The following is a 72,089-nucleotide window of genomic DNA, read 5'->3' on the forward strand; positions in this document are numbered from 1 at the left end:
TAGGGGAGGGGAGGGAAATATATCCCTGGTGGTGTGGTCCGTTTGGAGGTGGCGGAAATGACGCCAGATGATACGCTGTATATGGAGGTTGGTTGGGTGATAGGTGAGAACTAGTGGGGTTCTGTCCTGGTGGCGGTTGGGGGGGGCGGGGCTCAAGGGCGGAGGAGCGGGAAGTGGAGGAGATGCGGTGGAGGGCATCATCGATCACGTCTGGGGGGAATAAATGCTGTATAAATGCTGTGGAACATTTTTCATTTCTGTGGCTGCACCCAGCCCCAGCAACCATTCCAAACTCTGATTCTAACAACTTGACCTTCAGCCATCCCTGTTCAAGGCTCTAGAATAGTCTTCACAAATCTCTCCACCACAATTTATTAAATGAAGATGCTCCTTTTCCATCAAGGTTTGGTTCAACGAAGAGTGTAAGAAAGCATGCCTGGAGCAGCACCCGACATACCTAAAACTGAAGTGTCAACTCAGTGAAGCTACAAGTCGGGATTACTTGTGTGGCAAACAGCGTAAGCAGCAAGTTATAGACAAGAGGCTAAAAATGGACCTTAGAGAAGATGTTTGCAGGAGACCTAAATAATAGTAAAATCCAGTCCAACATTTTGGTTGAAGGTGTTAAACTGGTATGGATTGAGCCTTGAGAAGACAGCATGACTGTAAATCACAGAGGAGGTAACTGGCCATAGCAACTGACCATACCAGCCAAGTCCACAGACTCAGAGCCAGGAATTTAGATACTCCCATTGCTTCAGTGGACAGCAATTATTTCAAAGCTCTCTTCTATTCCTTGTTATTCCCGTGGCAAAGTTATTCATGTCCGTTAGCATGCGAGAGTTGAGGAAAGAGTAATGCTGCAGGTGATGGTATTCCTGATCTCAGTCATGCACTAGATCAAGGTTGTAGAAGAGTGAAAGCTAGCTCAGAAGTTTGGAAATCTTCAAATGCTCCAATGATGGATCTCGGAAGAAAAATTCATGTTGTCGATCAGAAAGATCAAACATTATACTCAGAAAGAGAGGAAGAAAAAGCAGTTTGAACATTGAGAGTAAATGGATTGAAGATATAATTCTAGCGCTCTCTGTAGAACTGAAATGATGGCCAGAGCTTCGCAACTTACTTTATTATGAACACAGCAGCAGCATTTGTTACGTCAGAATTGAACAAATCCTGTACACTTGTACACGAAATCCCCAACTCACATTCCCTTGTTTGAGACTGTCTTCTCTCAGAGGGATCTGTCAAAGCTGGGTCATTAAGTACATTCAAGGCTGAGGTAGATTTTTATTCAGTAAGGAATCGGGATATGGGGAAAACAGGAAAGTAGAGTTGAAGATTGCCAGATCAGCCATAACTTGATTGAATGACGGGATCAGATTTCTTTGGTTGAAAGACCTGTTTTTGTTCCTACATTTTATGGTGTTTTCACATCGGCTGAGATGATTGCTTTCTGATAACCACACCACCTTCCTTTGTGCCATGTGTGATCCTAACCATTTGAGAGTTATTCCCCTCAATTCCCATCGACTTTAGTTCCAACTGCTTGACATCCCAGTCAGTCAAATGCTGCCTAGATGTCAAGTGCAGTTACTCTCACTTCATCATTAATACTCGTTTCTTTCGTTCATTGGAACAACCTGTAATGAGGTCAAAAGCCAAAAGGTCCTACAGAAACTAAGCAAGCGATTGAGACTCTAGTGGTACAGCAGTGGTGTCTCGATTCCTGAAGTAGGAATCCTAAGTTCAAGCCCCACTTATACCAATTGATGTATAATTAAGGGTGACACAATGGCTCAGTGATTAGCACTGCTGCCTCACAGCATCAGGGACGCAGGTTTGATTCTAGCCTCGGGTGACTGTCTGTGTGGAGTTTGCATGTTCTCCCTGTGTCTGGGTGGGTTTCCTCCAGGTTCTCCAGTTTCTTCCCCTAGATGTACAGGATAGGTGGATTGGCTGTGCTAAATTTCCCATATTGGGAAATGCAGGTTTATGGCATGGGGAGGGCTGGGTGTGGGTCTGAGTCTGAGTGTGATGCTCTTCAAAGGGCTGTTATGGACTTGATGGGTTAAATGGCCTGCTTCCACACTGTAAGGATTCTAATTTTCTTTAAATTGAGTTTGTTTCTCAGGCCAAATGCTTCTCTTCAATTTACCTTTATTTTAATTAACCTATTTTTCTAATCAACCTGTTATTACACACATCTGGAGGAGGTGGTACTTGAACCCGGCCCTCTTTAATTCAGGGGTAGGGACACTACCACTGAACCACAAGAGGGCCTCCACTATTAGGAGCCTTTGATGTGTCAATACAACCACTTCCATCACTTTGCTAATGATACAGAGAAGAAGGCAGTGAGTGGCTAAATTGAATTGCCCTGCAGTATACTTAAGCGGGAAATCAGGAGGGCAAAAAGGGGACATGAGAGAGCTTTGGCAAATAGAGTTAAGGAGAATCCAAAGGGATTCTACAAAGCATTGATGACAAAAGGGTAACTTGAGAGAGAATAGGGCCCCTTAAAGATCAGATATGTGTGGAACTGCAAGTGATGGGGGAGATACTAAATGAGTACTTTTCATCAGTAATTACTTTGGAGAAGGAAACGGAAGATAAAGAATGTGGGGAAATAAATAGCAACATCTTGAAAAATGTCCATATTACAGAGGAGGAGATGCCGGACATCTTAAAATGCATAAGAGTGGATAAATCCCTGCGACCTGATCAGGTGTACCCTAGAACTCTGTGGGAAGCTAGAGAAGTGATTGCTGGGCCCCTTGCTGAGATATTTGTATAATCAATAGTCACAGGTGAGGTGCCAGAAGACTGGAGGTTGGCTAACGTGGTGCCCGTATTTAAGAAAGGTGATAAGGAAAAGCCAGGGAACTATAGACCAGTGAGCCTGATATCGATGGTGGGCAAGTTATTGGAGGGAATCCTGAGGGACAGGATTTACATGTATTTGGAAAGGCAAGGACTGATTAGGGATAGTCAACATGGCTTTGTGGGTGGGAAATCATGTCTCACTAACTTGAGTTTTTTCAATTATCAGCCTGTATCCATGATTTAGAAGTGGAAGAATTGCATGTTTTAATCTGATCTATTAGTTATTAATTTCAGTACAAACAAAAAACAAAAATAATCCTACACCCTTTGGTGACTGATCCTTAGACCAATGGAAATGACTTGTCCAACACACTTGTCCAGCAAGCAACCTGTGGACTACACTGTGTTTTGCCAATGGATCCTGTGTTGCCCACCAAGCCATTGTTCACAAATTCAATCTAATTGGAAGATTTTTCAAGTGTCTGTTCCTCAAACTGGGTCCATGGTGAATAATGTTGAATTTGTACAAGGCACTTATTAGATCTCAGCTGGAATATTGTGTACAGTTATAGATACCCACATCATCAGAAATTTGTGAATGCATTGGACAGAGTGCAGACATAGTTTACAAGGGTGGTTCCATGGATGAGAACCCTCAGCTGTGAGGATAGCTTGATGATGTTGGGTCTGTTGGAAGGGAGAAGAAGGCTGAGAAAAGATCTGATTGATGTTTAGGAAATTGCGAGCAGGCTAGGCAGAGTAAATAGGATGAAGCTTGGAAAAGAAACAAGAACAAGAGGGCATAGATTTAAAGTGATGTGCAACCAAAGCAACGGTGAGGTGAGAAAAACCTTTATCATGAGTGAGTTATTGGCATCTGACATGCTGTGCCTGGAAATGTGATGGAAGCTTTCAAGTCAGTATTGAATAGTAAGTTGAGTAGTAATAGTGTGCAGGGATATAGGAAAAGGCAGGAGATTGGCACTTGGTCATTGAGTTTGACTAGACAATCGAATCAGTAAGGGGCTGGGGCTAAATAGAGTAATAGAGTCATAGGCATGGAAACCGACCCTTCGGTCCAACCTGTCCATGCCAACCAAATATCCCAACCCAACCTAGTCCCACTTGCCAGCATCCGGCCCATATCCCTCCAAACCTTTCCTATTCATATACCCATCCAAATGCCTCTTAAATGTTGCAATTGTACCAGCCTCCACCACATCCTCCAGTAACTCATTCCATACACGTACCACCCTCTGCATGAAAAAGTTGCCCCTTAGGTCTCTTTTATATCTCACCCTAAACCCCCATCCCAGGGAAAAGACTTTGTCTATTTATCCTATCCAAGCCCCTCAAATTTTGTAAACCTCTATAAGGCCACCCCTCAGCCTCCGATGCTCCAGGGAAAACAGCCCCAGCCTGTTCAGCCTCTCCCTATAGATCAAATCCTCCAACCCTGGAAACATCCTTGTAAATCTTTTCTGAACCCTTTCAAGTTTCACAACATCTTTCCGATAGGAAGGAGACCAGAATTGCACGCAATATTCCAACAGTGGCCTAACCAATGTCCTGTACAGCCGCAACATGATCTCCCAACTCCTGTAATCAATACTCTGACCAATAAAGGAAAGCATACCAAATGCCTTCTTCACTATCCTATCTACCCTGACTCCACATTCAAAGAGCTATGAACCTGCACTCCAAGGTCTCTTTGTTCAGCAACACTCCCTAGGACCTTACTATTAAGTGTATAGAGCCTGTTAAGATTTGCTTTCCCAAAATACAGCACCTCGCATTTATCTGAACTCCATCTGCCACTTCTCAGCCCATTGGCCCATCTGGTCCAGATCCTGTTGTAATCTGAGGTAACCCTCTTTGCTGTCCACTACACCTCCAATTTTGGTGTCATCTGCAAACTTACTAACTGTACCGCTTATGCACACATCCAAATCATTTATGTAAATGACAAAAAGTAGAGGATCTAGCACAGATCCTCATGGCACTCCACTGATCACAGGCCTCCAGTCTGAAAAACAACCCTCTACCACCACCTTCTGTCTTCTATCTTTGAGCCAGTTCTGTATCCAAATGGCTAGTTCTCCCTGTATTCCATGAGATCTAACCTTGCTAATCAGTCTCCCATGGGCAACCTTGTTGAACGCCTTACTGAAGTCCATATAGATCACATCTACTGCTCTGCCCTCATCAATCTTCTTTGTTACTTCTTCAAAACATTCAATCAAGTTTGTGAGACATGATTTCCCATGCACAAAGCCATGTTGACTATCCCGAACCAGTCCTTGCCTTTTAAAATACATGTACATCCTATCCCTCAGGATTCCCTCCAACAACTTGCCCACCAAGGGTCAGGCTCACTGGTCTATAGTTCCCTGGCTTGTCCTTACCACCCTTCTTAAACAGTGGCACCATGTTAGCCAACCTCCAGTCTTCTGGAACCTCACCTGTGACTATCGATGATACAAATATCTCAGCAAGAGGCCCAGCAATCACTTCACTAGCTTCCCACAGAGTTCTCTGGTATACCTGATCAGGTCCTGGGAATCATCCATCTTTTAGGAGAAAGTGAGGTCTGCAGATGCTGGAGATCAAAGCTGAAAATGTGTTGCTGGAAAAGCGCAGCAGGTCAGGCAGCATCCAAAGAACTGGAGATTCGACGTTTCGGGCATAAGAAGGGCTTATTTCTTTCAGATTATCGGATTCCTGAAGAAGGGCTTATGCCCGAAACGTCGAATCTCGAGTTCCTTGGATGCTGCCTGACCTGCTGCCCTTTTCCAGCTACACATTTTCAGATTCATCCACCTTTAACCGTTTCAAGACATCCAGCACTTCCTCCTCTGTAATTTGGACATTTTGCAAGATGTCACCAACTACTTCTCTACAGTCTATATCTTCCATATCCTTTTCCACAGTAAACACTGATGCAAAATATTCATTTAGTATCTCCCCCAATTTCTGTGGCTCTGCACAAAGGCCGCCTTGCTGATCTTTAAGGGGCCCTATTCTCTCCCTAGTTACCCTTTTGTCCTTAATATATTTGTAAAAACCCTTTGGATTTTCCTTAATTCTATTTTCCAAAGCTATCTCATGTCCCATGGCCTCCTTCTGCGCTGTAACAATTCTGTGATTTCCCTCCTGCATTTGTTGCATGAACCTATCAGTATCAAATGTGGAAGAAGAACTGTTGTCATTGGAGGAGCAGCAGAACAAGATGGGTTTGAGTCAGCCCAAAGCCTGGAACTGTGATGGTGAGTCTGCAAATGGGGGTCAGAGAGTGTTCCGGAAACACACTGGGTTTGGAGAATCAGACTTTTGATTGAGAGGGAGCATGAGAGTTGTGCTACTGTTGAAGGGGAGGATGAGAGTCAGATATCAGACTGGAGAGCAAAAGTCAGGAAGTATTAATGCAGCAATGTGAATTAGGCTGCTGGAGGTGTGGGGTGGTGCGCTTGGAGTGCTGGGTGAATGTGAATTGCACCACCTGTTGCTGGAGGAGAACAAGACTCGGTTGCTGGGCAGTGAGAAGGAAGCAGTGGGAGACTATGAGATACCATGCTGCGCCTAAGTAATAAAAATCAGCAAAGTACCCAGGCCTTGGGTGTGAGCGAGTGGGTGAGAGAGTAAATGAATGAGGTGGCGGGGTGGCTCAGTGGCTAGCACTGCTGCCTCACAGCGTCAGGGACGTGGGTTCAATTCCTGCCTCGGGTAACTGTCTGTGTGGAGTTGGCACCTTCTCCCCGTGTCTGTGTGGGTTTCCTCTGGGTGCTTCTGTTTCCTCCCACAGTCCAAAGATGGGCAGACCAGGAGAAATAGCTGTGAGAAATGCAGGTTTATAGGGATAGGATAGAGTGCTGGGGCTGGGTGGGATGCTCTTTGGAGAGTCAGTGTGGCCTCAGCTGGCTGAATGGCCTGCTTCCACATTGTCAGGATTCTATTAAAGTTGGTTAGCTGGGTGAGTAAGTGAGGGGCTGACTGATGAAATGCTGGTTTGGTGGTGGTGGTGGGGGGGGGGGTGGTTTGAGTGGATGGGTGGTGATTACATTTGGGTGTGGGGACCGGTTTGTCTGAGCTGTTAACACATTCACCCTTCCTCTCCTCTTCCCTCCCCTTGATGAAGGGGAAATCCCTGGCTGAATGTCAACCCCCACTTTCAAGTGGTTTTGAATGAGCCAATCCCCAGTGTGCCCACCAGCGTTAGTCAAACCCAACCCTTTAGCTCACAGGCCTGTACCCTAACCCTCCGCCTCATGATCAGAACAGGCCAGGCCTGTGTGGGGGCAAGTGGAAGCTATGAGTTCCCCTCGTGATCAGGATGGTGAAGGGGCTAGATTTCTTTGTCTCTGGAAAGAATAAAACTAAGGTTTATTCATTAGCTTCTCGGCCGCTTGGCAGTTTATAAGTGGTCCTTTTGTTGTTAATAGCTTTTTAAAAAATGTGCTCTTTTGTGGAAAACCTTACCTTGCTAAAGTTTGTTCACTTGCCCCTCCTCACCTCCTGAAGTAAAGACCTCTACACCTCTGTGAAAGGGATGGACAGACTTGCTCTATGTTTTGCATTTCTATAGTCAGAAACATGGTAACCAATATACACACAAGAGTGTCTTGTAAACAGTGCTCAGTTAGCTGGATGGCTGCTTTGCAATGCAGAGTATGGGTCCAATTCCCACACTGGCTGAGGTTATAGTGAAGGACTTTCCTGCTCAACCTCTCCCCTCGCCTGAAACACAGTGACCCTCAGCTTAAACCACCACCCATTATCTCTCACTAGTGAGAGAGCAGCCATATAATGCAGTAGGATGACCTGATCATTTCTGTTGATGTTAATTGAAGGATAATATTGTTCACCGCTCCCATGCTCTCTCTGGAAGTAATAAGCAGACTAAGGCAAGGCAATTTTCCAGAAGTAGTTAAAAAGCACACTTCTTTGGCAGGTGGCAATGTGCTTTAATAACATGACACCCAAAAGAAACAAGCAAATAAGCAAACACCTTTTCTCAAAGTTACTCTTCTTAAAAATACATGCTTCATTTGGCTTTCTTTATGTGTTTGGATACCACAAACACCAGCCACCTCAGCTTTTGAAAATTGCACTGTTGCTCTTCGTACTCATCAAAGTGATGGATGACATTGTCGGAGAACAGAGCTTTGTTTTTCTCTCTGTGAGCAGCAAAAGCATCAAGTGTTCCAAGGTTAGATATTGCATAAGTCACAAGCAATTTAGAATGCATTCGACACTGCTTGCAAATTCATACACCTTCCATCTGCCGATGTGAAGTCCTGTGTTACCACTATCCTATTCATTCCTATTCTTTCCGTTCTCTGATATGTTGAAACAGATCTTGCATCCAATCAAGGTAACGTCACAGGCATTAACTACCTCCAACTTCACGAGAACCAACTTCATGTCCCACAATCTGATACTTCTTTTCCTGCCTTGCTTCCCATCTCTTAATTAAAACAGTTGCACTCTTTTGGTATTAATCATTCAGTCACGTTGCTTGCCATGTTGTTATTCTTGACACCCTTTTCTCTTCAACTTGATCAAGGAATTTCTGGTGGCCATACAGTGTCCCACAACAAAGAATTTATTTTGCATTGACAAACTTCATTCAGTATCCAAACTCGAAGTATCTTAGTATATGAACATATAATGTTGGCAGCTCCCCTTTTTTTTTCCTCTTCTTGAGTCAACATGAAGAGATGATCAACATTCCTTTAATGCCTTCTATGAAAGCTTCATGGAATCTGAAGGGGGAGGGTGAGCAGCCAGAAATCATGGTAATATTGGCACCAATGAGATAGCCAGGAAAGGGATTGAGAATCTGAAAAGTGACTACAGAGAGCTAGCTTGGAAGCTGAAGAGCAGGACGAGTAGAACAGTGATCTCAGGTTTGTTACTGATCCCACAAGACAGTGAGGTGAGGAACAGTCAGCGAATACAGCTTAACACAGGCTGTGCAGCTGGTGCAGGAGGGAGAGTTTCAGATACTTAGACCATTGGGATGCCTTCTGGGGAAGGTGAGACTTGTCCATGAAGGATGGGTTGCACCTGAACTGGAGGGGCACAAATGCCCTGGTTGGGAGATTTGCTCGTGTCGTTCGGGAAGGTTTAAACTTGTTTGGCAGGGGGTGGGAACCAAAGCTACATATCCGAGAAGAGAGTAGTTGTAGATGGGGCAATGACAGAATGTAATGAATCTATCGGGAAGGTTCTCATGTGATGGAAAAACGGGATCGATTAAAGTGTGTCTGCTTTAACATAAGGAGTGTCAGGAATAAGAGTGATGAACTTAGGGGATGGATCAATACTTGGGACTGTGATGTTATGGCCATAACTGAGATGTGGGTTTCACAGGGGCAGGAATGGTTGCTGGATGTTTAAGGGTTGAGAAGGTTTAAAAAGAACAAGGAGGGTGGAAAAAGTGGAGGGGGTGTAGCATTGCTAATCAGACAGTGCATCACAGCAACAGAAATAAAGGTTGGCAAAGAATGTTTGCCTACTGAATCAGTATGGGTGGAAGTTAGGAACAACAAGGGAGCAGTCAGCTCATTGGGGGTTTTCTACAGACCCTCTAATAGCAGTAGGGAGATCGAAGAACTCATAGGCTGGCAAATTTTGGAAAAGTGCAAGTGTAGCAGGGTTGTTGTTATGGGTGACTTCAACTTTCCCAATATCGACTGGAACCTTCTTAGTGCAGATGGTTTGGATGGAACCGTTTTAATCAGTTGTGCTCAGGAGGGTTTCCTTACTCAGTATGTAAATAGGCCAATGAGGGGAGAGGTCATTTTGGATTTGGTACTTGTCAATGATCCAGGACAGGTGTTAGATCTCGCAGTGGAAGAACACTTTGGTAACAGTGACCATAACTGCCTCACATTTACCATAGCCATGGAGAGGGAAAGGAGCAGTTACCATGGGAAGATATTTAATTGGGGAAAAGGAAATAATGACACTATCAGACAGGAGTTGGGAAGTACAGACTGGGAGCAATTGTTCCACGGAAAGGGCACAACAGACATGTGGAGACTATTTAAGGAGCAGTTGTTGCAAGTGATGCACACATTTGTTCCTCTGAGGCAGACAAGAAGGGTAAGATTAAGGGGCCTTGGATGATGAGAACAGAGGAGCTTCTCGTCAAAAGGAAGAAGGAAGCTTACGTAAGGTGGGAGGAAGCAAGGCTCTAGCACAGCTTTAGAGGATTACAGGCTTGCTAGAAAGGAGCTCAGAAATGGACTGAGGAGAGCTGGTGGGGGGGGGGGGGGGGGGGGGGGGCGCGGTGTGGGCACGTAAAAGACTTGGCAAGAAGGATTAGGGAGCACTAAAAGGCATTTTACTCATCCGTGAGGAATGAGAGAATGATCAGGGAGAAGGTAGGGCCGGTCAGCGATAGTCTAGGGAAATTGTGCATGTCGTCTGAGCAGATATGGGAAGCCTAAATTAGATTTTTTTGCTTTGGTTTTCACTTAGGAAAGGGACCTTGTTGTGAATGCGGACTTTGAGGAGCTGGGAAATAGGCTCGAACAGATCAAGATTAATGAAGTTGATGTGCTGGAGATTTTGGCAAACATTAAGATTGACAAGTCCCCAGGGCCAGACCAGATTTATCCTGGTCTAGTCCAGGAAGCGAAAAAGGAAGTTGCTAAGCCGCTGGCAAAGATCTTCGTTTCCTCACTCTCCATGGGAATCGTACCGGAGGATTGGAGGGAGGAGAATGTTGTCCCTCTTTTCAAGAAGGGTAATAGAGAAATCCCTGGCAATTACAGACCAGTCAGTCTTATGTCTATGGTCAGCAAAGTTTTGAAAAGAATTCTGAAAGAAATAGGATTTATGACTATTTGGCAAAGCATAACATGATTAAAGCAGTCAGCATGGCTTTGTGAGGGGTAGCTCATGCCTCACAAATCCTACTGAATTCTTTGAGGAGGTGATGAGACAGATCGATGAAGGTCAAGTAGTGGATGCGGTGTATATGGACTTCAGCAAGGCAGTTGGCAAGGTTCCTCAAGGTAGGCTCATTCATAAAGTCAGAAGGTATGGGATACAGGGAGATTTGGCTGTCTGGATTCAGAATTGGTTGGCTAACAGAAGGCAGAGAGGGGTTGTAGATGTAAAGTATTCTGCCTGGAGGTCAGTGTTGAGTGGTGTCCTGCAGGGCTTTATTCTTGGACCTCTGCTCCTTGCTCTTTATAATTGATTTGGATGAGGAGGTTGAGGGGTGGGTTAGTAAGTTTGCCGATGACACAAAGGTTGGAGGTACCATTGATAGTATTGAGGGCTATTGCAGGCTGCAGCACGATATAGACAGGATGCAGAAATGGGCTGAGAAATGGCAGATGGCGTTCAACCTGGATAAATGCGCAGTGATTCACTTTGGAAGGTCTAACTTGAATGCTGAATATAGGATTGAAGATAGGATTCTTGTCAATGTGGAGGAACAGCGGCACCTTGGTGTTCAAGTGCATAGATTCCTCAAAGTTGCCACCCAAGTGGATAGGGTTGTTAAGAAAGCATATGGTGTTTTGCCTTTCATTAACAGGGGGATCGGGTTTAACATCCGTGAGGTTTTGCTGCAGCTCTACAAGTCCCTTGTGAGACCACACTTGGAATATTGTGTCCGGTTCTGGTAGCCCCATTGCAGGAAAGATATGGAGGCTTTGGAGAGGGTGCAAAGAAGGTTTACCAGGATGCAGCCTGGACTGGAGGGCTTGTCTTATGAAGAGAAGTTGACTAAGCTCAAACTTTTCTCTCTGGAGAGAAGGAGGAAGAGAGGTGACCTGATCAAGGTATACAAGGTATTGAGACGCATGGATAGAGTCAATAGCCAGAGACTTTTCCCCGGGGCAGGATTGACTGGCATGAGGGGTCATAGTCTTAAGGTGTTAGAAGGAAGGTACAGTGGAGACATCAGAGATAGGCTCTTTACACAGAGAGTTGTGAATGCATGGAATGCCAGCATTGGTGATGGAAGCAGAGTCATTAGGGACATTTAAGTGACTGCTGGACACGCACATGGACAGCAGTGAATTCAGGGGTGCGCAGGTTAGGTTATTTTATTTTAGATCAGGAATAATCCTTGGCACAACATCGTGGGCCAAAGGGCCTGTTCCGTGCTGTACTTTTCTATGTTCTATGAATGTTATTTTCAAGAAGATCACATTCTGATGAATGATCTCTCTACCACATGCTCAGCTTTCTGAACTGGCATCATACTCCAAATCTCAATAAAAGGCATAAACAATCCAGAGCGCAGAAAAACAAGCCTTGTTTATTGCAGACCATCATGATTGGCCATGCAATACGCTGAATGTCACTAAGAGGTGGCTGTCTGCCCATCTCGGGGATTTTTTTGGATGTTTCTCTGCATAAGCTCTAGTTGGTTACCTCATGGAGTTCTCCGTTGCTCACCTCATGGGAATATTGACGAGTATTTGAAACTTCCAGGATTGCCGCTGCCAGCACCTTCTTTAAAGGCCAGCTGGATACCATCAGTTGCTGCCAGTGATAGATAACCCTTTGTTGTATGCATAGCCAGAGGGAAATAAAGAAGTACAACTTCTGAGAGGACATAAGACGGGTGACACAAGTGGAAAGAAAAGCACATATTCCAAAATTTATTGCTACTTTTGATCATCACATGTCAGATCAGCTTTCATTGTAACTGTAGCTCCAAGAATCAGGCTACCTAGGCAACCAATCCCGAATGATGTCCCATGATCGAGTATTACTCTTTCCCTAATGCTTGCATTTTGTCATAGAGTCATGAACAGTCTTAGATGAACAGTTTGCAAATGTTTTGAGGTTTCCCACCTTGACTACCTTTCCAGACACCCACAACCCTTGGGGCAAATTTTCTTTTCCTCAAATCCCCTCTAATCCTCCTGCTCCTGACCTTAAATCCTGGTTATTGACCCCTATACTAAAGGGGAGACATTTCTCCCTCTCCAGCCCATCCATGCCCCTCAAAACTTTGTGCACCTCAATCTAGGTCTTTTAAGGAAGATAACCCCAGACTATCTAGTCCTCTTCTTCATTGAATCACTCAAGCCCAGGCAACAACCTGGTGGATCTCCTCTACAGGATGAGACTCCCCCCCACCGACAGCAAACCTTCATTTATTGATACCCCCTGTCAACCTCTTCAGTTCTGAGCTTCCCCACGTTCTCCAAAACTCTTCAATTTCACTCTTTATCTCTCTGAACTCCAGACCAGCATCTTAGCCATGACGAGCACTATGGTGCACTGTTTCCCCCTCCCACTTCAAAAGCAGATGGAGATGAGTTGCCTCTTTTCACCATTACTGGCCCCATTGCCTCCAATTCACACAGCTGACTTTCCCAGCTTCCCTATCACAATGGTAGCTCATGAAAACACCCACCACTCCTTGACTTTCAGTGAACCGACCTCTGAACTGACCCCCCACACCCACCCCACCGAACCCATGACCTACTTGGAAGATCTCTGTAAAGCTCCCTGACTGACTTGGTGCTAATCTCGGACTTTGAAGCACTGATCTGTAGGACTGACCATGGCCCACTGTAATGCAGAACCCCTGACCCTGAGTGCCCCAAGCAGTTGACTGATTGTGTCCTAACCCCTGGACTGACTAACATCAGGCACTTTGACTTAAACAATGGCCACTCCCCTTAGACTTTGAAACATAGCCATCTGGCTGAAGTACACCACTGTGTTTGCTGCATAAACTGCTGGCACATACTGTAGGTACGACATTGATGTAGTGAGGTGCCACAGAGCAACACATCCCTCTTCTAGACTGATCACTGCTGACAACTGTGACAAACTGTCTGCCTTTGTGTCAGAGCTAAAAGGCAAGGCAAGGCTGAAGTACTGTGAGCCTGTCCAGTTCTGAATGAGGCAGCAAAGTGCAAAACAGCAAGCCAGAGATGGCATCAGCATCCACAGAGTGCAAAAGTGCTAAGAAAGCAAATGAAAGCCTCGATGTGCACCCTGTTGTGATGCACGAGATGGATGTCTATGTATAAAATGGCCCCGTAGCAGTGTTACAATAAACACTGATACATTCCAAAGTGCAGCATTGAGGTAGCTAACTGTACTCTAATTGGGTCAGAGATTAGCCATGATGATAAGATGAGGTTAGAGCATGTCTGATGCTAACCTGCATGGATGGGCAGTGGGGATGCAGGTGGTCACTGTCTACGGAGCATACCCTGAGATGTTGGGGACCATTGTTCAAGTTGGAGGATGGAGGGGAGCAGGACCCGCACTGGAGCCGCTGACCTATATGTCAGGAATTGTCGGCATCTAGCTTCTCTCTGGTGCATGGAAGAATTTTTAAAAATGCAAATAAATGAGGTGAGAAGAGATAATACTGAAGTCTTAATGCATGCAAATTGGAACTCTTACAACTCATTGATGCTCATTCTTGCCGTACAAATCCTGGGTGAAAAATCACAATGTTTCTTTCTCAACATTGAGTAATTCAATGTTCCATTCTTGCTTTATTATTCTAGCTGACTTGCCATTACCCACATTGTTCACTGGCTGGGAAAGTTCAGCCCAGTGGTACAACATCAGTAATTATAGTAAGTAGTTGATATCCAATAATTTTTCCCTTTTTCTTTGTTTTAAGAGACACAGAAGTCGCTCTGAAATTGTGTGGAGGACTAACATCAAAGGCCTCAAGTGGAAGGGTTCAGATGTAATTCAGGATGTTACACTTTTAACTTTGCAGGCTTGGTTCAGTAACACTAACCATTGGCTTCAGTGAACCTCCATCTCATATGAACTACACTGTGCATTTCTTTGCAGAATATAAAGCAGACCTACCACAACAAAGGTTAAAACAGAGTCATTTCATCACCATGTCGGAAGCATATTGTCGTCTGGGTGAAGAAAGATACTAAATCAGATCGTGGCCAAGGTCATAAAGCAATGAACAAGAAAATTAATAATATTTTCTACAAACAGTTTATTCACTGTAATTACAAGCATTACTAATTTGTGTAAGTCTCAGTACTACTTAGGCAGTTAAATCATTCAAAAGCTATATATTACCACAGAGCTAATAATTAATTGGCTAATCTAATTGAGGAAAGAGAGTTGGCATAAGAGGGCATTGTTAGGTTGTCAACCAGAAAGTAGTGGAGTGCCACATGATCAGTGCTGGCATCACAATGATTTACAGCATATATTAAATGAGTTGGAAGAGGGAAGTGAATGTACTATAGCTAAGTTTGCGGATGGCATTAAAAATGGCAAGGCAAGTGATGAGGATGACACAAGGAGTCGACAGAGGCAGAGAGACAGGTTGAGAGAGTAGACAAAAAACGTTGGCAAATGGAATATAATGGGGGAGGATATGAGATTGCGCACTTTGGCAGAATGAATAGAGGAGTTGAATATCATTTAGATAGAGAAAGGCTGCATAATACTACTGAATCACAAAAAGCCAGTGTCCAAGTTCAGTGAGTTAAGGCAAAGGCAAGTGGAATATTGGCCTTTATAGTAGAATAAAGCAGAGAGGTTTTGCTAAAACAATACTATCAGACCTGTGGGAATACAGTTGGCCCCTTATCTGAGGCAAGGTATACTGGCACTGGTCCAGAGAAAGTTTATGAGGTTGACACCTGGTATGGAGGGATAGTGTTATCGAGAGAGGATGTGTAGGTTCGGCCTGTGCTCATTAAAATTTAGAAGAATGAGAGGCAACCAGATTGAAACATATGAGATTCTTAGGAAACTTGACAGTGTAGATGGGGACTAGTTATATCCCCTTTTAGGAGAGTCTCAGACCAGAGGGCATAATATCACAATAAATTGACGGATGTTTAAGATCGCGATGAGGATGCATTTTTCTCTCAGACAGTAGTGAATGTGAGGAATTCTTTATCACAGAGGACTGTCAAGCCTGGGCTTTAAGTCTATTCAAGGCTGAGACAGGGAGATTATTAATTAGTAAAAGAATCAAGGGTTCTGAGGAAAAGACAGAAAAGTGGAAATGGGGACTAACAGATCAACCATGGTCTCATTAAATGGTGGGGTAGATTTGATGGACTGAATGGCTACTTCTGTTTCTATATATTGTTGCCTTATAACTATTCTCTTCCCTTATTTAGTTTTTAGACAGGCTTTCTGCATGTGTAGGAGGAGAAAGTGAGGTCTGCAGATGCTGGAGATCAGAGCTGAAAATGTGTTGCTGGAAAAGCGCAGCAGGTCAGGCAGCATCCAAGGAACAGAAGATTCGACGTTTCGGGCATAAGCCCTTCTTCAGGAAGGGCTTATGCCCGAAACGTCGAATCTCCTGTTCCTTGGACGCTGCCTGACTTGCTGCGCTTTTCCAGCAACACATTTTCAGTTCTGCATGTGTAGCACTACCTGACAAACCAATTTTTTTACAGTAAACTGGAGCAAATTTAAGCATAAATATTTCTATTAACAACTGTTGATGGTTAAATGTTCACCAAATTCTTAAGTATTTCCTTCCCAGGAAACCAATTGATTTTTACCCAAACATTTTAGATGATCTTTAAGAATTGCCTCAGTGCAAGGTAATGGCAACCCACGCACAGCAGTGTGTTCACTGAGTAAACATTTTATGCAGCAACACACAAAAAGCTAGCAGTTATTCATTTTAACTCACTTTGTGCTGCATGGAATCTAATAAATTAAATTAGAAATCTAATCTAAACATTTAAAAAGCACCTGGATGGATATATGAATAATAGGAAGGGTTTAGAGGGATATGTGCTGACAGGTTGGACTAGATTAGGTTGGGATATCTGGTCACATGGACAAGTTGGACTGAAGGATTTGTTTCCGTGCTGTACATCTCTATGACTCTAAATGGTCTGAAACAAAATGTTTGGGGTCTTGTATCTTGAAATCAAGTGATATGGGATATAAAGCTGTTTGGAAAAATGCACAGGGTTCTGGAAGACTTGCCACTGTTCACTCAATTTCTGCTTCTACTTTCTCATTAGTTTGAGATAGACGCAAACAAAAACACATTACTGATACATGGGGCTGAATATTACCAGGCATTGGCAAAGTGTTCAGTTTTGGTGAGTTCCACCAAGGGTTTCTCTTGGCAAGTTCCAGTGGGTTTTTGCCTACTATCTTCCCAAGCTTGCCTCATTACCTGTCCACTAGATCCAAGTGGAATTCAGTTTGTTCTATTCTGACACTCACTTCAACCAAATGTACTTGTCACTGCTGGAATTATCCAGAGATTGCTAGCACTGGTTTGGAGGAAGGCTCAATTGACCCGAAACATTGACTCTGATTTCTGTCCACAGGTGCTGCCCAACCTGCTGAGCTTTTCCAGCAATTTCTACTTTTGTCCCTGGCACTGGTGCCAGCTATAAAGGCCAGCTGTGCACTTGCGTCAACAGCCTAGGGTTGTCCTTCACAATGCACACAGCAGGAGAGCTGCCACAAAACTTGTCAGGGCACATAGGTGGCACACAGACATTACATTGAATATATAATTCCACAGTCTTACATCCATTGCTAAATAGGGGCCAAGCGACACCCATCTTTAGCCTCATCCCATCTTATAACCCTGGCTAAGGAAGTTCTACACTTTGCCAATGCCAAGTGTAGCCAAGTCTCCTCTCCTTACCCAAGGTTGAACAACCACATACTGGAAAGCCTTCAAACTGTTCACTAAAAGATCACTTTTAGTCAGCAGCAAAAAAGGCAGATGAAAAGAAAAATGGACACAGGCTGCATTTACCCCTGGCAAGAGACAGGGACTTGCCTTTCCAGCACCAACTAACTTACAATCAATGAATGATCTTACAAAAAGTATACATTGTTAAATGGAAGAGGTTTTTCTAATTAGATGAGAAGTGTTTTGTTTTCTCTACCACCCTAGAACAAGCAGGCCTTTTTTGTTTCCTACACTAGTAGAGGATGATGGTAACAACATAATAAGGTGGCACACATTGATAATCAGGTGGGCAGCAGTACAGATCTAATTTGACATACTGCATGGTGGGCAGTAATATGAGATCTTCTGACTCAGCTTTAAGTCACCTACTCATACTGTACAATCAGCAGCAGCAGAAACAGCTGAAGATTTAAGAACATTACCTCCTCCTGCAGCTTATTCCATAGGCGCATCACCCTCACCAGGAAAAGATTGCCCCTTAGGTCATTTTTAAATCTTTCCTCTCTCACCCAAAAGCTATGCCCTCTAGTTCTGGACTCCCACACCTCACGGAAAAGACTCCCACGATCCATGCCCCTCATGATTTTATAAACCTCCATAAGGTCACACCCCCTCAGCCTCCGACGCTCCAGGGAAAACAGCCCCAGACAATTCAGCCTCTCCCAATATCTCAAACCGCCCAACCCTGGCAATATCCTTGTATATCTTTTCTCGGATCAGGGTAAGAGATATATTGCAACAAGAGAGTAAGCAAGTCTGTGGGGAAAAGAAATTAGCAACCCCAAAACAGATACATTGCTAAGTAGTAGTTTGTATGATTGGTCCCAAATTCAAGTTCAGCGATGGCCGAATATCAGAAGTCCCACAAGCTTAAAGCTTAAAATCTCTTGTGGACCAAGATAGGGAGTCTTTAAAAATGTGCAGCAATCCAGTATGGAAAAGCAAGAAATTAAAACATTGATTACAGCTCTGATCGAGTGTCACTGCTGTAGTGAGGGGCTAGCATGAGGGACAGCTACAGAAACATTAATAAAAAGCCTCAAAATGCAGACTACTCTGAGGTCACAGACTAGAGGATATCGCAAAGCCAGTAAATACAGCATGAACATTGCACAGGCTAAAAGCTAAAGCAGGCTTGCTCTAATGGAGAAACACAGTTTGGAAGATTTTATTAACAGCAGGGAAAAAGAGGATACTACCTAAAATCTGAGATAAGCATAGGAATCATATAGTCAAATCATTCAGGAGGAGTGGGAATCACCTTGATTCTGGTAGTAATTATTCATTAACATTGCGATTCATGCTTTGAAGCTGCAATAAACATAGTAATCCACCTGATTAGCAATGAGAAGGCAGGAGACCTCCATTTTTAGCCACAAAGTGCAGGAGAATTTTCCATTGTAGCAGCAAAAAGCAGATTAACTGTTACTATCGCGAAATATAAGGCCTACACAAAAACATTTTGTAATCACAAGGAAGACATGGCATCAAAAATAATATTGCCCCAAAGTTTTGCTTTCAGAGTTGAGCTAAATAGCCCACGGATTGGACATGTTAGAGAAAATAACGTCTGAGATGCAGAATAGCTTTTCATTTGATATTACATTGGAAGGTGAACAAGTAACTTCAATTTGAGACACAATGGAGTACAGCATTGATGGCCTAGTTCACCAAGACACCAAAGAAGCAATAGATGCTTTTGAGGAGGCACTGAAAATCTCTGATAATTATTTCAACCTGAAAAGTAATGAAATTCTTGAAATAAGAAAATTGAATAAAAAGTTTCAACATCCAGGGGAATCCACAGATTATTTTACTACTGACCTCTCCAGATAGTGAAGAAATGCAATGATGTTGCTCTCAGTCAGAGTTCATAAGAGACAGAATTGTTATGGAGACTGCCAATGAGTCTTTATTGGATTTAGTCCAAAAACAGAGCTGACTCTGGAGAAAGCCATACAGATGGTGAGTGAAGAAGACATCTGGAAGAAACACTGATCAATCCTAGGAGAAGAGGAACAGCCTTGATGCAGGAAATCAGCAGTCTCCATTCAAGTCCTATATCCACAAATGACACAACGTGGGAAACCACAGCAGTGATTAGGACAGGCAGCAGACACTAGGCGTCTGTGGCAGGCTTATTGAACAAAGAAACTCACAGAGTCAGACCATGCCCAGCAAGTGATAGAAAATGCTTTCTTTCTCACCCAACAGGTAAATTTCAGAAAATATGCAAATTTGGGACACATTTTCAGAAAAAAAACCATCAAATCAATAGCTTCCCACACAAAATGGTTAATGAGGTAGAATAGACCACAGCAGAAGAGAAACTTGAAGTATATCCAGAGGAAATAAATGGTCCAGACCAAACATTTTGGCAGCTTGATATTTATGGCAATGGCCCTTTCATAAGTGCAAGTTAGACATCATGGTGATACGATCCAACTCACTAACTGGTGTTGTGTTTTGGATACTGGTGAGGACATTGGCTGCTCACAGAAGTCAAGTCAGGATGAAGTCTGTGAAACTACATGTGGCTTAGCTGTACAGGCAGGAAGGACAAAGAGTGGCAGGTCAGTTATGCTGGAGGATTTGTTAATTTATGTCAATGGACATTACTCCAGGATGGTACATCACCTCCTTGGTGTGGTGGCCAAGGATGTCACAGACCTGCTGCAGGACATTTTTCTGGGGGGTGGGGAGAATATGGAGATCAGGAGCAGTGTCGGTACCAATTACTTAGTTAGGAAAGGGGATACGGTCCGAAAAGAAAATTTCAGGAGATCAGGAAGGAGTTTTAAAAAAAGGACCTCAAAAGTCGTAACCTCAGAATTATTGAGCTAGTCCCAGATGCTAGTGAGAACAGGAATAGGAGAGCTGACTGTTGAATATATAACTGGAGAACTGGTGTAGGGAGGGAAGGCATCAGATTGCTGAGGCCAGATCAGGGAAGGTTGTGACCTGTACAAAATAGATGGACTTTGTAGCACTGGGACTAATATCCTACATCACATTCCTGATGAAAGGCTGATGCCTGAAACGTCGATTTTCCTGCTCGTCAGATGCTGCCTGACCTGCTGTGGTTTTCCAGCACCACACTTTTTGATTGAGACTAATATTCTTACTAGGAAAATTGCTTCTGCGGTTGAGGAGGGTTTACACTAAACCAGCTAATAGAAGGGAATCTGACAGGAAGATTGTCAGGAAGCAAAACTGGTAGCAAGAAGTAGAAAAATAATAAGAAAAATTAGAAGAAAGAAAGCAAAGGTAAGCATCAAATAGGATCTGAATGAAGAATTATGTTAAAAAGCAGAATTAAAAAGTAGAATCTATCTTTATGCATGTGAATTCACAAAAAGATTGACCATTTGTAGACACAAATTGATTTTGTTGCTATTATAGAAACATGGCTAAAATGTGACCAAGCACTGAAACTAAACATCCAAGGATCTTCACCATTTAGAAAGAATAGGCTAAAAAAAAGGAAAGGGACGAGATCAGTACATTATAGAGTCATAGAGCTGTATAGCAGGAAACAGAACATTCAGTCCAACTTGTCCATGCCGACCAGATATCCTAAATTAATCTAGTCCCATTTGCCAGAATTTGGCCCATATCCTTCTAAATCTTTCCGATTCGTCTACCCATCCAGATGCCTTTTAAATGTTGTAATTGTACCAGCCTCCACCACTTCCTCTGGCAGCTCATTCTATACGTGCACCACCCTCTGCGTGAAAGAGTTGGCCCTTAGGTCCCTTTTAAATCTTGTCCCTCTCACTTTAGAATAATGCCTTCTAATTTTGGACTACCCTCGGAAAAGGTACCTTGGCTATTTACACTAACCATGCCCCTCATGATTTCATAAACTTCTATAAGGTCACTGCTCAGCGTCCGATAAGAGATAGCAGAGAAGCAAGAAGAAGTAAAGAAGGGAAGAAAGGAGAGTTGATGTTTCGAGCCCAGTGACTGTGGTGAAGCATCACTAATCATTAGTAATGCTGACGAGGATGAATTCTTAGAGTGTGTGAAAGATAGGATGATCCTGGAGCAGTACATTGAAGAAACAATTAGAGATTTTGATATTTCATATTTAGCATTACGTAATAAAAAATGATTAATTATTAACTTTGCAGTAAAGGAACCTTTGTGAAGTAATGATCATTATTTGATTGAATTTCACACTAGATTTGAATGTGATATTGCTCATTATGAAACTAGGGTTTTGAATTTGAACAAAAGAAACAATGAAGATATGAGAGGCAAGTTGGCTGTGATAGGTTGGGAAATACAATAGAAGGTTTAATAATGGACAGGTAAGGACTAGAATGTAAAGCAATCTGACGTGATTTACAACAGATGTACAGTCCTCTGAGGCACAGAGACCGAAAGGGAAAGATGAATCAACCTTGCCCCCTCAAAAGTAGTTGAACATGCGTTACAATGGAAGTGCCTTGAAAATGTGTGGGGAATAGTTGTAATCCTGAGGATTGGGAAACCAGCAAAGGAGAACCACAAGGAAAAGATCAGCTTTAATAAATGTCGGTCCATTTCAAGAGAGTTTATGGCAGAGTACAGGGAAATGATAGAGAAACTAAGCTATTACTTCTTGTCTGTCTTGTAAGAAGCATTGGAAAATTTCCAGAAACACTAGGCAACAAGTGGAACTAGCATCGGTCAAGAGACTGTGCTTGAAGCACTAATTGGATTGAAGATGAACAAATAACCTGGTCTAGATTGGCTAAGGAGGTTGTTGTAGACAGGATCAGTGACAGAAACCATTGGCCTCAATGCTGCTCCCAGTCCTGTATCTACTCCCCAAGTTGAGCATGGTGGCCATGCTCCTGATTTGAGAATAGCAGCCTCATCCTGAGCACAGGTGTACCTCCCAGAGCCCTGATGGGCCCTCCAATCCTTGGCCTTGGTTACAGTGATACTTAATGTGTTAGTGGTTATCTTTTAAAACTCTATAGATTTTGGGAAGTTTCCATCAAGCTGGAAGGTTGCAAATATACCTATGCTATTTAAAAAGAAAGGAGAATGGAGAACTACAGACCTGATACTTTGTGTCAGTAAGAGGGAGAATGTTAGCATTTATTATAAGGGATATTTAAACCGGCACACATAGAAAAGAGTGATAAAATTAGGCAATGTTAGAATAATTTATGAAATGGATATCATGTTTGATTGTTGGATATTTTTGACAATATTGCTTGTACAATAGATAAGGGATAACTACTGGATGTTGTGCATTGAGATTTTCAGGAGGGTTTTGATAAGGCCCCACACAGAAGTTAAAAAACCAAATGCGAACACATTGGAATGTGGGTAATGTACCGGTATTGATGGGGAATTGATTAACAGACAGAAACCAGAGAGAAGTTGTAAACAGATTATATTCAGGATGACAGCCTGTAACTAGTGCTAAGTCTAAAACCATTCAAAATCTAGATAAATGATTTAGATTTGGGGACCAAATATAACAGTTCCACATTTGCTGATGACACTAAACTAGGTGGAACCATAAGTTGTGAAAAGAATACAAGGCGACTTCAAAAAGACTTGGATAGGCTACATGAAAATGCTAGAATATGGCAGATGGAACATAATGTGAATAGAGGAGAAGTTATTCACTTTGGTGACAGATCAGAAAAACAAAACATATCTGAAAATCCTGAGAAGTTGGAAAATCCCAGCATCCACAGGTACCTTAATGCCATTATTAATTCTTAACTGAAAGCTAGCATGAAGGTGGAACAAACAATTGGCTTTCATTACGAGAGGATTTGACAACATGGGTATAGATGTCTTGCAGCAATATATAGGATCATGTTGAGACTAGAGAGAGGCAATAGCTTAGTGGAATTATCACTGGATTATTAACCCAGAGATCACAGTAATGATCTGGGGACCTTGGTTCAAACTCTGCCATGCAATATACAGTCATAGCATGGAGACAGGCCCTTCAGCCCAATTGGATCCATGTGACCAAAATGTCTATCAATGCTAACCCTGTTTCCCTGCACTTGACCCATATCCTTCTAAACTTCTCTGATCTGTGTATTTGTTTAAATGTTGCTAATATACCCACTTTAACCACTTCCGTTGGCAGCTCATTCCTTATGTGTACCACCCTGTGTAAAAAAAATTTCCTCTCAGGTTCTGTTTTATTCTTTCTCTTCTCACCTTACACTGATGCCCTCTTGCCTTCGATTCCTCAACCCTGGGAAAAAAGATTGACTGCATTCACCCTTTCCCTGCCTCTCATAATCTTATACATTGCTGTAAGATCCCTCCCCCTCTTCCAGTCTCATATGCACTAAAGAAAAAATGGTCTTAGCTTATCCAACCTCTTCCTATAACTCAGTACATTGAGTCTTAGCAACATCCTTCTAAATTTTTTTTGCACTCTTTCCAGCTTAATAACATCCTTCCTACAGCAAGGTGACCAAAACTGAACACAATACCCCAAGTGTAGCCTTACCAATGTCCTGTACAACTGCAACATAACTTCCCAACTGCTTTACTCAATGCCCTGATTGATGCAGGCGAGTGTACCAAAAGCTTTCTTCAGTGCCCTGTCTGCTTGTGACTCCACTTTCAGAGAATTGTGCACCTGAACTCCAAGGTCACTCTGTTGCAAAACACTCCTTAAGACCCTACCATTCGCCATGAAACTCCTACCTTGATTTGACTTTCCAAAATGCAAGATCTCATCTGTACAAACTCTATTTGCCACTTCTCGACCCAGCTGCCCAGCTGCTCAAGATCCTGCTGCAATATTTGATAACATTCCTCGCTGTCCATGATACTACCTATTTTAGTGTCATCAGCGAACGTACTAATCATGCCTTGGTTATTCTCATCCGAATCATTGATATAGATAACAAATTGCAATGGGCCCACCACCAATCCCTGAGACACACCAGTAGTCACAGGCCTCCAGCCAACAAACATTTTCCACCAGCATCCTCTGCTTCCTACCATCAAGCCAATTGTGTATCCAATTTGCTAGCTCCCCCCAGATTTCATGTGATCTAATCCTCCAGAGCAGCCTACCATGTAGAAACTTATTAAAGACCTTACTGAAATCGATATGGACTACATCTATCACCCTGCCCTCATCAACCTTCCTGGACACTTCATCAAAGAACTCTAATAAATTTGAGGCATGATCTCCCATGCACAAAGCTGTGCTGACTGCTCCTAAATAAACCCTGTCTTTCCAAATGCATGTATATCTTATCTCTCAGAACCTTATCAAGTAACTTGCCCACCACAGATGTTATGTTTACTGATCTATAGTTGCCAGGTTTCTCTTTGCAGCCCTTCTTGAATAAGGGCACAACATTTGTGACCCTCTAATCTTCCGGGACCTCACCCACGGCTAATGCTGATGCAAAAATATCAGCCAAGGCCCCACAATTTCTTCTCTAGCCTCTTGCAGTGTTCTTGGATATATCTGGTCAGGATGAGGAGGTTTATCTAACTTCATGCATTCTAATACGTCCAATATCTCCACCACAGTGATATTGACAGTTCCCAAGCCATCACCACTAACTTTCCCAAATTAACAAGTCTTCATGTCTTTTTCTATAGTAAACACAGAGGAGAAATATTCATTAAGGACCTTGCCCATCTCCTGCGATTCCACACGTACATGTCCACTATGATCCTTGAGGGGTCCTATTCTCTATCTAGATAGTATTTTTCCTTTAATATACTTAAAGAACCTCTTTGGATGCACCCTAATCTTCTCAGTCAAGGCTATCTCGTGTCCTCTTCTTGCCCTCCTGATTTCCTTCTTCAGTAAACTCCTGTATTCCTCCAGGGATTCCCTTGTTCCCAGCTGCTGTACCTGAGCCATACCTCCTTTTGTTTTCTGGTCAAAGCCTCAATATCTTTTGGCGTCCAGGGTTCCTTATTCCTGTCAACCTTGGCCTTCACTGTCACAGGATCATATAAACCTTACTCTAGCTATCTCATTTTTAAAGGCCTTCCACTTGCTGGAGATCCACTTGCTGCAAACAAACCATTCCATTCTACCCCTACAAGCTCCTGTCTAATTCCATCAAAATTCAAAATAGTGGAATTTGGATTCATTTAGAAATATGGAATTAAGTGTCCAAAATAAAATCAAAAGGATTCCAGTTGCTGGAAATCAGAAACAAAAACAGAGATTGCTACTAAAAAAGAAAGATGCTGCCAGACCTGCTGAGTTTTTCCAGCAATTTTTGTTTTTGGTTAAGAGACTAATAATGGCCATGGAACCAATATCAATTGTTGTAAAATAGCCATCCGGTTCACTAATGTCACGAGTGAAGGAAATTACCATTCTTACTTGGTACGGCCTTCATTTGACTCCAGTCCCACAGCAATGTGGTTAACTTCCAACTGCATTCTGGGAAAGTAGGAATGGACAATAAATGCTGGCCTAGCCAGCAATGTCCAAATCATGTGAATGGAGTATTGTGTATGGTTTTGGTGTCCTTATCCTAAGGAAGGATAAACTTGCCACAAAAAGAGTGCAATAGAGGTTCAGCAGATTAATCCTTGGAATAGTGGGATCATTTTATGAGAAATGTTTGAGGAACCTGGGTCTGCATTCTTTAAAGTTTCAAAGACTGAGAGATAATCTCATTGCAACTTGCATGAATCTTACAGAATATGATAGAGTGAATGTTTAGATAGAGAAGATGTTTCCCCAGAATGGTGACTCTAGAACCAAGGCACATCTTAAGAGGCAAGCCATTTAAGACTAGGATTAGGAAGAATTTCTTCACTCAGCGGATGATAACTCTTTGGAATTCTTTACAGCAGATGGCTGTGGAAGATCAATCACTGAGCAGATCAACAAGATATCATTAGACTTCAGAGGGATATGGAACTTTTGCAGGAAACTGGTATCAATGTAGATAATCATTCATATTCAAACTGAATGGCAGGGTGCCCTGGTGAGGCTGAATGACCAACTCCTGCTGCTATGTTTGTACATCCAAACTAATCAACACGTTAGAGAGAAATGTTTATATGCTTCATCACAAACCTCCTGGTGAATAGAGGATAAAAATCTCCTGTCGCAGATTGAAGACATGCTGCAAACAACTCCATAGAAGCCAGCACTGAGGCACACTGACTGATATCCAGTGATTCAAGATACCATGAGGAAGAAATTGCCTCTTGCAACAGAGAAGGCATCCTCCATGAAGGAAATTGAGGAGGTTAAAGGTCTTACTGAATTCAGTGAATCAAACTACACAGACATCCACCCAGTAAAAAGGACCAGTCTTCCATATGAAAAGGGAATGAGTTCTGGAGGAAAAGCAAAACCTCTAGATTTCCTGAACTTATAAAGTCAGAGACTTGGGGGGAGATGCACTTGTGGTAAATGTGACTGAATTAACAAATTATAATTACTTGTCATGCGAAAAAGGTAGCTGGGTGGAGGAGATGTTGTCTGAAAATGTTCACACTGAAGATTGCTATGAGCTCCACCCATTGTCATGATGTGATTTTCCTTTATCACACGAGACCAAGGGCAGCATGGTGGCTCAGTGGTTTGCACTGCTGCCTCACAGTACCAGGGTCCCAGGTTTGATTTCAGCCTTGGGCGACTGTGGAGTTTGCTCATTCTCCCTGTATCTGCGTGGCTTTCCTCTGGGTGCTCCGGTTTCCTCCCACAGTCCAAAAATATGCAGGTCAGGTAAATTGCCCATAGTGTTAGTTGAAAGATATGCAGGTCAGGTGAATTGTCCGTAGTGTGAGGTGCATTAGTGAGAGGGAAGTGGGTCTGGATGGGTTACTCTTTGAAGGGTTGGTGTGGACTGGTTGGGCTGAAGGGCCTGTTTCCACATTATAGGGAATCTAATCTAATCTCAAGTAGGCCCTTTAGTATCCAACACTTTAACAGGAAAGTGGCAGCAACTTTCATTAGGAGTTGCAATTCATAGATAGAGGCATAAGCTGGCATGCACTTACCACAGTCCTCAGAAATGGAAACTTAAGAGGGCCAAGAAATCACTTTATGAGGAGCTGGCAGACAAGCAAGCGGAAGTAGAAAAAGGTAGTCATTTACAGAACAGCAGAAGAAAGAAAAGATCAGACCAAGGATGAAAAGATGCAGCTGAAGATGCCTGAGGCCCAGCATATAGTTCGTGCACTGACAACAAAAGGACATCGTGTGGATCTTGACAAGATCAGAGCCATTGCAGAGATGCAGTAACCAATGTTGGAAGCGTGAACAATCTAGCAAAGTTCTCATCGAATTTTGTCAAAAAGTATGGTCATTCACACAAACTTGCAGTTGAAGATGTACAGAGGTACTGGGAACACAGAAAAACCAGCAGCTTTCACTCAAATTTAACAAAAAAAGACAGCCACAGCTGGTTGAAATGCTCTGGAAGTCACCAACCTGACAGACAGTGAACCTGAAAGACAAGGGTCTTGCTCTGATCAAGGATTCATCACAGGAATAGAACTTCCCAGAGATGGAACTTTACCCCAGGAATGAGCAGATAATAGAAAAACTGCCAACAATTATTGCATGCAAGCCAATGAAATGCTTTCACATACAAACATATGGGCCAGAGACAGTAAGTAATTAGGAAAGCTAATGGAATGGTATGGTTTATTATAAGGAGAGTCTGATCCCCTATTTTACAAGGCCATCTGATTTTAAACTCAATACCAAGTTCTCGCCTATCAAGCCCCATAAGTTTCGTTTCTTGCTTTACACAAGATCTATCCAGTTCTGTCTTAATAATATTCAAAGATCCTGCTCTTTTGAGGAAGAGAATTCTAAAGACTTATGTCACTCAGAGGGGAAAAAATCCCCTCGTCTCAGTCTTAAATGGGTGACACCTTATTGAAAACAGCAGCACCTAGGTTTAGTTTCTGCCATGTGAAGCAACACCCTCTTCGCACCCATCCTGTTAAGTCCCCTCATTATGATCTAATATGTTTAAATCAAGTCACCTTCTAAATTCCAATAAAAACCATCCTAGCATCTCCCAGGTTTCCTCATAAGACAACCAGCCATTTCAATTAATAGCCTGGTAAACCAACTCTGAAATACTTGCATTGTGTTCCATACATAGGGTGAACAATATTATATGCGGTACTCTAGATGTGGTCTCACCATTTTTTAAATTCACTTGTGGGACATGGGTATTGCCGGATGAGTTACCATTTATTGCCTGTACATAGTTGCTTTGAAAAGGTAGTAGTGAGCTGCCTTCTTGAATTACAGCAGTTCATGTATTGTATAAGCTTAACCTCCCGAGTTATGTATTCAATTCCCCTTACTATAAACAATAGCATTCTATTAGCTTTCCTAATTACTTACTATTCCTGCATACAAGTCTTTTATGCATGAAGTCACTCAGATTTATCTGTATCTCAGAGTTCTGCAATCTCTCACTATTAAGATAATATGCTTTTTTTTCATATTCCTGTCAAATGAGATAGTTTCTCATTTTGCCACATTATATTCCATTTACCAGCTCTTTTCCCACTCAACCAATTTCCCTTAGTACTCTCCTTATGCCGTCTTCACAACTTACTTTCATATGTAAATCAAAGCAAAGCACCCCAGATCCTGCAGATCTGAAATAAAAACTGGAAGTGCTAAAGAAATTGGAATATTCAAAGTCATTTATATAAAGTGTATAAAGTTAAGGTCCAAGTCCTGAGCCCTGTGGCACATCCCTCATTATATCATGTTAACCAGAGAAAGATCTATTTATACCTATTGTGCTTCTATCCAAGCCATTATGTTAAGCTCCCCTACACTGTAACCCTTTATTTTTCACAATAACCTTATCAAATGCCTTCTGGAAATCTAAATATAGTACATCAACTGATTCCCATTATCTATGTTACTTCTTCAAAGAACTGCAATTAATTGATTGAACAGGATTCCCGTAATAAATAATCAATGAAATAATGTGCAGCAACTGATGAAGGTGGGACAGACTAGAATTAACATACATTTTTCCGTAAATGATACTCTGTTATTGATGAGCATGTGCATCGAGTAATACCAGCAATTTGTAACTGCAAATGATAGTGCATGCAATTTCTCTGCTTTTTCTGAAAAGGAGATGTTTTGAGAAATACGTGTGTGTTATAGTATACGACTGGCTTGACATAATAATGACTTTTACCTCTGATGTAACTTGCTTGTATATTAACTTTTTTCAGTCTTTGAACATGATTTATAAAACAAAAGCTACAAAATTAAGTTGCCCCTACTTATCTTGTTCATCTCCCCAGACTACCTTGCAGAGGCACCAAGTGCTGGGATTCCAAGGGCAAAGCATTATATTAGCTTTCACTCGGCACAGCAAGAAAATAAATTAGAGGGTCGTGCATTTGTCCCTCCCATCTCCACTCAGCGCTTGTGACCGTCCTCTGCATTCTGAGGTGCAGGCCTAACTCTGTCCTTTGTCCAGAATGTCCTGGAAATTCCATTAGATAAAGGCTTATGGAGTTGATGAAACAGGACTCTCACTTGATCTTTGTCCTGGTTCGTGGACATTCCAGAAGGAAAAAAAGGCAATAAAATTATTCAGTCAAGTTGGACAGAGCAATGGAGGATGGAATTTAATCCTGATAGCAGTGAGGTGATGAATTTTGGGAGGTCTAAAAAAGGCAGGATATAAGCAATGAATGGTAGGCCCCTTGGGGCAAAGGGACCTTGCAATACAAATCCATAGATCCTAAAGGTGGCAGCAAAGGTTGATAAGGTGGGAGAGAAGGAATTTGGGATGTTTGCCTTCATTAGCTGAGGAATAGAGTACAGGAGCAAGGATGTCTTGTAACAACTTTATAAAACATTAGTTAGGCCACAGAAGAAAGACGTTGTGCCGTTTTATTTGCCATGTTATTGAAGGTCGTGATTGAACTAGAGAGGTTGCAGAGGAGATACACCGAGGTGTTGCCTGGGATGAAAAGTCTTAGTTATGAGGAAAGACTAGATAGACTGGGTTTGTTTTCCTTGGAAGGTGAAGGGCAATCTGATTGAGATGTATCAAAATTTGAGATTCACAGATAACATGGATCATGAGAATCTTTTCCCCATGTCAAGTGTATCCAGACCAGTTTAGGGTGGAGTAAGTGACTTAGCACAGATCAGAAGAAAACATTTTTCACGCAAAGGGTGGTAGGAAATGGAACGCATTACCTGAGAAGGTAGTGGAGGCAGGTAGTCTATCACATTTAAGAGGCATTTAGATAAGGACTTTAAATGCCAGGGGATAGTAGGCTACAGGCCAAGTGCAGGTAACTGGGATTAGTATAGTTTGGTGTTTGTTGGTCCACAAAGATCTAGTGTGTCGAAGGGCCTCTTTCTATGCTGTATGACTCTAAGAGTCTAATTAAGTGCTGGACATCTAAGCAATTATTTTCTAAAATTCCAGATTTTCTATTTTATAAGGATCTACAAGAAAAGGCCAGTTTAGACTGGAAGTGATTGAGCCCTCCATGATGGATATCTTGGCATTTGTCAAATGTACATTAAATGACAAATGGAAAAAGAAGCATCTTTCAGTGTTAGAGAAGCACTTATGTGTCTTAATATATAAGATGGAAAGATGTTAAAGGGGATGAACAAAGTAGATGCGGAAAGAAAGTTTCCTCATGAACAGCAATCTAGAATGAGAGGTCACAGTTTTAGGACAAGGGTTGGCAGATTTAAAACAAAGAAGAGGAGAAAATACTTCTCTTAAAGGGATGTAAATTTACGGAATTCACTATCCAGAGTGTGGTGGATGTTGGGACAGGTTATGGAGTGTGGTTGAAAGGTTATAGAGAGAAGACAGAAAAGTAGAATTAAGGCTGAGATGAAATCAATCAAGTATTGAATGGTGGAGCAGATTTGAGCGGCCAAATTGCCTACTCTTGTTCCTCACTCCTTTTCTCTTATATTCTTAAGTTAAGGTATTATGCAGGTGTTCTTTATCCATAATATTTATTCAGAGTTCATGTGGCAGCTATTTGATTCCACAATTTTTTCATGAATATGAAAGCTTTAGGATAGCATGCTGTTGCTGATGTTTTATGAATACAGTCTAGAACATCAAGCCTTTCTCAGAATTTCAAAACATAGCATTACATTTTAAATTCTCTACAGGCAAATGTGTTGATTAGAAACTGAAATAAAATCTTGCGCAATAAAACCTTTGGTCTATTAAGCCCTTTGCATTTACATGCTATGTATCATTTGCTTTATCAACGAACCTGTCAAAGATTGAATCTCCTGAGAGAGGTGACTAACCACAGGTAAAAATTCTAAGATGTCGAGGCTTTGTGAGATATTTTCCAGTCTCCCCATGGTGATCTAGCAAACTCAAAACTGTCAATCTAGCAAAGCAGGCTATTTTGTTACAATCCACAGATGACATTTCGATGGTCCCAATAGCACTGAAACTTGGTTGGCATATTGCTGAATTAATATCAGAGATTGCAGTTTTAAGGCAATTTTATATTCTGCACCAAGGAAGCCAAAACCAATTTTATTCAGGATCTTTTAAGGCTTTTGGCGAGATTGGGACTTTTGGCCTTATGTGGGCTGAGTTTATACCTGGACCCTGAAGTTAAAGGAATAAATGTTCTGGTGCAGAAATACCTTGCAGAAATGGACTGCTATTCCTGCACACTCTAATTCTTTCTGTCATTGTTCTGATGTATGTTCTGACTGCTTTTTAAATTTGCTCTTTATTGTTCAAATCAGAAATGCAGGTCTCGAAAGATAACTATTTTTTGTGGTTCATTGTTGTTCGTCCGTGTTGCACATTTACATTTGTTTGTCATCAAGCTCTGTTTGGATAGGACGTAATTTCCAGAAGCAAATTCCTCTCACAGTGTGATCTCTAAGATGACATTTATAAAAGGTCAATCAACTATATTCCTTTCATTATTTTGCTTCTTTTCTGCTTTGAGTTCATATTCAGTTCCACCGTGGAAAATTGTCAAACAGATGCCTTTGCTTTGCCATTAAATATACTTTTCTTTTTTTTTGCTGATTGGTACTGATTAAAGATGCCCATAATATTGACCAGTAAATGTCAAAAAAGATCCATTTTACAAAATTGTTTGAGATGTTTACGCTTCAGTCCAGTCTCAGGCAATGTCAGAGACGACAAAATAAATCTAAATTCTGAGATTATTCATTAAACATCATCAAGCTTCTTGTCAATGTTTTCTTTTTCAGAAAGCTGTGTTTTGAAGGGCACAAATATATGCTTGCCCTGCAGCCTTTCTATGATGAGCAAGATGGCATCACTGAATTATTCGGTGGAAAAAATGCACTTCAACAGAGATCAGTATGTTTATGTCAGAAAATCAATAACCTCTAAGAAATATTAAGTAGGACAAATGGCAATAATTTCACAGAAGCTTGAACTCAACACTTTTCAATAAACATTGATAAAACACTGATCACACTTATTATTGTGGTTATTCAAAGCTGTTGAATTTTCTCCGTAAGTAGAATGAAAGTGATTAAAAATCCATCTGTTCCCCTTTTTTGTGATGTACATGGGATTGTATATGAGTTTTGATCAATTTATCACCCAGATCAACCTTTTTGAGGATCTGGGTGATAAATTGATCAAAACTCATATACATCATGCTGGATTTTAATGTTAAGATTTGAACCTGTTACAATTTAGGTGAGGAGAGATTTGAATTACAACTTTGTATAAGGATGCTGTTCTAGTGGATTTAGATGGAAACAACTTCAGTTGGTGTGATGTACAAGAAACACAGCCAAGAATAAAATAATGTAGCTGCTTCTTAATAAGCAAATGTGTTTAATCAAACAAAACCAAAGATTTAATCTAATAACTAATGCCTTTTCTTTTTGTTTAATCTCTAATATCTGGCTAACTACTGGCGTAACTGCTTTCAGGCATTATCCTATTGAGCTCAGCTAGAATTGTGATAATGTTATTGATTGTGCAATTAAAATTGAATGCAAAGAGGTTGTTTCATTGAAACTTCATGTAATGTTTATGCAAAAGCTAATTTCCATCACTTTACAGCCAGCATTAAGAATTAACCTTCAGTGTGACTTTGCTTACTAAGCTTATTATTATTTTAATAATCTCCAAATGTATTGTTCCAACTTTAAGAACATGGATTTCCAATAATTTATGTGCATTAATAAGGTTTAATTTGAAGATAATCCCGCAATCCAGATAGATTTACTAAAATGACCTGGACAGGGCCCATGTTTGAATTTGAAATTGTTCCCCTGTGAATTAAGGAGGATGAAGAGATGAATGCAGCTTGTTAAGTGGAACAGGAAGGGATTGTCCACATGGAAGTCGACTCACAGGAAAGCACCACTTTATACCCCGTGCACTTTGAAAGAGGCGCAATGCATTACAAGTAGTGCTCGACTGGAGAACTAATTAAACTCAGCCTGCAATAACAATACTGCCGGGCTACTTGCTAAGCAGCTAAATGGGCCGAATTAATAAACTGAAATCTGGAGAGATTTGATAATCCTGCACCATGTAGTCTGTACAGATTGTTGTGTGGAACTCGATGAGTTTCAAGGTAATGCATGAACTTAACAGTTTTAATGTCAACCATTCTGCTTTTCTAATATCTAAAATACTGCAGCTTATGTTAAAATAACAAGGCTCCTTGTCATCCTTTCATCATTTGCAGAATATTAATATACTGACTACTGTAAAGAGTAGATATTTATGAAAGAGCTCCAGTTATGTAGCAATTTTAGTTTTACAAGTATCCCCTGAAAGAATAAAAATGTTGCCATTTTAATACCATGTAAGCATAATTTCTTGTTTCTATAAAACACCTAATTTATCAATCAGGATCAGTTGTAACCAATGTGGTGATTACATTGAGTTGAAGATGGATTAAAACAAAGAGTAAAATCTGTGACAGGCAATAAGCACTCATCCAAATTAAACAGGATGACCGGTAATATGCAAACAGCTCTTCTTTTTCGTACCCCCTTCCCAGTGCCTCATGATTTCATTACTTCTGAGACTATTTTTTAGAAAGTTTAAATCATGATGTAAAATCTCACCTTTATATTCTCTTCCATCTTCAGTGGTCTCTGCACACATACCATGCTCAGGATTGGTTTACCTGCCTCTTTTCCTTCTTATCCAATGAGCACTTTCAATGAATACCACCTCCAGCCTTCAAACTAATTGTCAGGAGGTCCATTTTTTGGATTTGTCTCTCATCTGTTGCTTATGCTTAGATCCATTCAAGGAGCTTCTTAACGAGCCATTCATAATGACTGTCCAGACTCACCATACTAATTTATCAGATTATTGAACCATGGAGTCATTCACGAAGGTAACTCCTATCCTATTTCTGCACACTAATTGCATTTCAGCAAGCTTCTTAAATAGGCAAGATGAACTGGAAATCTGTAACACAGCTTTGCAGCAGTTATTTGTTTTCCCTGGTACTGCAAGTCTCATCTGATCATGGCCTGTTTTGGGATTAGCTGCAACTGCCATCACTTGAGAATAATTATTCCACTGGCTTTGCTACTGAAGAATCAAAATTTTACAGGTTTTGACTAAAGCAGAAACAAACAAAAACAGAAACTGCTGGAGAAATGCAACAGGTCTGACTGCGTCTGGCAAAGAAAACGGTTAATATTTCTGGAAGTGTTTAGGAAAGTACAGTTTTTAGGAAAGTACAGTTTTTATATTATTGCTGGGGCAGTGGGGAGAGGATTGAATGGATGGGTGGAGACGGAGATGGAACCCAGAAAGAGAGAAAGAGAAAAAGTAGGCAGACAAAAGGATTATTGATTGATTCTTGACAGGACCTAGGGCTACGGAAATAGGTAATGGACATGGAAAGAGATGTTCCTGCTCTGAAGTTGTTAAACCCAATGCTGAGTCTTGAACAGCTTATGTTTATATGTGTGTGAAACGTATTTCCAATTTGTAACAAGATTCCAACATAATTATAAGAGTAAAATGGCATGTTCATTCACAAGGTGTGCACTTACTTACTGCATGCTGTTTTAGCATGTCTGACTCTTAAGTTTAGCTGAAAAACTGACATTTTGAAAACTGAGCAGTCATCCCTCAGACATCCTTTTTTATTTATATTTCAAATATCCATTTCATGCCAACTAACAAAATACAAGCCAATCATGTTAATAGCAAAAAGTTGCAAGAGCACTTTTAAAAGCATCAATGCGAAGGTAACAACTCAGCTCCACTTCCTCTCAACATTATCTCATTGCTATTTGTGGGACTTGAGAATCCCTCCAAGCAGATAGAGACCAAACAGCCCATTAAGTCTGCACTGATTTTCTAAAGGGCATCCCACCAAACCCAATCCTGCATTTAACTTGGCCAATCCACCGAACCTGCACATCTTGAGACTGTTGGAAACCCACACAGACACAGAGAGAACATGCAAACACCACAGAGACTCTCACCCAAGCATGTCTGGAATTGGACCCAAATCCTTGACTCTGTGAGGCAGCAGTGCTAACCACTGGGCCACTGTGCTGCCCTGTGTGTGTATGGCACCTTGCTGTGTGCAAATTGGATGCTATGTTTCCAACACTAAACTGTGACTACATGTCAAGAGTACTTAATTAGCTTTATTCCTGTCATTTTTTTTATATACAGCATGAATAAAACATAAATGTTGTCTTCATTATTACTGTTATCTCATGCCTCAGGCTGCTGCTTGTGGTAGTGGTGAAGCACTTTACATTAGGGACCGGGTGATTTTTGATTCTTTGCTGTTTCACTTCATTTATTTATTTTGGCTTTCCCTCTGTTCCACATGCTGGCTTCATCTTTCCCCTTACTTGTCTGCTTGTTTTTTCTTGTGCTCTGAGTAAATATTATCTGTTTGTCATTGCGAATTCAAAGATCGTCTTTGAAGAAGATAAATTTTTCCTTGATCAGCCTCTAATAAGCAAGAACACCATCAATGTAAGATCTTTAAGCAACTTTAGCAATGTTTGGAGATGTTAACAATTACTCTATTCATATTATTGCACCAAATTGATATGCTTTAATGAACTCATAATCCCCCACACAACAGAGAAATCCCATCCATAGATCTTCTAGAATTATATCGTAAAAGCCTCTTAAATATCTCCTTGTCAGGCTGTCATTCTGCTCTTAACATTGTAGTGTACGGATGAATGGACTTATTGTAAATTATGCCCTTTATTCTAGCGAAGTCACCAACCAATTTAAAATAAATGTGAGCATTCACAACGAAAAGTGTGAACAAGTTGTAAGAAATATCAGCTGTTTTCCCTCCTTTTGCACTGGAGTCAAGGCATATTACAATGTTTCACAGTCCCACCCAATTCTCCCGCTGACTACATGGACCAGGTTTGCCTATTTCTGCACAGCCATGTCATGCACCACTTGTGCAAACAGGAGTATCAGTCAGGAAGGACTGCACGTTCATTCTCATAGTTGAACGACAGGGCAGGCTCTTTTGCCAATATGTGATCCAGCCCTGACAATCTTCCTTTCAAGTTTTGGTTATTGGAAAATCTGCCCCTCTAACCTTCTTTGAAAACCACGGCTTTTAAAACAGAAGTTTGGAAGCACTTCATCACTGCCACTTGATTTACCTCAGTTTCTCTCTGATTTTTGTTTTCTCTTTCAACCGTGGTACTGCACATCCTATGGTCCTCAGCTTTTCACAGATTTTTCAATGCAAAAAGGTATTCATGTATGAAATCCATATAACGGTGATTTAACTTTAATTGCATAGCACATACTTGAAACGAATTATCGTGGTTATCCACTCACTCATTTCTGCTTATCTATAAATATAATGAGGTAATTTGAGCATGCAAATACTCCATAGACCATATTGCCAGTCTGGAGCCTATTAAAATGATTTTAAAATGAACTACCAGCATGAGGTGAAACAGGAGTCTGATGAATGAAAATATCATGCTGCAAAATAAAATAATTGTTTGATAAGTACACTGTTGCAAAATTATCATGTGCTAAACTCTTCAGATTTAATCTCTGGGAAAAGGTGAATAATTTCATCTTCAAATAGACCATGAAAAGAGGTAACAAACACTATTTGAAATTGAGAAGTATTCGGTTTTATTAAAATTGTTTAAGTTCAAAAGAAGATACGTAGGCACCAGAACTCACACTGTACAAAACGTTTCACGTGTCTCTCTGAAATGTCTGTTATTTTAGGGATGGTGCTATTCCTTGTATCATATAAATGAGCTACTTGCAATCTTTCAACTGATTCAGTGCACCTATTGTTGAAATCCTTCTCCATATCTTTGTTCCTTCCTAACTCAACTACTCTGATGCACTCATGGTTGGTCTCCTACATCCTGCTCCTCATAAATTTAATGTCATCCAAAACTCTGCTGCCCATGTCTTAAATCACAGCAAGTTCCATTCCCTTCCTGCCGCTATGAGTACTACATTGGCTTCCAATTAAACAGTGGGTGAAATGTTCCCTTTTGCGGCTAAGTGTTTTGTTGAAAGTGGTTCTTGACTCTCGGATCTACCCATGGCTCAGTTATGTTGCTCACTCAATCTTCATCTCCTCACCTGAACCCACCCCTTCCGCATCTTTCCTGCAGCTGGAGTTGGGGATGTGCCTACCACTGCCAGTGTTTACATTCCTGATGTACTATTCACAAGTGAACTACACACCACTTCTGATGCTGCAGGGCAGGACCAGCCCCTCACACTGTGGTGCCAGACCATTACCCTTCAGAAAGGAAGCCACACTTTGCAGATAGGGAGCTGCCTGGAGGTGCTGGTGGGTGGGCTGGTGGAGAGAAGAGCAGTCCTTTTTTCACTCAAATGACACAGGAGCTCAAGGTCTTTTGTGTGGCAGAACATAGATGTTCTGCGAAGCAGTCGCCCAGTCTACATTTAATTTCCCCAGTGTCGTGGAGACCGCACTGTGAGCAGCAAATGCAGTGGACTCGATTGTGTGACGTGCAGGTAAAGTGCTGCTTCACCTGGAATGTTTGAGCCCTTGGATACTCAGGAGGGAGGAGGTAAATGCAGGTGGTGCACCTTAAGTGGTTGCAGGGGAAGGTGCTGAGGCGCCGGGGTGTGTTGGTGTTGGGGGTGAAGGAAGAGAGAACCAGGATGTCCTGGAGGGAATGGTAGCTGTGGAAGGGCAGATAAGGAGAGGAGGGGAATGTGCGGACCTTTGGCCTATCAGGTCTATGCCAACATGTATGCCTCTCTAAACCAAAAGTCTTTTGCCTCTATTCTGTCGTATCCTTCTATTCCCTGTCTACTCATATATCTATCAAGATGTTCTTAAATGTTGCTATTGTATCTGTTTCTGCCATCTCTTCAGGCAACATATTCCAGGTACCTATCACACTTTATGTAAAGAAACTGCCTCTCACATCTCCTTTAAATTTACCCCTTCTTGCCTTAAATTTATGCCCTCTAGTAATTGACATTTCTACCCTGGGAAAAAGACTCTGACACCACCTATCTATTCTATCCATTTCTTTCATCATTTTGTAAACTTGCATAAGGTCACCCCTCAACCTTCATCGTTCAAGTGAAAACAAGACAAGTTTATCCAATCTCTTCTCATAGCTACTGTCCTCCAAACCAGGCAACATATTTTTCTGTATCCTCTCTAAGGCCTCCACATCCTTCTGGTAATGTGTCAGAATACTGTACACAATATTCCAAATTTCATTAAAAGTGCAATGTAAATAGTTTCTGCTGAAGTAATTGATTTTTAGAAATATATTAAGTATTTTATACAGTAACATACATTTAAGACCATTGACTTTGAGTTTAGGTTTAGACATCTGAGCTAAAGGTAAGTATTAATGCTGCTACTTCAGTCTGCACAATCATAGAATGAAACAACACAGAAATAGGCCATTGGGTGCATACTGGTTTTTGGGTATATTTTGCTGTATATTTCCTCTTGTCAATTTGACAATTTTGGGAAAAGTAAGGACTGCAGATGTTGGAAACCAGAGTTTAGATTAGAGTGGTGCTGGAAAAGCACAGCAGGTCAGGCAGCATCTGAAGGGCAGGAAAATCGACATTTTGGGCAAAAGCCCTTCATCAGGATTGCCAATTACCTTAAATTTTTGTCTTCTGGTTACCAACTCTCTTGACAGTGAAAGTAATTTCTCTTATCTACTATTTCAAAATCTCTCTGTTTTGAAAGATTTCTCTCCGTCAAATCATCCATAACCTCTGCTCTATTAGAACAACCCCAATTTGTCCAGCCTCTTCACAAAAGTGAAATCCCCCATCCTTAGTACCATCTCTGCCAACCTCCAATCCACCCTTTCTCATGTCTGGACTTCTGTCCTTGAACATAGGCACTAGAATTGGATCAAATTGGGTTAGCATAACTTCCCTTCTTTCTGTGTCTACTGCAAAGCCAGGGATCTAACATTCAGAACAGCCTCCTTGAATTATTCTACTGAGTTCAAAAACTAGTTCTTATGACCTCCCATCTTTCTATATTTTTGCATCCTACTAACAACTTAGACATTTCCCAGCATTGGTTACTTTAAGAGCTAAGTCAATAGATGGTCCTGCAAATTGGTGTATCACAGAGGTTAATGATGTTTTTCAGGGATTATTACAGTTTGGAAGCATTCATGGAGAAGGCAATATTTCTGCAGTTTTGCAGGAGCATTTACCTGAATTGCAGGTTATTATTCAGAATGTGGTCAATCTTGGATCATCACTGTGGGGCTCTCCATGAGTAGTATCTTATGCTCAAAGATAGCTTCCAGTAAATGAACTGATTGCATATTTTGAGTTTAATCCACAGAAGATTGATTATTGGTGAATCAGACAAAACCATCGTAATGTTTGGCTTCAGCAACCTTCTGGCTGTGATGAAATTGCAAAATGTTAACTATCCTCCTTATCATAGAGTACTGAATATTAACAAATCAAAACTGACAAATGGTGTGAAACAAACACAGGAAATAATGGAGAAGCTCAACAGGTCTGGCAGCATCTGTACAGAGACAAAAACAGTATTAACAGTTTGTATCTGGTATGACTCCTGTTCAGTTCTCAAACACTAATTCTGTTTCTCTCTCCACAGGGTGTGGAATGATAAAAGGAGAATGAAGATTTGATGTGTCCATAGATTAATTGGCTGAGCCTGCAACTCAATTTCCTCAGTGTGACCTGTGCAAGATTTGTGAAAGTTTGTAGCTCAGGTTGAGATTTAGGGTGTAGGTTTGCTCGCTGGGCTGTAGGTTTGATATCCAGACATTTCGTTACCTGGCTAGGTAACATCATCAGTGGCGACCTCCAAATGAAGCGAAGCTGTTGTCTCCTGCTTTCTATTTATATCTTTCTCCTGGATGGGGTTCCTGGGGTTTGTGGTGATGTCATTTTCTGTTCGTTTTTTGAGGGGTTGATAGGTGGCATCTAGATCTATGTGTTTGTTTATGGCATTGTGGTTGGAGTGCCAGGCCTCTAGGAATTCTCTGGCATGTCTTTGCTGAGCCTGTCCCAGGATAGATGTGTTGTCTCAGTCAAAATGGTGGCTTTTTTACAGTGTGACCTGTGTTGCCTTCAACAACATTGCCAATAAGTAATGAAAATGGAAATCACTTATGTAGCAAATGGAGTAAGTGTTTATCTTTCCTATCTGAGCACGTGGACTCCACTTGTGAACACTGTGAGATTTTTCAAGGGGCAATTATATCAATATGATACTTACACGGTACTAGTTGAAGGCATCAATAATCTCAGTACTCTTACAAAGAAGGTTAACTGTGGGAAAGCAAAAATCAATATTTCAAGAATATGCAAATGGCACAAAGCTAAAACAGCAAAGGTGGCTCAATCTTGACTTACAAAATAAATTAGGGTCCGTGTTAAATTCAAAGAGGGGACATAAAATTTTGAGGAAAACAGCAAACCGGAGGATGGGGAGCATTTTAGCAATCAGCAAGAGAGGAGAAGAAGTTTGATCAATGGGGGATAAATGGAGTATGAGTAAAATTCCAGGGATCATAAAAACTGACCAGAAAAGCTTTGATAAACGCATGAAGAGAAAAAGATTGGTAAAGTCAAATGTAGGTCTCTTAGTCAGAAGCTGGGAAAAATATATTGGAAAACAAAGAAATGGCAGAAGAATTGAATATACACTTTAGTTCTGTTCTCACAAATGAGGGCACAAAAATATCCCAAAAATGTTAGACAACCAAAGGTTCAGTGAGAGGGAAGAATCGAAGAAAAGCAGTATTAGCAAGAGAATGGTGTTGAAGAAATTAATGTGGTTAAAGGCTAATAAATCATTAGGGCCTGATAATTTGCATCACAGAATAGTAGGAGCCCTGGAAATATTGGATGCATTGGTGATCATCTTCCAAAATTCTACAGAGAAGTTCCTGCAGATTGGACAGTGGCAAACGTAACCCCACTATTTAGAACAGAAAAACGGAATTACAAACCACTGAGCCGAACATCGATAGTAGGGAAAATGCTGGACTCAATTATAAAGAAGTGAGAACAAAACATTTGGAAAACATCAATGTGATTGGACAAGGCCAGAATGGGTTTATGAAAGAGAAATCATGCTTAACAAATCTACTGGAGTATTTTTGAGGATGTAAGTAGTGGAATAGATGGGGAGAATCTGTGGATGTGGTGTATTTGGATTTTCAGAAGGCCTTTGATAAAGTCTCATATCAGAGATTAATGAAAAGAATTAAAGTACATGGGATAGGGATTAATATATTAACAGGAATTGACACTTAGTTTACAAACAGTGTAGAATGTGAGAATTAATGGGTTTTTCACTGAGTGCCAGGTAGTAACAAATGGGCACCACAGGGTCAGTTTTTTGACCCGAGGTAATCATAATGTATGTAAATAGACTATGAAGTTAGCATTCCGATGTTTTCTGATAATGCAAAGTTGGGTGGATTATGAATTATGCACAGGATGCAAGGAAACCTCAAGAATATTTCAAAAAGTTGAATGATTTGTTTGATTTGATTTATTATTGTCACACGTACAAAGGTACAATGAAAAATATTGTTTTGTATGCTAACCAGACAAATCATACCTTATCTAAACACACCAGGGTAATAGAAAAGAATGTAGAATATAGTTACAGCTTCAGAGAAGGCACAGAGACAGATCATCTCTAACATATGAGAGGTCCATTCATAAGTCTGAAAACAGCGGGGAGGAAGCTGTTCAGAGTGAATGGGCAAACAAGTGGCAGGTGAAACAATACCATGACTAAATGAAAATTATTAGAACATAGAACATAGAATAATACAGCACAGAACAGGCCCTTCGGCCCACGATGTTGTGCCGAACATCTATCCTAGATTAAGCACCCATCCATGTACCTATCTAATTGCCGCTTAAAGATCACCAATGATTCTGACTCTACCACTCCCAACTGCAGTGTGAACAACAGAAAGGAATCACATCATTCAAGTGGAGCTGCATTGATACTTGTGGCTCTATAAAGGGGTCTGAGTGTCCTCTTACAACAATCAATGAAAGTCAACAGGCAGGTGCAATTAGGAAGGCAAATGCCATATTGGCCTTTATTGCAAAAGGATTTGAGTTCAGAAAGAAGAATGTCTTACTGGAATTACACTGGAGTTTGGTGAGACAACATCTGGAGAACTGTGTGCAGTTTTGGTTTCCTTACCTAAGAAAGGATAATCTCACCAGAGAAGGAGTGCGGTGGAGGTTTGATAGGAAAATGCTGGGGATGGCAGTATTGTCCTTTGAGGAGAGATCGGATGAACTGTGTCTGTATTCAGTAAAGTATAATGAAGTGAATTAACTTTATTAACATGTATCCATTTAAGTACAGTGAAAAGTTTATAACTCCCCACTTACAGAACCATCTTAGTTACAATACATATGCAGAATCCTTAGTTGCAGAATAGAGAAATGAAGAAAAAAGTTACATTATATCTATACACAGTAAGACTGCTGGTCAGGAAAAACACGAAGCAAAGTTAAAAAGACAAACATCACAGTCTGTCTCCAAAGACTGTTTGCTGCAGACCAGTGCATGGGGTGTCCACGTGGTGTGACCACTAGCTGCTGCCATGCCCCGCACTGGGCCGCTGGTTGCTGGCATTCCCGTTTCAGGCTGGGAGTTGGAGGCTGAGGCCGGGTGTCTGAGCTGAGAAAAGCGAGGAGAGAAGGGGGAGAAAAAGAGAAAGAATGGACGGTTGAAGGAGCTCCGTCTGGAGCGTCCTCTTGTGCCACCTTCTTATTGGATGGTATGAAGATGGTTAGAATGATGAAAGGGGATTTGATTGAAAGGTATAAAATTGTAGCAGGCCTGGACAGACTAGATTCAGGGAGGATGTTTCCTCTGGTTGGGAGTCACAGTCTTTGGATAAAGGATAGACCATTTAGGAGCAGTACAGTGGCTCAGTGGTTAGATGGCTGCCTCATTGTGCCAGGTTCGAGTCCAGCCTCAGGCGACTGTCTGTGTGGAGTTTGCACATTCTCCCCGGGTCTGCATGGGTTTCCTCTGGCTGCTCCCACAGTCCAAAGATGGGCAGGTTAGGTGAATTGGTCGTGCTAAATTGCCCATAGTGTTCAGCGATATGTAGCTTAGGGACATTAGTCAGGGAGTAAATATAGGATAATAGGGTAGGGGAATGGGTCTGGGTGGGTTACTGTTTGGAGGATCAGTGTGGACCTGTTGGGCCCAATGGCCTGGTTCCGCACTATAGGGATTCTGAGATTTCTGTGATTCTGTGACTGAGATGAGGAAACGTTTCTACCTTCAAAGGAAAGTAAACCTGTGTAATTCTCCAGCACAAGAGGTTCTGAAGGCCAAGTCACTGAATATGTTCAAGGAACAGATTGATAAACGTTTAGATTTTGAAGGTATCAAAGGATATAGGAAGAAAACAGGAACATGATGTGGAAATAGAGGATCAGCCATGATCAGATTAAATGGCAGAGCAGGCTCATTGGGTCAAATAACCGACTGTGGCTGCTGCTTTCTATGTTTCTGATGACTCATTTGATTTCTCCTTTTGATGTAACTTTGTGTTTGTCAGATGAAGAAGTCACATGTAGCTATGTTGCAGGAGAAGGGGAAGATGCCAATTAGGAGAAAAAATGTGTTGGCCGCCCGGGACAAGTTACATTTCCTTAAGCCAATTCAGTGTCTGTTTCCTAGTGCCATTTCCCAATGGACAAAGGCAAAAACGCAGACAGCTCTTCTCACTCTGCTTCTGTCTTATCGTGCAGAGAATGAATGAATAATGAAAATAGTGAAGGTGAGTGCAATTTTCATCCACTTTCATATTTTCTGGATATTCTGCCTCTAGCACCTGTCTTCAGGCATTTTGCACAGTATCTCTTTATGCGCTGCTATTACTCATATAAATTTCACATAATAATTTGTAATTAAAATTATTGCAGTTTTATAGTAACAGTTACCCAGGAGCACATAGGTCTTGAAGTAGAGGGTATTGACTGGTGAGGATCACATAGGGAGAGAGACAAATACATGGGTAGGAAAGGTTTGCAAGGACATAGGCCAAATACAGGGAAATTGGGTTATCCTGGATGGACATTTTGATTGGCATGGACCAGTTTGGGCCATAGGGCCTGTCTCTGTGCTGTAGGACTCTATGACTCTATGAGGTCGGTGCCTTGCATTGGTAAACCAGAACGCGCACGCTGTGGTATTTTAACTCCAAAGTTAAAACAACCATTTGCATTTATATAGTGCGCTTACTGCAGTGAAGCATTTCAACCTGCTTTATGCAAGTGTTAGACATCAATCCCCATAAGGTGATATTGGGGCAAATGATCGAAAGCTTGGTTAGAGGTAGGTGCGAAAGTGCATCACTCAGGAATAAAGCCAAGTGGAGGAATTTTGGGAGAGAATTCCAAATTCCAGATTTTTGGCAGCTGAAGGTGCAGCCGCCAATGTTGGAAGAATTACGATTGGAAATGTGCAAGGGCCCAGTATATATTGCCCATTCCCAGCTGCCCTTGAGAGAGCAGCACTTTCTTGATTTGCTTCAATCTATTTAATATAGGTATATCCATAGAGCTGTTTAGAAGGGAGTTCCAGAAGGAATTTGACCCAGGAGAGTGAAACAACAGTGATATAGTTGCAAGTCGGCATGATGTGTGTATGGAGGGGAACTTGCATGGCAGAGGTGTTTCCATGCAGGTGCTGCCATTATCCTTCCTCACCTGGATATCAACCTGATTGTCAATCCTGGCTTCTTTCAGACAGGAAACAGTCTGGACCAAATTGCTGGATGAATTGTGGCCAATCTATGACCCCAGGGGAACAGATAGGAGTTTTCAATCCTTACACTGGAGATCTTTCCAATGGTTAGGGGTGCCTGACGTTGAGGATATGGGGAAACGCCTGCATTCCTCTTGACCCACCAGCAGTGCTACAAAAACAGTGACTTGCTCCTCAGCTACTTTGCTTCATATGCTGATTTTTCTCAGGTCTGGGAAACACTGTTGCCCAGTGACAATCCTGCAAATCGGGTCAGCTCAGAAGTCCCCAGCTGCATTATGCATTTAAATGAACACCTCACCTTTTGCAAGCAGTTTGGCTATTTTAGTTTTTTACTTTCCTCTGGTAAACCCAGAGGTGTGCATGTTGTTGGGGGGAGGGTTAGGGTTGGGATGCCAAACCACAGCATTTTCCTGCTACCCAGCCCCCCCAACCAACTACATCCATTCCCATTCCACTTGTTCCATGCTGCAGTGTCCCTTCCCATTACCTCACAGTATCAATTTCACTCAAGTCCTAACAGTATTAAAAAACCAATGCTTTAGTCCATAGTGTCCTCTTGCTATTATGTTACTACAATAATTAACAAAATAAAACCTCGCCAAAGAACTTTACACAAGTCTAAACACAAAATACTTGTAGTCCTCCTATTATAACAATTTTCCTTGGAGTCTACTAGATGTACATTTTTATTGCTGTTGTTCCCATAATATGAAATATGTAGCTGGGAACTATCCATCAAACCTTATTCTTGCGATTAATTATCGATATTGGTTCTGAGTGCGTTATGTTATTTAATTTGCAGTAACCCTAGCAAAATGAAGCACAGCTTTCTTTTAGTATAGATTACGTCCAAGGTAATAAAGTCTACCCCAACATAGCTTTGATAATTTCACTTCTCGTTGTCAGAGGCAGTTAGAGTGCTTATGCCTGCAGCGTGTTATGTTCTTTTAATCTACTTTTTGAACTTTTGCAGCAATATTTTCAAAGAATTTCAGACTTGATAGATGGCAGTTCCATCCCTTTCTGAAGCCATATAAAAATTTTGTAATGATGCACACCAGTTAAGTGTTTCTAGCTGGACTGTGAATTTATTAGACCTGTGACACATTGCCCTGGACTACTGAGGTACAGTTTTTATCAAGGACCTGTAACGCTACTGCTGCCTGAGACTCCAGTTCATGTGCAGCATAATGTCTTTACAGAGCTGGGGATGGGGCTTCTCTCTCCATTATTTTGTATGCTTTATTCTAGAAACTTTGCTTTATGTAAGTTAAAACCTCTCAACTAGTTTTTTGGACTTATTTTGAAGTGATCATTTGTCTATTTTTATTTCGGTCTTTGGTGCTTGTTTGTTGTGCTATGCTGGTTTGTCTTTGCACTGTCAATACCACTGACTTGGAAGAAAGATGGCACACAGCAGGCAAAATCCTGAGCCCCAGGTTTTTGGCACATTGTAAAATCTGTGATCAGTCCATTTTCAACCATAGTAAGATGGGATGGACAATCCAGTTTCATTCATAGAGTAGAAACCTTTGAGTCCACCTCTGCACTGCACCAGACGATGAGTACTATTACCATGTTCATTCCACACATTGAAGCCTGTGTCCATCAAAGTCTGACGTGCTGACAAAGTGGAGAGTGTTGCCTCCCAAGCAAAAGGGATAACTAGCCCCTGGTTACAGAATGACCTTGCTCAATTAATCTTTTGGGAATAGGAGGTGCAGCTACAAACTGTGAAAGTGATTGGCAAATATGGACCAAAACCGTTTAAGGTCCAGTTACTCCATCCTTCACAAGTGCTATAAAGAAAATCCAGGCAGAGCTGCTACCTACTGAAGCATCAAAACACTACTGAAGAATCACTTTTATCAGACGTCACTGGCACCATCTGCTTACGTGCAAAGCAGCCATCTTTGACAGGCATCTTGGCAACACGCGTGCCTTTTCTCTGCAATAATCTCTGTAATATTATTTTGCTTTTTGAAGAAGTATTTTCCCATTCTTCCTACTGACAGGGTGTTAATAGGAATATGCACAGGAATCTCTGCAGTTTGTTCTGAACCACCATAATCAAAGTATGGTGTTTTACAATGCAATTTACATAAGTGTTTGCCAAGTTGCGATTGCTCCAATGATACGCCATGTTAACTATGTTTAAAAAGCTGGAAGTTGAAGGAGCTCATGCATAACTGCATACCTACTTGACCTAAAGGTCAACCTGCCAACCTCTTGTTTTACTCATTTTAATACTTGTAGCAACTATTAACCAAAGACTAACTTTGATATTCTTTCAATCTAAAATTATTGGTGATAAATGACTCCAGGAATGCAACTTACAAAGATTTAAAATTCACAGCTTTATTTGTTTTTGTAAATGTTAGAAAACTAATTATCATCTATAGGCTGTCAAAAAGGAGGAAAGAGGCATTAATTCCACCTCATGTATCCTTCTTTCAGGCAGCCATGGTGACAATTCATCGTGCATCAGCTATGCAGATCTCTGAGCTGAATTATTAATTTTGGCTCATATTGACTGGACTTGTGTCTATTTTATGCACTTTTCAGAAAGAACACTTTGAAAACCAAGGGAGACTGGCTGCAGCAGGGAAAAAAAGTTTGCAAGGAATACAAACTGCTTGGCTGGATTTCAGTGGAGACTGCAATAATGTCAGAGAAAAGGCTTGAATACAGACAACCAGTGAGACCTTATTTGGAACAACAATCTTGCCTTCTCTTCCTCTCAAACATCTTTTGATCTCTGTGAGTTGATAACCGACTGGAAGAATGGACCACCACAAGTAGAGGGTTCCAAAAGGACTACAGAGGAACCTCAATTGTCTGAATGTCAGTTATCTGAAAATCGGATTATCCGAAGGAGATCTCGAGGTCCTGACAGAAACATTACATCAAAGACGTGTTTCCAGCAGCAATTGCATCTTTTGTTTATAGTGATTAAACAGGCACCGTCTCCAAATGACTGACCTCCCGCCCTCTCTCTCTCTTCACACACTTTCCCTGGAGTTTGACAGAGGGGTGTACTCTAAACCTCCCCCCACCCCCTTCCCCAGATTATCTGACCAACATTGTCCTGCACAGGGCAAACGTGGAACCTGTCAAAAAGTTGCAGTAAAAAGTGTGTGTGTGTGTGTGTGTGTGTGTGTGTGTGGGGGGGGGTGGGTGGGGGGGGTGTGTATGCGCACGCGCGCTATTTGGGGACTTACCCCACAAAGGCAGCTGCAGCAGCAGCTTTGTTGTTGGTGTCCAGTCTGCCTGCCCCAAAAAAGGGGGCAGGGTGGATGGGGGGTGGGGGGCAGTGTCAGACGGGGGTTGGCCTTGCACGGGGTTGGGGGGGGGTCTCGCACACTGTGTGCTGCTGCTAGTCTCCTGAACGGGGAGCAGACTTTAAACCGAGCCCCAGAGGAAAGGCATTTAATCGATCAAGCGAATAATCGATCATCCAAACAAAATAGTGCCCGCCCGTCTCGTTAGGATGATCGAGGTTCCCCTGTATATGGAATCTAACACTAATGTTTTCAGAAAAGCTAGCTTGGGCAGCCCATACTGATCCAGGAAGATGCACTAGTGCGACAGTGTTTGTGTGATAAGTAGATATAACTGCAGGTCAACATATGAAAAATTCTATAATTTGTTTTTGAATTTAATTCTTAGTTGGCTCAAAAACTTTTAAGATAACTCTGCACTATTTTACATTTTCTTATTAGTTCAGAGATCAGAGAACATGGAGCAATATAGCATAGGAACAGGCCCCTTGGCTGAACATGATGCCAAATTTAACTAATCCCTTCTGTCTGCTCTTGGTTCGTGTCCCTCCATTTCTTGCATTTTCATGTGCTTCTGTAAAAGCTCCCTAAGTGCCCCTATTTAATCTTCCTTCACCACTCCTGTTTCAGACTCTTGCCACTCTTTGTGTAACAACTTGCCCCTCACATCTCCTTTGAACTTTCCCCCTCTCATCTTAAATGCATGCCCCCTAGTAGTAGACATTTCACCTCCGGCAAAAAGATTCTGCTGCTCTACCCTATCTATGCTTCTCAAGTCTCTCCTCAGCCTCTGCCACTCCAGAGAAAATAACCCGAGTTCTTCTAGCCTTTCCATATAGCTCATACCCTCTAATCCAGACAGCACCTTGGTAAACCTCTTTGGCCCCCTTTCCAAAGCCTCCACATCCTGACTATAATGAGGCGACCAGAACTGAATGCAGTACTCTAAGTGTGGCCTAACCAAAGCCTCATAAAGCTGCAACATGACATCCTGACTCTTGTAGTCGAAAGTGTGGTACTGGAAAAGCACAGCAGGTCAGGCAGCATCCGAGGAGCAGAAGAATCGAAGTTTCAGGCATAAATCTTCATGAAGGTCTTATGCCCAAAACATTGATTCTCCTGCTCCTCAGGTGCTGTTTGGTCTGATGTATTTTTCCAGCACCACACTCTTGACCTGCAGCATCTGCAGTCCTCACTTTCTCCATCCTGAATCTTCTACTCAATTCCCTGACTAATCAAGTAAAGCATTCCATATACCTTCTTTACCATACTATCGACTTGTGTGGCCATTCAGGGAGTTATGATCTTGAACCCCAAGACTTGAACTCCTTTGTACATTAGAGATTGTATGTTTGTTTTTAATATGGCTATTTGTATATGCGTGCACGGTTTAAACCTTTTACTAACAATCTTCGGCTCTTTACTTGAGTAAATTTAGTTTGCAATAAGCCAGTTCTGCTTAACGAACATGGCTGACATGTTTCTGATTCTGAGTTACATGCAGTCTGATAATTGAACATGTATATTGGCAATGCCACTCCCATTTAGAGTTCAAACTTTGATGTGATCAGTGAAGGAGCAGTTGAAAGGAAGGGATCAGTCTGTCTCACCTCACCCCGTGGAAACAGAATTGATTGAAGCCCTCCTCCCTTCAAAAAGTCTTGATGTGGAGGATGGGGAGGTGCCAGCGTTGGACTAGGGTGGGGTATACTCCCTCTCTCTCTCCCTCTCTCTCACTTTTTCTCTTTCTCTGTTTCTCTCACAGACACCCACTCTCTCATACACGTACGTATACACACACACACACACACACACACACACACACACACACACACACACACACACACACACACACACACACACACACACACACACACACACACACACACACACTCTCTCTCTCCCCCTCACATGCACACACACATGGGGTGAATTTGCATAGCACACACTCTGTCAGCAGTCAGTCCATCTGTCATTTGATAAATTCCTACTTTGGAAATAAAACCAGTCTGACTCAAGATTGGAATACAGATAGACTCTAATCTCGCACCTTTAATACATTGTCTGAGTTGAGACGTCACCTTTATTTATAAAACCTTGAGTTATCTCGAGAATGTGACTTTAAAATAATTTCTGGAATTTACATATTATAACCATTGCAAGTGATTAAAGACTTAACAGCAATCTAGGTTTGTTTACTACATTGCATCAGTTGTATGACACTTTGATATTTAACAGATATTCTTTGTCTTGTGAACCTGTCCCACCAGCTACCTGACAAAGGAGCAGTGCTCTGAAAGCTTGTACTTCCAAATAAACTTGTTGGGCTATAACCCGGTGTTGTGTGATTTTTAACTTCAAAAAGTCAGCCTGTGCAAGGTAGGGGAGAAGCTGTAAGGCAAAGCCTGCAGGTTGTGCACCCCATCATTGGTATTACAAGCGACTGTAAGCACAGCAGAGCGACATGTTTGAAAGGAAACTACACACTCCATGATTGAGTGCTGAGTGTCAATGTTGTACAACCTAGCCTCACGGGAGCTTGGAGCAGAATCCACCACCTCCTCTAACATATGATAGCAGATCCCTGGCAGGCTGCTCAGTGAGCTCAGAATTTGCCAGTGTGTCAAGACTTTTATCTTTGCTAAGCAGGGTACTGATATCTGGATACCTCTGCTTCTTAATGAAGCTAGAACATAAGCTTGCCTCCAGTAAGTTGTTTCCTGGGTCTTCTTGCTTGCCTGCACTTTGCTGAGTGACTCACTCTGTACTTGCTCTCCTGTGCATGAAGGATGTCGATCTCTCTGCCGCAGATCTGAGTCATTGCAAGGGAAAAAAAGAAGAACATGTGCTTGTACAGCATCTTTCATAATTTCAGTATGTCCCGAGGCACATTATAGCCAATTAAATACTTTAATTAGAACTGTCACCCTCTTGTTATGTAGAGAAACGCAATAGCAGTTCACTGATAGCAAGGTCCCACAAGCAGTACACAGAGCTTCCTGCATGGGAAGAAGTGTATTGGTTCATTGCATATAGCAATGTAGGCACCTATTTTTGATCCCTGTCCAATTTTGCGTCATCTGAGTGCCCCATTTGTTCCACAAGAAAAGTGGTTTACAGTACTAGCAGCTTGCCTTTCATATTTAAACAAGACGCATTCACCACAACCAGTTCAACCTCCTGTCAGTATGATTGAGAGTAGAGCAATTGGCCTACTTGATCTGCAGACAGATATTGGTCCCAATAGGACAGTGTAGCAGACCCATCGGCCCACACATCTGTGCCAACCTCATGACGTAAATCTAAATTAATCCCATCTCCAGCATACGGTCCATTTCCCTCTGTTCTCTGCCTGGTCGTGTGTCTGTCAATAGAACATAGAACAAGAACATTACAGCACAGTACAGACCTTTCGGTCCTCGATGTTGCGCCAACCTGTGGAACCAATCTGAAGCCTTTCTATCCTCCACTATTCCATTTTCATCCATACGTTTATCAAAATGCCTCAATCTTTGCTACTGTATCTACTTCTACCCTGGCAACTCATTCCAGACACCTACGTTCTCTGTGTAAAATACTTTCCTCGCAGATCTCCTTTAAACATCCCCCTCTCACCTTAAACACATGCCTACAACTATTTGACATTTCCACCCTGGAAAGAGACGACCATTATCCACCTCATTCATACCGCTCATAATTTAATATATTTCTATTAGATCGCCCCTAGTCTCTGACGCTCTGGTGAAAACAATCCAAGCTTAGCCAACTTCTCCTTACAGCAAATACACTCCAATCCATCCCGATAAACTTTTCTTCACCCTCTCCAAAATATCCACATCCTTCCTATAGTGCAACAACCATAACTGTGCACAGTACTTCAAATGTGGCCTGACCAAAATCGTATAAACTTGCAGCCTGATTTGCTGACTTTCATATTCAATGTCCCAACAAATGCCAAGATCGTATGCCTTCTGTACAATCTTATCCACTTGTGGATAATCCACACGTTCCCAGCCTTCCACCCAGCCCCACCCTCCTCTGATTTATCTCTCAACTCCCCTAGAACTGCCTTCTTGACCTGTCCATCTTCTTTCCCACCTATCTGCTCCACCCTCCTGTCCGACCTATCACTTTTACCCCCACCTTTATCTACCTATCACATTCCTAGGTACTTTCCTCCCAGACCAACCCCTCCCAATTTATCTCTCTGCCTCCCGGCGCACAAACCTCCTTCCTGGTGAATGGTTTCTGTCCGAAGCATTGATTCTCCTGTTACTTGGATGCTGCCGAACCTGCTGTGCTTTTTCTAGCTCCACACTTTCAACTCTGAGCGCCAGCATCTGCAGTCCTCACTTTCTCCTGTCCACTTGTGTGGCCACTTTCAGAGATCCATGGACTTGAACCCCAAGATTCCTCTATTTATCAATGCCCTGAAGGATCCACCCATTTGGAGTAAACTTTCCTCTTGCATTTGACCTCCAAAAATGCCTCACACTTGTCTGGATTAAAATCCATCTGCCTTTTCTCCACCCAACTTGCCAGCTGATCTGTATTTTGCTGCATCCTTTGATATCCCTCCCCACCATCAACAACTGGACCAATTTTCCTGTCCTCAGCCCCCTGACATTTTCCATATAAATATATATAAAACAAGTCATAATTTCCTGGATTGTTCCTGTTGCCCTTCTTGAACAAAGGTGCAGCATAGGCTATTCCCCAGTCTTCTAGGACTTGGCTTGTGGCTAAAGAGAGTGCCAAAATGTCTGCCAAGGCCACAGCAATCTCCTCCCTTACCTCCTTCAATATCCTGTGGTTGATCCATCAGGACCTGGGAACTAAAGGTATGCAACATCTCCTTTTAAATATTAACAAGCTTAATGCAAAGTGCTCATTAAGGACCTCACCCACGTCCTTTGGCTCCACACATAAATTCTTTCCTTTGTCTTTATCCTTCATCTAGTTACGTTCCTGCTGCTAATATGAGTATAAAATATCTTGGAATGCTCTTCCTTAATCTTATTTGCTAAGAACATTTCATGGCCCTTTATAACCCTCCTAATTTGTTTTTCAAGTTCTCTTCTGCTTCTTTTACAATCCTAAAAGTGCCTTGTTTGATTTCTGCGTCTTAAACCTTACACATGCTTCCTTTTCCTTTTTAACTAATCTTACAACATCTCTCGTCATCCAAGGTTCCTGAATCTTGCCATCCTTATCTTTCACCCTTACAGGAACATGCTGGTCTGGAACTCTGGTCGACTGGCTTTTAAAAGACTCCCTTCAAACAGCTGCCCCCCAATCCAATTTTATACTGTTGTAATTAGCCTTTCCCCAGTATAACACTTTCACCTGAGGATTTGTCTTATATTTTTCCATAACTATGTTAAAACCTATGAAAGTATGATCACTGTTCCCAAAATCCTCCCCCTCTGAAACCTGAATCACCTGGCCAGGCTCATTCCCAATACAAGATCTAAAACAGCACTGTCCCTTGTTGGATTACTTACATATTGTATCAAAAATCCCTCCTGGATGCACCTAACAAATTCTTCTCCTTCTAAGACTAAAGGAACTTGCCGTCCTCACACTAAGGGAATCCCAGTGAAAATTGGAGAAATTAACATCACCCACTACCATAACCCTATTGTTTTAAATTGTTCAATAATCTGCTTACACATCTATTCCGCTAATTCCCACTGGCTATCAGGAGGAGTACAATATAACCTCAACATAATGATTGCACTTTTCTTATTCCTGAGCTCTACCAATCCGGTCTCGCTGGATGAGCCCTTTAAGATGTCTTCTCTTAGTGTAGCTGTGACAGTCTCCTTAATCAGTAATGCAACATCGCCCTCCCTTTTACATCTCTGTCTATCATGCCTAAAACATTGAAACCCTGGAACATTCAGCTGCCAGTCTTGCCTTTCTCTCATCATGTCTCACTAACTTGATTGAGTTTTTTGAAGAATTAATGAAGGTGATTGATGAGGGCAGAGTGGTGGACGTGATCTATATGGACTTCAGTAAGGCATTCGACAATTTTCTCCTTGATAGACTTGTTAGCAAGGCTATATCACATGGAATATGGGGAGAACTAACCACTTGGATACAGAACTGACTCAAAGGTAGAAGACAGGGTGGTGATGGAAGGTTGCTCTTTAGACCGGAGGCCTGTGACCAGTGGCGTGTCACAAGGATCAGTGCTGAGTCCACTGCTTTTTGTCTTTTATGTAAATGATTTGCATGTGAACGTAAGAGAGGTATGGCTATAACATTTGCAGATGACACCAAAATTGGAGGTGTAGTGGATAGTGAAGAAGGCTACTGCAGAGTACAACAGGATCTTGATCAGATGGATCAATGGGCTGAGGAGTGGAAGATAGAGTTTAATTTGCATAAATGTGAGTTGCTGCATTTTGGAAAAGCAAATCAGGGCAGGACTTATACACTTAATGGTAAGGTCCTGGGAAGTGTTGCTGAACAAAGGGACCTTGGAGTGCAGGTTCATAGTTTCTTGAAGATGGACTCACAGATGGATAGGATAATGAAGAAGGCATTTATCATGCTTGTCTTTATTGGTCAGCGCATTGAGTATAGGAATTGGGAGATCGTGTTGCAGTTGTATAGGATATTGTTAGGTTACTTTTGGAATATTGTGTGCAGTTCTGGTCTCCCTCCTATCAGAAAGATGTTGTGAAATGTGAAAGGCCTCAGAAAATATTTACAAGGATGTTGCCAAAGTTGGAGGGTTTGAGCTATAGGGAGAGGTTGAATAGGCTGGGGCGGTTTTCCCTGGAGCGTCAGAGGTTGAGGGGTGACCTTATAGCGATTTATAAAATCATGACGGGCATGGATAGGATAAATAGACAAGATCTTTTCCCTGGAGTGGGGGAGTCCAGAACTAGACAATATTGGTTTAAGGTGAGTGGGGAAAGATGTAAAAGGGTCCTAAGGGGCAATGTTTTCACGTAGAGAGTGGTGCATGCATGGAATAAGCTACCAAAGGAAGTGGTGGAGGCTGGTATAATTACAACACTTAAAAGGCATCTGGAAGGCTTTAGAGAGAAATGAGCCAAACACTGGCAAATGGGACTAAATTAGTTTCGGATATCTAGTTGGCATGGATGAGTTGGACCGAAGGGTCTATTTCCACACTATGTATCTCTATGATTCTATAACTCTGTATCTAGGTTTCCTTAATGGCTACCACATCATAGTTCCATGTACACATCCAGGCTGTCAGCTCATTTGTCTTATCTGTTCTACTCCTTGCACTAAAATAAATACATTTCAGACCAGCAGTCCCATCGTATTCATTAACCTGGACCTTACTGTTCTTCTGAATAGACTTTCCTGACTTAACTTCTATCTTCTCCTCAATCACTCCACATGTTGTGGTTCCTAAAGCCTTGCAACACTGGTGAAAAGATTCCCGAGGCTCACTTCCTGCAGGATATTGGTACCACTCCAGTTTAGATGCAACTCGGCCTTCTTGTACAGGTTCCTCCTGCCCTGGAAGATAACCTAGTCATCCAGATATCTGAATCCCTCCCTCCAATACCAGCTCTTTAGCCATACAATCAACTGGAATGTATTCCTATTCCTAGCCTCATGGTGTTAAGGTACAGGGAGTAATCCGGAGATTACAGCCCTAGAGGTCCTGTTTTTCAACTTCTCACCTAATGCCCTAAATCCTCTTTGTAGAATCTCATCTCTCTTCTTGTCTATATTATTAATACTATTATGAACTATGACATCTAGCTGTTCACCTTCCCACTTCAAAATATCCTGTGCCCACTCAGAGACATTCTTGACCGTGGCACTAGGGAGACAACACACCATCCTGGAGTATCGTTTAAGGCCGCAGAGTCCAAAGATGTGCAGGTTAGTCATGGGAAATGTAGGGTTGGGGGAGTGGATGGTGCTGAGTCTGAGTGGGATGTTCTTTGGAGGGTCAGTGTGGACTTGATGGGCTAAATGACCTGTTTCCACACTGGAGGAATTCTATAATTCTTTTTCATTGATTGGTACATTGGGGAATCAGTTTGCTGACATGGAGCTGAAACTAAAAAAAAACCTTGAATGTCCTGACAGCAAGCAATAGGAGGCTCTCCTTGCATGCATTTGCATCTCATTCGCATTAAAAGGCCAATCATCAAAATTCATTCCTCCCTCACAATTAAGTGAATTACATACTTTCAAGTTCCTGGTTGCAGCATGAAGGTGTACGGCAGGCAAGGGAAATCTTTGGAATGAGCAGCCACAGTTTACTTCTCTCTGAAAAGCATTCATCGGTACCATGTCTTGACTGATATGGAGTGTCTGTTGTCTAAATTGCAAGAAGGATTGAGGAAGACCAACGGAAGGAGGCTGCAGTGTAATGGGCATGGGGGCAAGGAGGCTGGCCAAGGATGGGAGTCTGTCCAGCCACAGCCTGGGGTGGTCATCAGGGAAGGGCTGTTTGTGAATGTGAGTGGTGCAGCTATAACTGGGAGGGATGCTGATTGAATATTATATCTACAGGGTGATTCGGTAGTATCACCAATGGGGTCTTGGAGTTAAGATAAGAGTACTGGAGTGGCTGAGATGGTGACAGTGATGGGGGAATGGAACACAGTACGCTGGGAGTTTCAGGGTCATAGCTGGGTCCTAGATGGTCTTCTGAGGTGGTCTGTTAATGTGAAGAGAAGGTGACTTTGATAATGAGAAGGATAAGGGCCAGGGTTACCATAGGGAGCTGCAGGCACGTGGATGATTATTGCATTAAGGTGCAGTGTAATGGGGAAGGTTGATCCTGACCTGGGGTTAGTGAAAGACAATTACCTGGGGGGGAGGGGTATATTGGTGGGTTACAAGATGACAGCAGACAATGATGGATAATAGTAAACAATTGAATTGTTTACTATTGGAGGAGAGTTTTTGCATTTTGAAAAGACTAAAGGCAAACCACATAATAATGAGCTAACTGACTGATGGCCATCCTCAGGTGTGTTCTCCTGTCTATGCAAAAGCACATAAGACAACACTTTTACTCCATGATTCAGGGGTTTCAGGATTGAGATCCCAGCAAAGGCAGGAGCTGCGGTGAAGTTTGAGATGAAGCATTTTCCAGATATAAGTCTGCAGTTCAGGGATCCAGGGAGAACTACAAAGAAAACGCTGAACAGGGCAATCGCTGCCATTTGTTCACATTTATCACCTCATGGACACATGCATCTCCTTTTCATATTAACTATAGTGCACTGAACCATGAGCTGAAAATGTGTTGCTGGAAAAGCGCAGCAGGTCAGGCAGCATCCAAGGAACAGGAGATTCGACGTTTTGGGCATAAGCCCTTCTTCAGGCTTATGCCTGAAACGTCGAATCTTCTGTTTCTTGGATGCTGCCTGACCTGCTGCGCTTTTCCAGCAACACATTTTCAGCTCTGATCTCCAGCATCTGCAGACCTCACTTTCTCCTGCACTAAACCATTAGTCCATTTCAGTCTATTCTGAGACATCACCATAGATGGGAGGAGAAACCATTCCTGATGAAGAGCTTATGCCCGAAACATCGAATCTCCTGTTCCTTGGATGCTGCCTGACCTGCTGCGCTTTTCCAGCAACACATTTTCATCGCCATAGATGGGTGGAGGTGACCTTAGGCTACAAGCATGCAGATACAGAGGGCTATCCAGGAGCCCCATAAAAAATGGTTCTCTGACCTTTGGCTCCAAAAAGTCCAAGCAGAGAAATGTCCCATAAAACTTACTGGTCTTCTCCCACCTGAAACATAATGAGCTGCAAATGCATTGTTTTTGTTCCTTTAATTATCAACAAGCCTTCTTTTTTGGCCATCCTACTCATGTCCATTTAATACAATATTTAACTTGCAAAATAAAAATGAAATTGGGTTCCACTTGTCACTGATTAAATTTATCTGATGCTTGGAATAACCTGACTGACACTGAGCTGCTTATCGAAATTGAGATTCCAGCACTGATGTGTGATGAAATGTATAGGATACATTTTATTGTCATTTTTGGAATTTGGATTGTTTTTAAAAAGCGAGACAGGCTGATATGAGTCAGTTCTGTGAAGACTTTTTTTTAAAAGGTCAGTGAGTCATTTTGGACCAGTGACTTAAATCCAGCATTTCTCACAAATCATGTGACTGCAGCCTCGTGTGGTGTTAAAGAAAAGATGTTTATATTCTGGGATTATGACAGACTTTGTAAATACATCAAAGGCCACTCGCTTCATTTTTCAGTTCTGTTCAGAAAATACCAGAATTGAATTTAAAGGCAAACTTCAGTTTCTTTCCTAACTGCAGTTTCTAGTTCAGTTCAAGGGAAGCCAGTCACTCCATCAAAAGTGTCTAGTTTTTAAATGTTTCCCTTTGACTAGAAATCTGCAAGTTTTTGGACACATGGATTTTAGACTGTCATCGTTGTAAAGAGTTCATGACAGTAGACAACAGAAAGGAACCATCAAATTATCTCCACAATCCAAGGGGAGGAAAGTGGGTAGGCATCATTTAAGTGTAAATATCAAAGTTTGAGATAGGGGTACAATTTCCCTGGATTTGTGTCTCTGCAATGGATGATGTTGGGAATAGTTTGAAAATTTGTTTCAATATTTTTATTAAGATCTTGTCAATTGTAAAGTATCAATTTAGCTTGGTTTGTTTGTTATCTCCTTTTTGCAAAATAAACTTGCGTAATTCTTGTTAAATACACATGCAACCTTGTGTCAATATGTCTCATTGACTAATCACCATGTTATTTAACTAAACAAACAAACTTTTTCTTTCATTTCATTTTTGATTGCATTCTGGGATCTGCTAGTACTATTATTTGGGATCATAACAGATGTTCTCTCGATAATTCGCAGCTCAAATTATATCAGAAGAATATTTGTGAACTTGCTTTTCTAAAATGTTACTTTGAATCAAAAAGAAGAAACATAAAGTTTGTAGACTTACTTTGCAGAATTCAGCAGATATTAGAGCTGTCTAAACCTTCAAGTACCTATTCTATGATGTGGAGTTGCCGGTGTTGGACTGGGGTGGATACATTTAAAAATCACACAACATCAGGTGATAGTCCAACAGGCTTATTTGGAAGTAAAAGCTTTTGAAGCGCTGCTCCTTCAACAGATAGCTAGTGGGGCAGGATCATAGGACACAGAATTTATTGCAAAAGGCTATGTGTCCTGTGATCCTGCCCCACTAGCTACCTGATGAAGGAGCCGAGCTCCAAAATGCTTGCATTTCCAAATACACCAGTTGGACTATAACCTGGTGTTGTGTGATTTTTAAAAATTCTGTTCTTCAGAGTAATATTGGATAAGAAATTTAGATAATGAGAATATTGAAGCTTCAGTGAAGCAATGCAAAGGAAAATAAAGTAAAAAATGAAATTGACACATTCACATTCCTTTAACACTCTGCAGAAAATATTAATATATTTCTGGGAATTTAGCATTTTAATTTGTTTTAATGCTTTGCAGCAGTGAGAAAAATACATGTGATCCAAGTGTGCAGGGGTTCAATTGGTAAAGTGAAGGAACAAGATGGAAGATGAGCAAATCAGATCCAATTTCACACTTATATAAATCAGAGTCTTTGTAGCTTAAGAAGTAACCTGTTATCCCAGCCCTCCTACCTATGGGTCAGATTTGCAGTGAGCTCTAATTATAAGCCTCTGGGATTTTTCTTTGAAGTTTCCTTATTAATGTGAAAGTAATTAGATCTTAGCAATGATGAAACGGATAATGTACGGGTCCCATTGTGATAGCATCTGCAAAAACAGATGAGCAACAATCGATAATGAAGTTCTGTTCTAGGAGTAGAGGAAATACTAATTTTTCTTCATGCTGGTACATTTTGCATGACTAGCTTTTGGAGGCAGCATTCCTGATTTTACACTGGCCCCTTATTTAATGAAGACTTGTATACTCTCAACACAAATTACATTGTGAGCAGGGAGCTTAGCGGCAAGGGGATTACATGGTATTCTGGGAAGGGTCAAAAGTTCACAGGCACAGCTTCTCATCTGTCGGTGGAAGGATTTGAGTACAATTTATAATGTTAAGTTAAAATTAACTCTCAATGAACTGAATTCACAGAACAGCAGGGCTAGGAGATGTAGATCCATGTTCAGACAAATATTCTATCCATATTATTTGGAACAATTTGAAGTTTGCCTGAACATTATGCCTCATTCACATCTATTGGATGGTCTTTTATTTCTTTTTCATGGCAAGTGGGCATTGTTAGCAAGACCAGCACTCATTGCCCATTCTAGCTGCTCTTGAGAAGATGGTGTAGAGTCATTATCTTGAATACCTTAAAAGATCTATGTGGTATATATCTTTTAAGATATTAGGACATAGCTTCTAGTTGACTTGCAGAAGGATATTTTAATGCGTTAACTCTTGGTTAACCTTCAGAGAGAGTTCAAAACAGAAAAAAAAACTCTTGGAAAGGCTCAGATGTACCAGTCACTGGATTGTTGGAGACCAAACAAACTAGTCCCTCCTCCCTACCTTTTATCTTAGCCTACTGGACAAACTTTCCTCATTACTGATGAAGGGCTTATGCCCGAAATGTCGAATTTCCTGTTCCTTGGATGCTGCCTGACCTGCTGCGCTTTTCCAGCAACACAGTTTCAGACCAAACAAACACCTCAAGGTATCTGACAGGACCATTATAAATCCAATATGATGACCATGTGGAGATTGTGGAAGATCTAAGCTTCTGACATAAGGTTGTCCTCCAAAGGAAATCCCCAACTCTAAAGTAGTATCTTATATTGATAGGTTGTTTTCGAAGCTTTATATTTAGCCTTCTGGGATATGATTCCAGAGTTTAGACAGTTCTTGACTAAGTGAATGCCGTTGCCCAGTTAGGACAGGTGGACTTCCTGTCCTCACTCCACACCTCCAGCGACAGCACCAAAGTTTGAATTTAAGAGGGAGGTGATATTGTTGATTACAAGCTGCATTGTCAGACACAACCAAGCCAGATCATACAGTCATAGAGTCAGAGAGGTGTACAGCATGGAAACAGACCCTTCGTTTCATGCCGACCAGATAACCCAACCCAAACTAGACCCACTTGCCAGCACCCGGCCCATATCCCTCCAAATCCTTCCTATTCATATACCCATTCAAATGCCTCTTAAATGTCGCAATTGTACCATCCTCCACCACTTCCTCTGGCAGATCATTCCATACACGAACCACTCTCTGTACGTAAAACTTGTCCCTTACGTCTCTTTTCTATCTTTCCCCTCTCACCCTAAACCTATCTCCTCTAGTTCTGGACTCACCGACCCCAGGGAAAAGACTTTGCCTATTTACCCTATCCATGCTCCTCATAATTTTGTAAATCTCTATAAGGTCACTCCTCAGCCTCCGACGATCCAGGGAAAACAGCCCCAGCCTGTTCAGCCTCACCCTATAGCTCAGATCCTCCAACCCTGGCAACATTCTTGGAAATCTTTTCTGAATCCTTTCAAGTTTCCCAACATCTTTCTGATAGAAAGGAGACCAGAATTGCACACAATATTCCAACAGTGGCCTAACCAATGTCCTGTACAGCTGCAACATGACCTCCCAACTCCTGTACTCAATACTCTGACCAATAAAAGAAAGCATACCAAACGTCCTCTTCACTATCCTATCTACCTGTGACTCCACTTTCAAGGAGCTATGAACCTGCACTTCAAGGTCTCTTTGTTCAGCAACACTCCCTAGGACCTTACCATTAAGGGTATAAGTCCTGCTAAGATTTGTTTTCCCAAAATGCAGCACCTCGCATTTATCTGAATTAAACTCCATCTAACACTTTTAGTTCATTGGCCCATCTGATCAAGATCCTGTTGTAATCTGAGGTAACCCTCTTCGCTGTCCACTGCACCTCCAATTTTGGTGTCATCTGCAAACTTACTAACTGTATCTTTTATGCTCGCATCTAAATCATTTATGTAAATGACAAAAAGTAGGGGTCCAAGCACTGATCCTTGTGGCACTCCACTGGTCACAGGCCTCCAGTCTGAAAAGTAACCCTCCACCACCACCCTCTGTCTTCTACCTTTGAGCCAGTTCTATATCCAAATCGCTAGTTCTCCCTGTATTCCATGAGATCTAAACTTGATAATCAGTCTACCATGGGGAACCTTGTCGAACGCCTGACTAAAGTCCATATAGATTACAACTACCGTTCTGCCCTCATCAATCCTCTTTGTTTGTGGGACATGATTTCCCACACACAAAGCCATGTTGACTATCCCTAATCAGTCCTTGCCTTTCCAAATACGTGAACATCCTGTCCCTCAGGATTCCCTCCAACAACTTGCCCACCACTGACATCAGGCTCACTGGTCTATAGTTCCCTGGCTTGTCCTTGCCACCTTTCTTAAACAGTGGCACCAGTTTGCCAACCCCAGTCTTCAGGCACCTCACCTGTGACTATGAGTGATACAAATATCTCAGCAAGAGGCCCAGCAATCACTTCATTAGCTTCCCATAGAGTTCTTGTGTACACCTGGGGATTTATCCACCTTTACCCGTTTCAAGACATCCAGCTCTTCCTCCTCTGTAATCTGGATATTTTGCAAGATGTCACCATCTATTTCCCTACAGTCTATATCTTCTATATCCTTTTCCACAGTCAATACTGATGCAAACTACTCATTTAGTAACTCCCTCATTTTCTGTGGCTCCACACAAAGGTCAGCTTGCTGATCTTAACAAACAGAGAACTAATATCTTGCAATAAAGATCTTACTCAAGCAAAAATGTGAGGAAAATGAACTAACGATTGAGACACTCAGATAATGGTGAAGGGACACAGGTTCAAATCACACCCCAGCTGATGGGAGAATTTGAGTCCAATAAAAAGTCTAATGATGACCATGAAACCTTGTTGATTGTGATAAAAAATAAACTCATCTGGGTTACAAATGTCCATTAGGGAAGGAAATCTGCCAACCTTACCTGCACTGACCTACTTGTGACTCCAGACCCACTTCAATGACTCTTACAGCTCTTAAAAATGGGCAAGCAGGCCATTCAATTATATCAAAGTGCTACAAAGTCTCAAATGTATCAAACCAGATGGATCATCCAGCACCAACATAGGCACTGGGAACTAGACCACCAAACTCAGTCCCATCCACCCTTCAAAGTCTTTTTTCCCTAATATCTGAAGGCTAGTAACAAAATTGGGAGAGTTGTCCCACAGATTAGTCAGGAAACAGCTTAACATAGTCGTAACCATGGAATTGTACCCTGCAGACAATATCCCAGAGCCACCATTACCAGCCCTGCAAGAACAGACCCAGCAGAGGTGATGGAACAGTGGTAGACAGTAAGGTGGAGTTGCCCTGGGAGCCTTCAAAACTTACTCTGGGCACCATGTAGTTTCATGGCGTCAGGTTGAGCATGGGCAAGGAAACCTCTTGCTGAAAACGATGTACTGCTCCCCCCATGGCAGACTAATTAACACTCCTCTATGTTGAGCATCACTTGGAGAGGGCACTGAGGATGGCATGGGCGCATATGCGTGTGGGTGGTGGGGGGAATTTTAATGTTCATTGCAAAGAGTGGTTCAGAAGGAACACTACTGACCAAGTTGGTGGGGTCTTAAAGGACATAGCTGCTGGACCAGGATTACGGCAGTTGGTGAAGAAACCAACAAGATGGAAAAACATACTTGACTTCATCCTTATTAATCTGCCAGCTGCAGCTGCATCTGTCCATGACATTGCCAATAAAAATAACAACAGCACACTTCTTGAGGAGATGCAATTCCACCTTCACACTGAGAATATTCTCCATCCTGTGTGTGGCACTATCACTGTGCTAAATGGCATATACTTCGAATAGATCTAGCAACTAAAGTTTGGGCATCTATGGTGTGCTGTGGCCCATTGGAAGGGTAGAATTGTACTCCAATACATCTCTGCTAGCTCATAGCCCAACCCATATCTCTCACTCCACCATTACCGTCCAGAGCAGAGGATCAGTGCTGGATCAATCAAGAATACAGAAGAGCATTGCAGGAACAACACCAGACAAATCTAAAAATAAAGTGTGAACCTGGTGAAGCTAGAAAACGGCACTACTTGCATGCCAAACAGCAGAAACTACAAGTGATAGACATAGCTAAGCAATCCAATAACCTAAGTTTTGCAGTCCTGCAACATCCAGTTGTGAATGTTGATGGACAATTACACAAATCAATGGAGGAAAAGGCTATACAAATATCCACATCAATAATGGGAAGGCCCAGCACATCAACCCAAAAGGAAAGACCTTAGCATTTTCAACACTCTTCAGCCAGAAGGACTGAAAGGATAATTCATATTGGCTTGCCCCTAGCATTTCAGATGCCCATCTTCAGTCAATTCAATTCACGCCATGTGATTTCAAAAGATATGAATAATGCCAAAGCTATGAGCCCTGACAGAATTCCAGTTATCATATGGAAGATTTTGTGCTCCTCTAGCCAAGTTGTTTTAGTAAATCAAAGCCCTGGCATCTACCTGCAATGCAGAAAATTGTCCAGCAATGTCCTGTGCACAAAAACCAGAATAAATCCAAACAATGTAATCAGTAATGTATCAGTCTGCTCTTGACCCACAGTAAAGTGACAGAAGATGTCAGGAACTGTGCTATAAAGGGAGCTCTTGCTTAGCCATAATCTGTTCAGTGACCTCCAGTTTGAGTTCTGCCTGCCACTCAGCTCCTGGCTTCATTACAGCCTTGCTTCAAACATAGAAAAAAGGGCAGAATTCCAGAGGTGAGGTTAGAGTGACAGCCCTTCACACAGAGGTCACATTTGACTTGGTGTGGTATCAAGGAACCCTGGCAAAATTTGATTCAATGGGAATCAAGATGGAAAATTCTTTGCTAGTTGGAGTCATATCTGGCACATAGGAAGATGGTTGTAGTTGTTGGATGTCAGTCATCTCAGGTCCAGAACACCTCTGCAGGAGTTCCTTTGGGGAGTGTCATAGGCCCAACCATCTTCAGCTGCTTTATCAATGGCCTTCCCTGCATCATTATGTCATAAATAGGGATATTCACTGATGACTGCACAATGTTCAACACAATTTGTGATTCATAGTCAGAGTCATAGGGTCATAAAGCATGCAAACAGACCCTTTGGTCCAACTAGTGCAAGCCAAACATAGTCCCAAGCTAAACTAGTCCAAACTGCCTGCTCCTGGCCCATATCCCTGCAAAGCTTTCCTATTCATGTATTTATCCAGTTGGCTTTTAAACATTATAATTGTACCCACATCTGCCATTTCCTCAGGAAGTTCATTCCACACACGAACCACCCTCTATGTAAAATATTTGCCACATACCTTTTCTAAATCTCTCTCCTCTCACCTTAAAACTGTCCCTCCTCGTCTTGAAACTCCCAAATTTATGGAAAAGACAACTACCATCAACTCTATCTATATCACTCATTATGTTATAAACCTCTATAAGGTGGTCTCTCAACCTCCTACGCTCCAATGAAAAAAGTCTCTCTCCTTAGGAGCTTATCCAGCCTCTTCTTATAACTAAAACCTTCCATACCCGGCAACATCCTGATAACTCTCTTCTGAACCCTTTCCAGCTTAATAATATCGTTCCTATAAATTGGCAACCAGAATTGGACACAGTAATCCAGAAGAGACCTCACCAATGTCCCATACAACTTCAACATGACTTCCCGACTCCTATACAGCAAGGACTGAAGACAAGCGTGCCAAATGCCTTTTTAACCACACAATCTATATGTGATGTAAACTTCAAAGAATTATGTACCTGAACCCCTAGGTCCCTTTGTTCTACAAGGCTACCTCAGATACTGAAGCAGTCTATCGCCAACTATAGCAAAACATGGACAACACCAAGTCTGGGGCTGGCAAGTGGTACATAATATTAATTCCACACATGTGCCAGGCAATGCATGTCTCCACCAAAAAAGATTCTAACCATCACTTTTTGACATTAAATGTGACCACCACTGCTGAGTGACCCACTACTAAGTCCTGGAAGTTGATATTGACCAGAACTGAACTGGTCTAACCATATATATCCTGTGCCTACGAGATTAAATGTTAATTTGAGAATCCTACTGTGAGTAACTCACCTGTTGACTAACCAAATCCTACCATGGCTTACAAAGAACAAGTCAGGAGTGTGATGGAATACTTCCCATTTGCCTGGAAGGGTATAGCTCCAACGATACTGAAGAAGCTGAACACCATCCAGGGCAAAGCAGCCCACTTGATTGGCACCACATCCACAAACATTGATTCCCTTTAATGATTCTCCATAGCAACAGCATGTGCAATCTGCAATGAGCCCCACAAATACTCACAAAAACTCCTCAGACAAGACCTTCCAAACCCGTGACAACTACCATATAGAAGTACAAGGACAACAGATACATGGTAACACCACCATCTGCAAGTTCCCTCCAAATCACTCACCATTCCGAAAATAGAAATCCTTCAGTGGTGGTGGGCCAAAATTCTTTTGGTATGTGGTGACCAGAACTGTACACAATATTTCAAGTGTGGCCAAATTAAAGTTCTATGTAGCTGCAGCATAACTTGTCTATCCTTATACTCAATGCCTTCCAATGAAAGCAAGTATGCCATAGGCCTTTTTTACTACCTTATCTATCTGCACTGCCACCTTCAGTGATCTGTGGCCCTGCACAACCAGATCCCTCTGTATATCAATTTTCCTAAGGGTTCTGCCATTCACTGTATAATTTCCACCTGTGCTTGACCTTTCAAAATGCATCGCCTCACATTTGGCCAGATTAAGCTCTATCTGTCATTTTTCTGTCTATGCCTTCAAGTGATCTATATCCTGCTGTATTCTCTGACAATTCTCCTCACTATCTACAACTCCACCAATCTTTGTATCACCCACAAACTTATTATTTAAACCAGCCACATTTTCCTCCAAATCATTCATGTCAGCCACAAATGGCAGAGACCCCAGCACCATTCCCTGTGGAACAGCACTAGTCACAGACCTCCATTCCAAAAAGTATCCTTCCACCATTACCCTCTGTCTCCTATACAAAGCCAACTCTGTATACATCTAGCCAGCTCTCCCTGATACCATGTGATATAGTCTGCCTATTATAATAGTCTGCCATGAGTAATTTTGGTACAATTGCAATGTTTAACAGAAATTTGGATAAGTACATGAATAGGATAGGTTTAGAGAGATGCGGGCCAGGAGCAGGCAGGTGGGACTAGTTTAGTTTTGGATTATGTTTGGCACGGACTGGTTGGACTGGAGGGTCTGTTTCTGTGCTGTATGCCTGTGTGTATGATCTACTTAAGTTGCATACATGCATTTCTGGTCATAAATTGAAGGAGTATTTCAGTACATTAATATACATGCAAACACAAATTAGGAACAGCTGTAGACCATTCGGTCCTTCCACTATTCTTTAAGGTTTTGGCTGATCTGCTTGGGTTCCAAATTCTAAATCTCAAAAGATTGAGATGAACTTCTCATCAAAGCAGTTATTGCCAATCTGATTTTTCCAATTTGTATTAAAATCACCCACAATTATTACCATCCCTTATGTCAATATTTCTTCCTGTGCTATTCATCCTACATCATCTTCATTATTCAGGAGCCTATAGAACAATCCAATAAGTGAATTCTTTCCCCCACTATCTCCACCCAGCTGATTCTATTCCCTGGCCTCCTGAACCAAACTATTGACCGTGTTTGATTAGGAACACTAACCATCAAACTTTACTTAGATTCCCGTTCTTTTTGAGTGTCATATAATCATCAGTACTCAAAACTCAATCCTTGTCATGCTGCAATTATATTTCTATGATGGCTCTCAGGTTATATTTACTTGCTTCAGTGTGCCCTCAATCATTAACTTCGTTATCAATGCTGCACATATTCAAATACATAGCCTTTAGTGTTGTTCTTTTGTTGTCTCTGCAGCATCTCATTTTGTCGGCTGGCATACTCTTTTGTGTTTTCTCTCTGTGTTCTTGCCATTCTCTGACCTTTGCGTACACATAAGTATTTCACTCTCTTGCCTCAATTCTATCCCTCACTCAGCCACTGTCTGATCAGGCAAAGTCGCCCTCACATTGACCATGCTCCTTACCGACAATAATCATTGCGCTCCCAGTACCTCGATTACTAGTGTTCCAACTATTGTTCATGTCTATAATAGTAAGGAGAGTCACAGATTTTACAAAATAACTGTGGAATTGTTAAATAAAACACTATGCAAGTTCCTTAATTCTCACCTGCTTGTGTTCAGGTGGTCTTGTAAATACCATTCCTGTCTTTGTTTAATTGACTTTGATTTGAACTTATCTTGATAAATTTACCCTTGCTACACTGCAATAAGAAGACTTGATATTCAACATTATTTGTCCTCACCATTAATAATGCATTATGCCATGCTAGTGATTTGTGTAATGAAAAAGAAAAAGGATTGAGTATCCTATGTCTTCTTTTCCTTTCATCTCTTTATGGTACCTTTGATGTTAGTATCTAAAATTATAGGGCTATCTTAAGAATCTCGTAATCATTGCTTGGATAATTGGTGGAAAATGGTTCTTTCTATTAATATTCTGCTGTGTTCTTCCATATGTAGCTTGTTAGGTTTTTTTTATTATCTAGCTCATAATATTTGTAATATCTTTGTTTATCATTTCTATTTCTTTTTTATGGCCTTGAAATTGATTTATCTGCCCAGATGTTTTGTATCAGAGCATATTTCTCTTCTCTCCAGGGTGAATTATATTAAAACACTAGGCTCTATTAAATTGGATTTGGGCAATTGGTTATATGATCCTCTCTCCATGGATGAAAAACATTGAAGCAGTCTTGCTGTCTTTTTGGTAGATCACGATTATGTTGACATTTTATGTCTTTCTCAAACTTTTCCTTTTTTTTTGTATTTTTCAAACATGTTTCTTTATTAACATGTGAAGTGTTGGCTTTCATTGTATTTCTACTATTCATTCCAAATAGGTTTGTGTTGTGGATATTGTTCCCCTTTCAACTAAAACTAAGGTAACAAAAAACATAATTTACATCTATAACTTGTTTTGACAAAGCTCTTTTAACATAACAAAAGCATTTTTTTCAGGAAAACTGAAGCAAAATTTGACACTGAGTTACATTTAACCAGATGACAAAAAAAGCTTGATCAAACGCGTAATTTTAAGAAATATCTTAAAGCAGGAAAGAAAGAACAAGAGATATAAAAGCATGATTAACAATATCTGGGCTAATTTTAACCATATAGTTCTTCAGCTCTATGCCTTAAACTCTAAAGAGGTTATAATGGGGTCCGTACTTACACATTTTTGAGACTATTGCACTGTGCAGCAGACTAAAGTTCATTGTTGCTTCCAATGTTCTAGTTCAGCTTTCAGCCAAATTATTTAAAAAAAAGGTCAAAGGACCAAATCAAATTGAAGATTAAGTTGATGGCTTATTTTGGGACCAATGATTCACTCGTTCCTAGATTTTTCAAAATCTTGGACATCCTTCATAATCAAAGATCCTTTCCAACCCCATCCATCCTGGTTATACTCTATTTCACTCTCTTCAATCAGGAAGAAGATACAAAAATTAATAACATGTACCAATATATTCAAAAACAGCTTCTTCCCCACTGTTTCAGACTTATGAATGGACCTCTCATGTATTAGAGTTTCTCTTCCTCTGCACCCTCTCTGTAGCCACAACACAAAATTCTGTGTTTTGTTCTGTTATCCTGATGTGCTTATGTCTGGAGACCGCACAAAACATTACTTTACACGGTATCTTGGTTCATGCAACAATAATAAAATCAAACCTGGTTGCTCAAAACATTGGAGAAGTATCACCAGAAGTACCCCTGGCGAAACATTTTCTAAGATCCTCCAAATCCGTTTACAAGAAAGCGCTCCAACAGTAATATCCTCTCACTGTACCAACGTGCTCAGTATTGAGGTTCTACCCATTCAGAATTTACCTCTGCTAGATCGGTCACATCGTTTAAATGGAGGCAAATTTAAATGTAAAAGTAATAGGGCAGTGATAGCAGGGGATATTAACTTCCCCAATATTAACTTTTCTCTGATGGATGCATTTGGAAAAGATCTGACTTGAAATCTTGGCCGGCAAAATTGCTGACAGGTAAATTAGTAACTTTAAAAGGATTACCGATCTGGCATACCTGGGTCATTAATATAAAAGTCTGGCAGTATAATTATGCATATGATAACAGACACATAAGAGCTAGGAGCAGGAGTAGACAATTTAGTCCCTTTTTTAAAAAATTCATTTCTGGGATGAGGCCAGCATTTATTGCCCATCTGTAATTGCCCAGAGGGCTGTTAAGAATTAACTGTATTACTGTGGATCTTGAGTCACATCTAGGCGAGACCAGGAAGGACAGCGGATTCCTTTCCTAAAGGATATTACTGAACCAGATAGGTTTTTCCAACCATCAGCAATAAACTCATAGTCTTCATTGGACCCTTAATTCCAGATATTCATCGAATTCAAATTCCTCGGCACACGTGACAACAAACTCAATTCAATTCATTAAACAAGCCGTCCATCTCTGGAATTAATCTCATGAACATTTTCTGGCCAGTTTTCAATGAAATTACATACATCCTCAGATCAGGGGGGCCAAACCTGTACGCAGTACTCCAGGTACATTCTCACTAATGCCTTGTACAGTTGCAGCAACACTTCCCTATTTTATACTCCATTTCTTTAGCAATAAATGCCAAAATTCCTTATGATCTGCTAAATCTGCATACAAGGAATGAATCTGTGACTCATGCTTGAGGACATCTCAATTCCTTTGCACCAAAGCATGTTGAAGTTTATCTCAAATTAGATCATAAGTTGCTTTTTATTCTTCTGACCAAATCAGATAACCTCACCTTTATCCATGTTAAAATCCATCTGCCAAATTCTGACCCACTCACCTAACCTATCATATATCTGTTTGCAAATTTCTTATTTCTTCATTGCAACTTATATTCCCACCTATTTTAG

The sequence above is a fragment of the Hemiscyllium ocellatum genome, chromosome 9 (assembly GCF_020745735.1).
Source record: "Hemiscyllium ocellatum isolate sHemOce1 chromosome 9, sHemOce1.pat.X.cur, whole genome shotgun sequence".
Classification (NCBI taxonomy): Eukaryota; Metazoa; Chordata; class Chondrichthyes; order Orectolobiformes; family Hemiscylliidae; genus Hemiscyllium; species Hemiscyllium ocellatum.